We start from the raw sequence: 72089 nt of genomic DNA, 5'->3' as shown, positions 1-72089 counted from the left end.
TGAATACATGTATAAAAATGTTCAAATGTTCACAGTGGAATTATTAATTTTAGCCAAAACACAGAAAAGAGTCTATTGATGGGCCTCCCCTGGTGGTGCAGCAGTTGAGAGCTGGGCTGCAAAGCTGCCCGCAGCCTCTGCAGCACCAGTTCAATCCCAGGCTGCCGGCGAGGGTCCCACATGGTACACAGACCTTTCCTGCCATGCCCGCTTCTCCCCTCAGCAGTGTATTTTGTCAGTCTGCCTGTTCTGTTCCCCACTCTGGCTCTGGAGAATTCTCTCACCCTCCTGCGCTTCTGACTGTACCCAGTGCTTGCATAAATAAATAAACAAACAAACAAATAAATAAATAAATAAATCTTTTTAAAAAAGTATTGATGAATGAATAATGGTATATCCATATGATGGAATATTATTCAGCAATGAAAAACAATGAAGCACTGTTACATGCTACAGGATCGATAAACCTTGAAAATATGATGCTAAGTGAAAGAAATCAGTCACAAAATGTCATATATATCATGATTCCATTTACATGAAATAGGCAAAGCCATAAAGAAAGTAGATTAAGTGATACATAGGCAGGAAGAAGAGAAATAGAGATTATAACAGGTACAAAGTTTATTTGGGAGTGATGAATTTAGACAATGAAATTCTAATTTGGATGTTGTGGATTAGATAGCAGTGATAGTCATACAATCTTATGAATGTACTAAAAATCACTAAACTATATACTTAAAAATTATTTAACTGAGATAATATTGGGGTGTTCACATCAGGTATTACCACCATAATGCACCCACCACCAACACACCCATATAAATTATATACTTTTAAATGCTCAATCTTATGGTATATGAATTAGCTCGGGAATAGAGTTGAACTTTAAATAAACCTATATCAAAGTTTATTCTCAATGATTAAACTTACAAAAAGGTCTAATGCAATGTTACTTCAATTTAAAAATACCCCAAAAATATAAATGGGAAGAAGAATGTGTCTTATAGATATGGGTCATTTTGCAAGTTTCCCTTTGTCCTCTATTTTAAATGGTAAACCTAAGATGCAAAGTCAAGTTATTCTAGTACAAAGACTATGCTTTTCTCCACTCACCACTCTGCCTCTTATGTGTGTGAAGCAAGTCTGTCTGATGGTTCTACCATTTTAACTAAAAAGCTGTTTGGTCAATGGTATGATCTGTTGATGGTAACTAAAGAAAAAAGTTGTGCATATCTCTTGTTCAACTAACTGGATCTGTTGAGAAAATAGTAATGAATCCAGTCAAAGACAAAAAAAATTATATAAAAAAACACAAAAGATTATATACAGATAACTTAGGGAGATATAAAAGAATGTGGAAAAGCATAAGGAATATTAACACTGCATTTGCCTACATTGCAAACAGTGTTTATGCCAAAGAGATTATGAAGAGTTCATAAAATCAAATGAAACTTGAGGGGAAAGTGGTTTGACAAATAATTTCTTCAACTGGAGACCATGTACTAAGGCAAAGATTAAAGAGAAAAAGCAGTTATTTCTGGAGTGTCAACCATGATGTAATAAATGAGGTACGCTTGGTGTCATGGCCATTCTCTACTGTGTTCTTACCAAATTACCTTGGACAACTGACTTAACTTCTCTGATCACCTTTGTTCCTTTTTTGTAAAATACGGACAATAAAATAATTCCTCATCAGGGCCTTCCTGGTGGTGCAGGGGTTAAAGACACAGTGCTATTATGCTATTGCCAGCCACTGCAGCACAAGTTCAATCCCCATCTAGGGAGGTGACCCACACGGCACAGCAGACCTCTCCTGCCTCGCCCGCTGCTCCCCTCAGCAGTGTGTTTTGGTCAGTCTGCCTGTTCTGCTGGGTGGGTCCTCTCACCCCCCACATCTCTGGCCTGTACCCCAGATCTTGTTTGCATAAATAAATAGATCTTTAAAAATATATATACAATAATTCCTCATTAGATTATTATCAATATGTAGAAAACAGCAGTATATACCTAAATGATAGCTCTGATTATCAATTAGTGTACAAACTAGGAGTGATAGCACCCAACATTTTGGTGGGGATCAATAACTGCACCCACTTTGGGTAGAAGAGCACAAATTCCCTAAGTACCTGAATCTCAATAGAGATTCCCCTAAATCCTGTAATGATCAGGGATTTTTTATTCATAATTTTAAACATTTACAAAGAAGTACCACTGTTTACTCTTCTTAGAAAAAAATACATAATATACCAAAAGATAAAATTTCCTTTCAAAATGGCAAACAAATGGTTTCACTTATAGCAGGAAAAAATATAGAGGAACTGAATAAGACATCAGTGTAAAAAAAATAATAACAGTACAAAGCACAACAAAGCAAAAATGGACAATTATAAATGAGAGACATCCTGCAGGGGAGGAGGAGGGAGAGGGGTCAGAGGGAGGGAGGGAGAAGCACAGGGGACTGAGGTGAAGGTGCACGGGTGCATTGGTGAAGGCAACTCTATGGGGATGACACCTGAGGGGGTGGGGGGAAGCAAACATTGTTTAAAAATGAACAATGATGCAAAAAATAAAAAAAAGAATAAAAAAGAAAAAAATACAAATTGAAAAAAAAAAAAGGCAGACTAAGCGGATGTAACAAATCCCCATCCCACCTCAAATAATTAGCACTATTTTAAAATTTTCTCGCTCATGCAAATTCCAGGCCCAGACAATTTTAGAAAGGAATTTAACAAATGCTCAAGGAGCATTTAGACTATAATTTATGTAAAGTGTTTCACAGGCTAAAAAGAGAATACAACCACCCAAAATAGAGGAGGACAGTTTTATACTCCAGGTAGAAAGGGACAGTATCAGAAAAGAGAAGTATTGACTACCCTAACTTATAGATGGGGAAATAACATGCCTAAATCCCATTAATTGAATAAGAATTATCTTCAATCTAATCAATCACGTCGAGGTAGGCTTTATCACAGAACTGCAAGATTGTTTCACTATCAGAGCATCTAAAAGAATCACTGCAGATCCATGGGGGAAACATAAGTTCATCTCAAATCAGCAGAAGAGGCCCCAGATAACATTTCACACATTCTCCTACTGAAAAATTTGCCAAAGAACAGCAAGAAAGAATCTCATTCTGATAGACAGAAGGTCCCTCTTGAATGAAAACCTACAGCAAAAGTAATGCTTGATGAGCCTTGAGAAGCATTTCCACTAAATTTAGCAACGAGACAAAGATTCTCATTATAATGTCTATGATGATTTTACTGACAATCTTTGTCAATAGAATATGATGGACAATAACTTGTATAAGTATTATAAATTTTTATCATTTTCTAATAATTTGTCCACATAGAATTGACAGAACAAAATCAAACCACCAGGATTCATAAGATAATCATAAGTTATCTTGTCAGGGTTATCGGATATAATCTATATTTAGATTTACACACCTGTGATCAGCAGGGTTACTGGGTATAAAATCAACTAAAAACCAATAACTATGTATCACCAATAATTAGTAAATAAAAAGGAAAATAGGTACCATTCACCATAAAATTAAAAAGCAAGAAATTAACACAATAAAAAATGTTCAGTAACTTACAGAGAAAATTTCAAATGTCATGAGGGTCACAAAAATGAACTGAAAAATTTGAGAAACAATCAGGTTTTCAGGTGAGAAGACTAAATATCTTAGGTGTGAAAATTTGCTCCAAATTAACTTAAAAAAATGAAGACCATTATATTCAAAACCAAAAAGAATTCCTACAAAAGAATAGCAATGAGGAGTATGTTATAAGTGTGTGGATAGACAAGTAACTCAATGAAAAGTATAGAACAAAGAAAAAGAATTAAAGGCATTTGTAACTTAGAACATAATATAAATAACCAAAAACACACACAGGCCAAATACAGCAGGAATAAATCTTGAACTCAGTGAAAGAATTTAATGGTTACCAGAGGAAACAGTGGGGAGGGAGGAGGAGGCTGGGCAGGGGGTGGAGGGAACATTGGCATGGTGGTTTGGAGGAGGGTGTGTAGAACATGTGCACATATGGAAGAGCAAAAATGTAACCCTAAAATTAATTTTAAAAAAGAGAAATACAATCATCACAAGTCTAAAGAAAAAATCAAGATTAATTAACAAATGGCATTTCCATTTGGGAATAAATAAAATTAAAAGATTACTGCATGATACACACAAAAATTCCTGATAATTTAGAGACCTAAAAGTTAAGAAAAAGTGTTAGATTTCTGTGTAGAGATATAAAATGAAATCTTACATGGATTCTACTTTCCACGAAAGGACAAAGAAAAATTTTAGCACTTTGACATTCTATAAGGAAGAGGGATAATCACTCTTGGTTCTAAATTAAGAAAGCAAAATCTGGGCCTCCCTGGTGACACAGGGGTTAAAGAGGGCTATCAAGCTATTGGGAGCCACTGCAGCATGAGTTCAATTGCTAGCTGGCCAGGAAGCAACCCACATGGCACAGCAGACCTCTCCTTTCTGGCCTGCTGCTCCCCTCAGCAGTGTTCAGCAGTGTATTTCAGTAGATCTGCCTGTTCTGCTTCCCCCTCTGTCGCTGGTGAATCCTCTCACCCCGGGCACCTCTGGCCTACACCCCGGTTCTTGTATGCATAAGTAAATAAATCTTTAAAAAAAAAAAGTAAAATCTGGTCCCTAATAACTCCCCGATATTGGTCATCATCATCTTCATTAAAACAGCTACAATAACAATAATAGTATAACAACATAACTACCCCAGAAAACACAAAAACAACATACAAGCTTTGTTTCATTTTGTCCAATGGGTTAACTATCTCATCCCAATTGTCCAGATGAACACACAGGGCATGGTATGGCTGCCCGGATCCTGTGACCGCTGTGTGTCAGGGTAGGGATTTGAGTCCAGATTTAGAGTTGCCAAAGTTTGGCACCCTAGTCTTCCTGTAACACTACACATTACACAGAAATGATGTTCTCTTAACTCACTGGTTATAAGAACCTTCATAATTCACTCATTTAACAGAAAAGGAAAATATCATTGGACTAGATTTTAAATCTGCTTGTCACTAGCTAGGTGGCCCCTGGCAAATGGAACAACCTCTCTGAATTAGTTTTTATTTCTATAAAAATAAAAATATGGGCTTTCTATCCTGTTGCTCTCACAGCATTTTGATGAATGCCAAAAGGGATAAATCCTTTTTCAAACTACAAATGGCAATATAAACATGCACAGAAGAAATTCTTAATTTCCCTATGTGAGAAGCAATATGAAAAACACACAATGGGATAAGGTAGAACGAGGTCCCATAACCTTCATGGATTACAAGAGATCCCTACATGTTTTAGCAAAAAGCACCAACATTTTTTAATATGTTTGCCCCAAACACCTTCATCTCAGAAAAGACCACATGATGTCTTTCTTTGTGGGGGAAATATTCCTAAATAATCCAACACAGATATGGTGGCAACTCCAGGGAAGCATCCCATTGTATTCAAAAGAACACTTTTGAAGTCAGAGAGGCTCATTCCCTTCAGCTGTAGTAAACTGGAATATTAATGCCAACCTTTGCCAGATGTTGAAAGAATTCCAGATGTCTGCTTGTAATAAGGGCAAACCTGGTCATTTAAATACCCTCAGATGTCCAGATAACTAACTACCTGGATACAATATAAACCTCTTCGGCAGAACTTCTCTAAAGGGCTAAGGGTACCATGAGGAATCACCTCCCAAGAGCCAAGATCCAAGCAAAGGGAGAAAACCAGAGACAAGCCCGAAGAAATAGCTGGAAGCATGAAGGGTATTTGACAGCCTGCTGGAGTGAGGGGAACAGAAACAAGATATGAGGCATAAGAGGATGGAGGGTCTAATAAAGCCTCCTTCTTAGGATTAATGTCACAGAGAAGGGACAGCCCAGGAGCTGGGGGCAGCCAGAAATAAACCCATTCTCCTGTGCATTACAGCCTGTCAACGAGATGTCTTGGTGGCCCAGAAAATCTACCCCAGACACAGTTTAAGGAGAACTCAGATTCTTATGTTCTGAAGTATCTGGCAGAAGCAAACGAAAATCCTCTCTGGAGAAAGGTAACATCCTCCTAAGTGCCTCTTATTTCTACCACTGCTGTTTAAATGCAAGGTGCACCCAAAGCAGACCAGTCAAACAGAAAGGTCAGCATGAATGGGACCAGCTCAGAAATCAGATTGACAAGTGCTCTACAGTGAACCTCCAGACCCTGACTACAAAGCAACCACAGTTACAATGCTCGCCGAAAGTAAAATAAGAACTTAAAGTGTTTTACCAAAGAACTGGGAAGTACAAAAAATGACACCATCAATTTCCAGAAATAGAAAGGCATTCATAGGCATTAAGACACCAGAGGTTAGGTTTAATACCAAATCAGGAGAATGGCAGGAGTGGCATTAGGGGAGAAGTCTGTACTGAGTGGTCCAAGCACTATGTAGAATGACCACTGAGCAAGACAGGAGTGAGACAGGAGATGGCGAGAGGCCAGAAGAAAGCAGCCAGGATGTGGCACTTGGTATATTGAGATGCAGAAGAAGCAGAGACAAGATGAAACAGAACAATTATTTGAACAGATGGAGGCTGAGGATTTTCCCAAATGGAAGAAAGGTATCAGTGCACAGATTTAAGAAACTCAACAACTTGTGGTCAAAGTGGCAACTTCGTGACCTTTTTTGAGCCCATCAGAAAGTTGAAATCGGGGCCTCCCTGGTGGCGCAAGGGACTAAGGTGCAACCTATGAAGCTGTCCGCAGCCACTGCAGCACAAGTTCGAGCCCCAGCCAAAGAGCTACCCACATGGCACAGCAAACCTCTCCTGTCTTGCCCGCTGCTCCCCTCAGTAGTGTATTTCCATCGATCTGCCTATTCTGTTCCCCACTCTGTTTCTGGTGAATCCTCTCACCCCCCGCACCTCTGGCCTATACCCCAGTTCTAGTATGCATAAATAAATAAATCTTGAAAAAAGAAGTTGAAATCTGAAAACTAAGATAAGCCAGGACTTGCTTAACCTGGAACAGAGGAAGGCACCAGTGAGGAGACTTCATTTGGGAAACATCACAAGTTTTTAAATAGATGCCCAGTGCAGGCAGACAGGAAGCATACAGGTCTTGGGGCTGGAGATACAGAGGGGGTTAGAGGGAGTATGCATGACCTGGTTGTCATTTCTTGCCCACTACCCTCAGGGGCACATGCACAAAAAGTTGGAGCAAGTCATGAGAGGGTGTCCCTCCTGGTGCAAACTGAGGAAGGGAGTCAACAGCCTCCGTTGCTGGGCCATGAAGCCCACCTAGATCCTCCTTCCTTCCTCCCCTTCAAAACTGGGGCAAGGGTCAATCAATGATATCACCCCAGTACTCAAGTAAAACCTCATTAAACTTTGGGGAGAGAAGGAAACAGAAAAATTCCTCCATTCCTGGGGAATAGGCAGAAATACACGGGAACCCAGAGCTACAGCTAGAAGAAGGGGCAGGAGCTCCAGGAAGGCCACACCCAAAATCCCCTAGACATGTACCTGCTAAAGAAAGGCTTCATCTAAACAGAGGGTGCCCCACAACCCTCACCAAAGAGCATCCAGCAACTAGCAGTTAGAGAAACTTCTGGGAAGGCAAGGAAAGCATCAAAGGGGACAAGCATGGACCGAGACCCTCCCAGGGGCAAAATGCAAAGTGACCCTAAATTTGCTGGTGGAGATGACCTTGAAGACTATCTAGCAAACTACCCCCATTCTAAACACAGGTACAGATGGAGCAATATAAATTCCATTGGGCTCAAAATCCTACAGTAAAGCAAAGAATTCACAAGAAAGATATATCTAATAATAAGGCTTCAAATTTTACCAGGTAAGAATTAGTTTCATTGTGAGGAGAAATAGAACCACCAGCAATCAGAGGAGATTTGAATGTACTTCTCTGAATGATTATCAGAACAAACCAATAAAACAGATACAGAATATTTGAACCCCAAAAGTAGTAGTTGCAGCCCAGAGAACATATGTTAATGAATATACATTCTTTCTTAGCACACACAAAACATTCATGAAAACTGACTGTTCTAACCCTAACGATGGTGCAAAAGTGAATGGATTGAAAACACATTAAATGTTTCTGGCCCCAAGGTATTTAAATAAGAAACAAAGATAAGGAAACTTGGTGTTTGTAAAATAAGGCATATACTTTAAACAACTCATGAATTAAAGAAGGCACTAAAATAGAAATTAGATACTATCTTAACTGAATAATAAGTAAAATGCTGCCTTTAAAAAAGTGAGGTTCAGCCAAGTCTATATTTAGGGAAAATTATAGCTTACATACATATATTACAATAAAGAGACCATAAATTATGAGTCAAGCACCTCAAGAGGTCAAAGCAAAATAAACCCAAAGGAATAAAATGAATATATTTTTTTAAAAATAATAGCAGAATCAATGAAATAAATGATTAGTAAAGCAGATCAAAAAAGTCAATAGTATTCTTCTGGAAAAAAAGCATTAAAATTGATAAGACTTTGGTGAGATGATTAAAAGGCAAAGGGAGAAAGAACAAATTATATGAAGAATGAAAAGAAGTATATAGCCATAGATATGATACCGATTAAGAAGACACCAAGAGATATAAAGCTTTTCAGGTAAAACATTTGAAATTTGTGGTACAAAGGGTAGACTCCTAGAAAAATGCAAATTAAGAACACTAGATCTAGAAGAAATAGCAAATCTGATAGCTCTATAACTATGAAATAAATTGAATTCATAATTTAAAAACCTGCCCACAAAGATTTCTAACAAACATCTGAGTTGGTTGAACTTACCAAACAACTAAGAAATATAAAATTAATCTCTTACCAATTTCTCCAAAGAACAGAAAAAGAAGGAATTTCCCTAATGAGTTTGATGGTACTTTGATACAAAAATCTGGTTTGGACAGTAGGAGAAAGGAAAATTGAAGTAAATCTTACTCATAAGTATGAAAAATTTTTTTGGAAAACTTGACACATTCAGCAATATATAAAAAAAGTAAAAGTTATAACCAAGCTGAGCCTTATTCAAGTAATACAAATTTGTTTTAATTTAAAAAAATTCTCCATTTTAATTTTCATAAGTTTGCCATGGATTCATAAAATGTTAACATTCCAGCAAGCTGGTGAGGCATATGGGAACTCCTTGTACTGTCTTTCCAACTCTTCTGTAAATTTAAAATTATTCTGAAATACGAAGTACAAAATCAGCATAATTCATCACAGTAACAGGATGAAGGAGAAAAAGCTCCAAATATTTTAATAGTTGTAGAAAAGCTATTCAATAAAATTCAAACTCCATTCATGATTTTTTATTCATGATCTCTTAGCAATCTAAGAATAGAAATATAACTTCCTTTATCTCCTAAAAAGTAACTTAATGAAGTCACTTAAAAGTAAAATGTTGGAACTCTTCCTTCTACAGAGGGAGCAAGGTAAGGATGTACCACCATCCTCTGCCCCACCTTGTACAGGCATTCCGAGCCAGTGCAGTAAGCCAGAGAGTGAAATCATGCAGAGAATGGAAAAAAAGGAAAGAGGACTATTATTATTCCATAATGCACAATTGCATATGTAGAAAATCTGAAATTACCTACAGATAAATTATTATAACATTCCTTGAGTTTCACAATATTACTGTACATAAAAAAAAATCATTTCTATATACCAGGAACAAAGTTTGAAAATTAAAAATAAACAATACCTGGACTACATCTAATAAAATATGTGCAAGACTTCTTTGCAAAAAAAAGTTCAAGAATGTTGTTTATGTTATTTAGAGTGACTAAAGAAGAATAAACTATGTTCATGGAAAACTCTGTGTTGTCAAGATACCTTCTGGTTAACCTGATCTACAGATTCTAGGTAATTTCTATCACAACTCAAAAGGTTAGTTTGTGGGATTTCATAGGCTGACTGTAAAATGGAGAAACAGTCCTCCCCTTGTCCCCAGGCCGACCTGATTTCATGAGGGCGATTTTTCAAAGCACAGAGCAGCAGTGCTGTAAACAGTCCAATGGCACATCCTTGTGTTGACTCTCTGCTTTCAGGCTTCCCTGCACCGCCTCGTGCTTCTGCTACCCGAGTTTCCCAAATAAAGAAACTCCATGCAATCTCTGCTTCAGAACCCTGCTTTCAGGAAACTCAGACAGACAGCGGGACTGTTGAATAATAGGGTATGGATGGCTTTGCAGTCGAAGCTTCTGACATAACTGCACGTCCATACAGAAATTTTTTTTTTTATTAATGAAGTAACATTGTCTTACATCCTTGTTAATATTTTGACAGTATAAGATTTCTCCCCTCAGGTATGGTCACAGTAGCTCTCCACCAAAGTCCATTGTAATAATAAAATTTGACCCCCACTCAGACCTCACTTCTAAAAATCAATTTTAGGAGGATCTAAAGGTGAGAGGCAGGCCTCCCTGGTGGTGCAGGGGTTAAGACGCAACCTATGAAGCAATCTGCAGCCACTGCAGCACGAGTTTGATTCCTGGCCGGCCAGGGAGAAACCCACATGGTGGGACAGACCTCTCCTGCTCTCCTGCTGCTCCCCTCAGCAGCATACTTTGGTTCTTCTGCCTGTTCTGTCCCAGCTCTGTCTCTGGAGAATCCTCTCAACCCCCCTCCCCACATCTCTGGACTGTACCCTAGTTCTTGTATAAAAATATATAAATCTTTAAAAAAAAATAAAGGTGAGAGGCAAACAATAAAGTTTTGAGGCGATAATGTGGAAGAATATCTTCATCACTTAAAAGCATAAGACTTTTAAAGAGAATACACCGCTACCATGAAAAAAAAGCTTGATAAATTTGACTACCTCAAATTTAAGGACATCTCTCCTCCAGCTGCATCAAGAGAACACAAACGCAAGGCACAGCGCGAGAAGATATTTGCAACACCTATAACCGTATAATCCAGAATATAAAAATAAGTCCTATAAATCAATGAGAAAAAGACAGAAAGCCTAGTAGGAAAGTGAGGAAAAAAGCAGACTCATCATGCACCAAAGAGGACTCCCAAACAGCTACCCCATATAAAAAAGCGAGCCCATTAACCTTCAGGGAATGCAAAGTAAAATCACAGAAAGATATCACTATCCGCACACCCACCAGAACAGCTCAACATTTTTTACTGACAATTCCAACTGTGGGGAGGATGTGCAACAAGGGGACTTCTCAAATTCTGCTAAGGGAATGTGGACACCACCCTTGGAAAAACCGGCCAGTATCTACTTAACCAGATATAGGGAAGACCTATGACTTGTAATTCCACTCCCAGAAACATGGGCATTCGTCAGAAATGCCCATTCACACCCCCTACAGGAAGTGGACAGGAATGTTCACAGCAACATTATTTTAGCAGGCCTCCAAGTCCATCAACAATCAATCAGACTTTGGTGGAGGATTATGGGTGTTCCGTGGTAGGAGAGCTACGTGATCACACCCGAGGGAAGAAATCCTATGCTCCCCAAATATTAACAAGGATGTAAAAAAATGCTACTTGACTTAAAAAAAAAAAAGACAGTAAATGAAAGATTAAAAGAAATTTAAAATTAAATAAATAATAAAATTTAAAAAGTCAATCAGACAAAATCAATCACTGCTCATTCACGCCACAGACAACAGTGATGCAGGGAAGGTGTTGCCACACCAGCTGTAAAAGATGACAGACCCAGGAATCTTCAGAGACCTGATAACTGAAAATCCCACAACAAATGTTATAGAACTGCACACTGAAAGGGAAGGTTCCCCTTGGTAGAACTTATACCTCGATGAATCTGACTTCAAAAAATATAAATCAACCTCATTCAACAATTAAAAAAAATGCTTATCCAAAACAGCCACAACCATAGTGTTTATAGATATTTTTGTTTAAAGGAAAAAGAAAAGCAAGAAAGTGATTATCATAAGGCAGAATAATGGCTACCCTGAAGGGAAGGAAGGGAATTGTGGAGGCATAGGTCATTTTGGGGGCGCAGGGGTGTTGGCAAAGCTGTTTCTTGGTCAGGATTACAGTTATATAGATTTCCTGTTATAATAATTCATTAAACCGGTATGTTTTTGCTTCAGAAATGGGTAATATTTCTCAGAGAAAAATTTCAAAAGAAAGAGGAGACGGCCGTCATAGTGGACTATGGGTTTTCACTAAATTTTAATGCCATGATTATGAAGAAGTTCATAAGCAGCCAAAGAAATGAGGTTTGGGAAAGTCTGAGTCAAAAAGTGCCTCCCTCCACCACGTGTGTGTCAGGATGTCCCCATTCCTTTATTCACGGAAAGACATTTTCGAGGTGGGGAATAGACTCTACACTCAGAAGAACATGAGTTTTCCTGAGGGCAGAAAGCTACTAAATGCCTTTAACAGGACTTGAACTTGAGCTTGGGCTGTGGGCTTGGAGGCCAGGACTCCTACTCCTAACTCCAGAAGTGTGAGGAGCAAGGAGAAATACAGGGGTGGAGGTTAAGAAAGGGCGAGAGGGCATGACGGCGCTGGCAAGAAGAGGCTTAGGATTTGACCCTATTTGCATTGTGTGTGTGTGTGTGTGTATGCACACGTGCATTCTTTGGTTTCACTGACTTTTACAGAGGACATTCTTGTGTTTACCTCATTGCATGACATCTCTGGTTTCAATAATAATTATCCCCATGTGCTTTGGGTGCTAGAACTCTTTCTCACTCTGAGAGACTCTTAGGAAAGGGCTATATCTCACCTGTGAATAAATTACCCATCATCAGGCACTTCAGTTCCAGAATAATGTGATTTCCCTGACCCCATTAGATGCTATCAATGTAACTACACAGATGCTAATTGTAATACTTTGCTATTTGCACACAGAATCAAGGGCCAATGTCCTGCCTGAAGAGCTTAATGACTCTAAAGCAGAGAGAAGCAGACTTCTTATCCCTCTCTGGATTTTCAGCAGCTGTGGTCTCCATAGGAAAATGCAAATGCAGAAGCAGGGTAGCTGAATTTCAGATACCTTTGCATTACACCAGCTAATTAAACAAAAGGAAAAAGCTCATCTTCCGGCTGAAAAGCCTACCAAAGCCTGATACATTGTACCTCTGTTGAGAGCTGCAATGCCCAACGGAAAAACAAAGCCAGCCCAAACTGAGAGCCACATATGCAATTTAAAACTTCCTAGGGGCCTCCCTGGTGGAGCAAGGGGTTAAAATGCAACCTATGATGTTATTTGCAGCCACTGCAGCACGAGTTTGATCCCTGGCCAGGGAGAAACCTACATGGCACAGCAGACCTCTCCTGTCTTGTCCACTGCTCCCGTCAGCAGTGTATTTCAGTCAATCCCTCTGTTCTTGTCCCCACTCTATCTCTGGTGAATCCTCTCACCCCATACACCTCTGGCCTGTACCCCAGTTCTTGTATGCATAAATAACAAATAAACCCTTAAAAAAAACTTCCTAGTACTTTAAAACAATAATCTATTGAAATAAATTTTAATGTTTCACCCAACACATCAAGATTCTTATCCTCCCAAAGTGTAACCAATATAAATATGTTGAGATACTTTACATACTTTTTTTCATATTAAGTGTTCCAAATCTGATGTGTGGTTCAGGCATATAGCTATAGGAAAGGAAATAAACTTCTCCTCTCCCTCTTAGGTTGAATACCTGAGGTCTGCAAATTAAACTGACAACCAACAGATTAACAGGATAAAGGCATACAAATCTAAATCAAAGTATTTTAATTTTTATGTGTGTCAGGCCATCATAGTAAAAAAAGGGGGACCCAATTGGGCAGTTAAAGTGGGGATGTCGACACTATTTTAATAAAGGGTGTTAAACTGTGAAAGAAGTTTGAAAGAAGTTTGGACTTGTAGGGACAATGAATTGTGGGAACGTGGATATCTGGAGGTTGGATGGTGCAGACTCATTCCAGGTCTCCTTCTGCCTCTGATGAGAACAGTTATTCTTCTCAGTACAAGAGTAAGGAAGAGAATCATCGTCACAAAAGGAAGCTATGGCCCACTCTGAATGACAGGGCTGGTCAGAAAACTTTCTACATCTATTGTTTCTCAACCATAGAACCATCAACTCAGAATAATTCCTCATGCCAAAGCACCCCATTTTGGAATGGCATATTCTGAGCCCCTTTACCCCACATCTCAGTTTGAACTCAATACATCTCAATTGTTCAATAACCACAAGTGACTCATTTCCAGAACTCGTGTTCTGAACAGAGCAGCTGCCATTCCTCATGGCAGCACCACCAAGTATAAATGAAACCTAGGTTTAAATTCAACTCTGAGCAAAGGACTTAGTGGAATTACTAAAACATAATAAACTCCACTCAGTGACTGCAAATATTATTAATAGTATCATTACTGATCTTGACTATTTTGGAATTGTTTTATAGGGAAGTCCACATGTTAATTTTCATACCCTCCTATGGCCCATATAATGTAGAGCATTTGTAAATGTCATGCAGATTTTCATATTTAATGGCCTCTTTAATGACAGGAGTGTCTCATGCATTGGTCACTTTTATACCATACCTCTGATTTTACCATATCTGCATGTCACCTGTTCTGTTATTTCAGACTTGACTTCTAATCACCTAATTACTTTAAATGGACTATTTGAGATTTTACCCTTAAATCAGAAGTTTGATATAGTAAATATATGTACATATTTTCCTAAAGTGAAAATAAATGACTGTAAAAAACAAAACAAAACAAAAACTTATGCCTCTTCTAAAGATAACATATATGCAACCATGCTGCACCCAATTTATTTTGAGAAAAAATACATGTGATCATTACTACAGAGTCTCTTCCTGGCTCTGCTATCTTCAAGCTTGTCATCTCAGCAAGTTAATTATCCCCTCTGAGCACTAGTTGTCTTGTCTGTAAAATGAGGGTAGCAGCAATCACTACTGCTTAGAGACTCTGAGTAGTCAAGGAGATAGTGGACAAATAGCAATGAACACATTGCCTGATTGTTTTCAGTGACTCGGTCAAGAAATATTTGCCATATATTTATTATAAGTCATCTATAGTATACAAAGTATGTCCCAAGTACTATTTTCGTAAGACTCCTCTAAAGAAAATGAGGAGCATTATTTCCACTTTATAGATAAGGAATCAGAGAGCTACTAGTTGTCTAGGGTAATGGGTCAGTATGCAGCAATCATGCACTTGAATTCAAGCCTTTGATTGCTAAATGGTTAAATGGATCTCAGCTCCTAAAGCACATAAAAATATATATATATATTATCTCAACTCTCTTCTCTCAGGATTAGTTTTACACACTACAGAGCCTGACCTTATCTGACACAGCCTAAGCAAGTAACAGCAAATAGCTTGAGCCTAGCACCAAGATTGGCTGGAAACTGAGAACTCAGAGGTAGAGGGGGCAAAAGAAATTCAAAACTCCAATTATCAGAAGTAAATTCTCTTCACACTTTTGTATGAAATGTCCTGTGACTGGCCAATGAATTCAGCCAACACCACATTTCTTTGCCCCTATTTCACTTTTTAGTCAATAAGATTTAACTCCTTGGGCCTCCCTGGTGGTGCAAGGGGTTAAGACGCAACCTATAATGCTATCTGCAGCCACTGCAGCATGAGTTCGATCCCTGGCCAGGGAGAAACCCACATGGCGCAGCAGACCTCTCCTGATTCACCCACTGTTCAGCAGTGTATTTCAGTCAATCTGCCTGTTCTGCTCCCCACTCTGTCTCTGGTGAATCTTCTTACCCCCTACACCTCTGGCCTATACCCCGGCTCTTGTATGCATAATATTAAAAAAAAAAAAAAGATTTAACTCCTTTTCTCAAACCTGGTCCCCCAAACCTATATAACCTCATTTCCTTTCATCAGGGAAATAGATTTGAGTTTATCTTCTATGCCTTGACCATCAATTCACAAATGAAGTTGGTTTCTCTTTTCCGATATCTGATGTCATTAGCTGGTCTATGCACATCGGGCAGAGAAGCTATTGTCAGATAACATGCTAATTGCTGCTTCCACTGAAATACATTTGCTATGGCAGGAAATGTGTCTCTTCTCCCTGCTTTCATCGCTGCCAACTACTGCCAAAGGGATCTTCCCACTGGCAAGTAAATGGCCAAATTTTGGAGGGCCTTGTCTTTTACAACCAGCCATAACATTTACAGAACACCTAGAGGGTGCAAGTCCTTTCTACCAAGAATGTAGGATTTCCTTTGCTCCCTTACTGCCCACAGAACACTATGAAAAAACACCAAATGTACATTATAATGATACCATCTTTTCAACGTGAGCTACCTATCACCAGGCAAATTACAGAACCCAAACAAATTTTCAGGCAATGTGGTTCTGGTACCTAAAATAACTTGGTATGTCAGGTTGGAGAAAGGGGGTAGAATTTTCTTCTGGAATTTAATTATCAAGTCAAAGTCTCAATTCTTTATTATGCTCTGTGAAACTGTCAGGGCACAGCCTTGGTGTCTTTTGTAGAATGAGGGCAGATTCTGACTTTCAACAAGCCCACGAAAACTTTCAAGGCAAATTTAAGTCAGAAAAGATGCCAGAAAGCATTCCTCCAGATATAAGGCAGCTATATATATAAAAACAAACAAACAAACAAAAAAAAAAACCCTTGGGTCCTGTTCACAAGGACTAAAGAACTACCATGATCAATGCCACATTTCTTCTCCAAGAGTTCTATGTCTAAATGAAAGTAGAATATGGGCTACTACCAATCACAGCTCATATTTCCTAAATAAAAATTTCAACTTAAAATCTGAAAATATGGAATCTGTACATATAATTTAGATTTTAATATTTTTTAAATTGTCGTGCATTTATTAGTCCGTTCCTCAACAAAATATTAATTTTGTTGGTGCACATATTTTAAGAACGTCTATAGCAGTATGAAAAAAACAGTTGAGTCCAAAATGTCTTCTGCTGTGTGATCCTATTTCCAAAAAACATCTACATCTTAAATGTATAGTTTATCTATTTATCTCTTTCTATTTATGTATCTGGAAGAGAATATACCAACATGTTAAAAATGTTCCTCTGGGAGTGGTGAGATTTTTTTCTCATTTAGCTTTGAATTTTAACTACAATGAAACATGTGGTATTTGTCATATGCTTGTTAAGCTATTTAAAAATCACAACTCAGAAAAATTTCAACTGTTTATCAGCTCCCAAAGGGAAAGAAAAGAGAATGCTAGATACTCAATCAATTTCCAGGAACCAGCACGTCTCTGGGAGAAAAGTATATGCAGACCCCCATCTTAAGGAGGCCTCAGGAAAAATAGATGACTCCTTGGAGACCCCTAACAAGCTATACAGTAGCCAGGAATTCTTGGCTTGACTGACATTCATCCCATGACCATGGAATCAAATGTGGTTTTCCAGTCCATCCTAGCCCATGTCACATCCTCATCACGAATAATGAGGACCACATGTGTCTGTTCACAGGCTATGTGAGGACCAGATGAGGCTACTGTGTGGAACATGCCCAGACCAAAAAATAGAGCAGAGATGGATGCTCCATCAGCAGAAGCAGTCTGCAGCCAGGGCCAGGCAGAGTCCTTCTCCATGCCCAGGCCAGAGGGGAGGAGGGAACAGACACCAAATCCCCACTCCCTTTTAAGCTGGGTTTTATTTTATTTATTTTTTCAGATTTATTTATCTATACAAGCACTGGGTACAGTCAGAAGCGCTGGAGGGTGAGAAAATTCACCAGAGCCAGAGCTGGGAGCAGAACAGGCAGACTGATGAAGTACACTGCTGAGGGGAGCAGCGGGAGGCAGGAGAGGTCTGAGCGCCATGTGGGACCCTCACCTGTGGCCGGAGATTGAACCGGCGCTGCAGAGGCTGCGGGAAGCTTCGCAGCCCAGCGCTCAACCACTGCGCCACCGCAGTGGGGAGGCCCAGTGGCCTCCTTAGGGGAGGCCCTAAGCTGGGTTTTAAATGACATGGAAAACTGGCTTTCAATATTCCTCTGATACCAACAAATCTAAGGGCAGTGACCAGAATCATAGAGACTCAAGGATGACAATGCTATTCTGGAAGATTTAACCCAGAACTCTGCCATCTTGAATTTCTCATAGAAACCTCTGAGCCTGGAATTCCTGTTAGGACCTCAGAGACTGTAGACTGTAGACTTACTTTATTTTCCTCTTTTATCTTATTTTCCTTGTTTTCTATCTAACTTATTCTTAGCCATAAAGAATAAGAGTTATAAAGCTGAATTTCCACAGACATAAAATTAAAACTTACTAATAAAGTTCAGAAATGAGCACTAAGTATGGGAAATGCAAAAGCATTCAGGAGCAAGTAATTGTCTGAGAAAGAAGAAAAGTCTACACAATAATGACAGCTAGGCTGAGAGACGTTACCTTAACCAAACTCACATAGGTAGGAAATGGTGATATTGGGATTTGAAGTGAGTTTGATTTGATCAATAGTCCTTTTATTTTTAGTTATAAAATCTTTGTGTTTGAAATGAAGGTGAGAGGTCATCTCTAAGATGGTGCCAATAATAGCAGGAATTGTGACTCTTATCTGTAAATTTATCCATTAAAATATTATTAAGTTGTCAGATTTAGGAAGCAAAAATATCAAAGTCTCACACATTTAAAGTTTAGATAAATGATAAATAACATTTTTAGTATTAGTGCATGAACATACTCATAGTTAAAAAAAAATTCCCGTTTCTCTGAAATTTAAATTTAAGGGGTGTCCTATATTTTATCTGACAACCCTAAATATCATGTCAGTCCAACATTCAACAAACCATTTAACCAAAAGAACAGACTTTCCTGGAATGCTGGAAGTTGTAATTCAAGGCAAGGGGATAGCGTGTAGTTTTTAAACCATAAAGCATCTGTGAAGCCCTTCACACTTGACTAATAACTTCCTTTGATTTCAGACCTCCCCAAATGACACTCAAAGAAATTATACCACTTGCTCAATGTCACACAGCTAGTAAGTTTAAAATCTGCCATTTAAATCTAGTTAATATAATGTGGCTGTTACTTTTACTACCACTGCTAATAATAATGAGCACAACTACCGTTCATTAAGTGCCTGCCTACTGGCTGTCAGGCGCAGTGGTTAACTGTGCACACTCTCTCTCCCTTTGCATGAGGACAAACGCCTGCACAAAGAAAGGCTCTCAGTGAGAGCTGTTAGAACCTTCAATCTATTACAGGGCGGTGTAAGTGGCACCTCAGAACCCCCAAACCTGCCTGCTCTAAATAGGTTCTGCCATCTGTCACATCAAGAAAAAAAATACACTAGTGTTGAAAGGGAACCCCTAAGCAAATGAAATCTTTCCTGTTTCCTGCTAAAAGAGTCATAGGTCTGGTGCAGTAAATAATGCAAAGTAAATGTAAATAACAAGTTTTGCTTCTCTAAAGCCAATCTAGATGAGATTACCTAACCAAGGTTGGCCGTCTGGTCAGACAGCCAGGGCTAGGCTGATTGGTCATCCAGGGCATCCTTGAATACCTGTCTTTTGTCACAAACTTTTGTGCTTACTGACCGATGTTATCAATGTAAGATGGTTATGTATAAAAGAAACGCTTTCTCCCTAGACTGGTGCTCAGATCTTACAGACTACCCAGGTCTAGGACCTCATGCATGAGTAATAAAGCTTCTCCTGACCTCACCATTCCAGAAGTACTGCTTGTTCTTCCCCTGCCTGGGTAAAAGGCTAGAATTTATATGTGCAACCGTGTGTGAGAACTTTAATGAAAAAGAACTTTAATACAATTAGTGTGCAACAAAGGAAAGGGAAAAAAAAAAGTTTCCAAATTAAGCCCCCAAAGTTACCCATTCTTTTGTGGGTACATGCCCAGCCAAACAGGGCCACTGAGGCCCGAAATTTTGTCATAAGTCTAAGGCATCTTCTGGTGGGGACCTATCGGAAAGGGGAGAAGGAGCCCAGCACACCTGGGACAGAAGGAACAAAATCAACATAAAATCTGCTGTTGTTAACCTCCCCATGGGTCTCTCACGCACATCTGTTTCACTCAGTCAAAGACCAAGGAGCAAATGCTGCTGCTCCATGCGCCTCCTTCAGGTCTCCTTCTGGCTCCCCATCCTCCTTCCTTCCCTCCTCCAGTCTCCTCTCCAGCCTCTTCTCCCTGCTCAGCTCCACCTTCCTAGGGTGGGGCAGGGAACCTGGAACTTCCCCTTTTCCTGGGGACCACCCTCTTACACTTTCCCCCAAATCACCCTGACTCCAAAATTATAACGAGTAACTGCATGGAGTGGTAGCATGTTCTAAATAATATAAAATACACATATTCCTGGAATTTATTGGGGAGGCTGTTACTTAGCAATATTTACATGTGTCTCTTCCCTGAAGCTTTTCGTGAGCACCAGAGACAAATGGGCCAATGCTGCCTTATCCTTCCTTCAGCCTGCTGCTGACACCTTTCACACAGAAGGGATTTTTTTTTTTTAATGTCCCTTAAATGAATAAACAAATGAATGGGCAGAAGTCTGGAGAAAATCAACTTAAGCTTCTGGAGGAAATGAGAAAGAGAAAGTAACATGCTTTACAGTAACTAAAACTGTCACGGAGAGATTTTTAAGGGAAGAAATAGATAAATCAGTAAGTGGTGTTCATGGACCTTGCTCCTTTAAGGTATGGCTTGAAGAAATAGTGTGAGAGAAGGGAAATGGAGAGAGTGAAAGGTCTTGTGTAACTCAGCAGTATTAGGGTTCTTCAGTAGGCAACTCACTTCACTGCAGCAGATGAAATACACATGGAGTGATTCAGAAGGACCTCTCTGCAGCCACAACTGTGGCAAGTTTGGTTGTTAAGAGACTTGGAATGTTTGATAGGTGGTAAGAACTATCAGCAAAACTTACCAATAACCTACTTAAAGGTCACTTTCTCCTGGGGGCATGACAAAGCAGATGGGAGAAGGGAAGATAGGGAGGAAGCATGAAGGATTGAGGAGTGGGGTGAATGAACTCCACAAGGGTCAGGAGGGTGGATGCTTTCTCACCCAGATCCTGGGACTGCCCCTAGTGGAGGATTCCATGAGGTCCTTTCCTGTAAAATAAAGGTGTTTCTTTCTTTCTCTGTAAAATAAAGGTGCCAGACTAGACCACCCAAAAAATACATTGCCTGGTTCCATAGGATACCGTGAGATAGTAGGCTAAGAACAAATATGTATTTCTACAGTCAATCAAATTTGGAAATTGTTGGATTCATTAAAACAAAATGGATTTCTTTATTTCAGAACTTTAAGTGTCTCTGAAGTTCAAATATACTTTCTTTTCTCATCTTTTAAGGGAGCTAATAGTGCCTCCCTTCTCTCCCCCCACCATAAAGTTCTTGTGAGAATTAAATGAATCAGTTACAAGAGCTAAATAGATGTTAACTTCATTATGACGGTCATCACCATCATCATCAATCTGGAATGTGGAGGGATATAGAATACAGCACCCCCCAAACAGGAGATTATAGACATGTCTTATATTTATTCATTGTAGGTGGATTGATCTCATTGGGCGTCGACATTCCTCATTATATTATCTTAGAAATCCTCACCTAGAATGATCCTAAGGCCCTTCTAGCCTTGATAGCCTATGACTTCATGGTGAAATAGATTCTAGACACAGGTTCCTATTCCCTTAGTGGGGCAGCTGAAACCCTCAAGAATTACTAACTGAAAGGTGTTGAACAAGCAAAGGAATGCATTTAAAAAAAATTTTATTTATTTATTCATACAAGCACTGGGTACAGTCAGAAGCACGGGAGGGTGAGAGAATTCACCAGAGCCAGAGAGGAGAGCAGAACAGGCAGACTGACGAAATACACTGCTAAGGGGAGCAGCAGGTGGCAGGAGAGGTCTGTGCGCCATGTGGGACTCTCACCCCGTGGCCGGGGATCGAACCGGCGCTGCTGAGGCTGCGCGCAGCTTCACAGCCCAGCGCTCAACCGCTGTGCCACCAGGGGAGGCCCAGGAGTGCATTTTTATTTAAGTCAAGAACCCACAATCTCCGTCCAGTTCAGAAGCCCAGACTGCAGCCCTACCTCCCAGCTGGGAGAAGTTTTCAGAGCTGATGGTTTAGATATTCAAAAGGGAAATGCAAATGTCAGTGTGTCTGCAAGGGCACAGGGCCAGCCCCTCCCAGGCTGTTTCACCAAGGATCACCCAAGCCAAGAGCAGTTTCATTCCTTCACTCTTTCTTCCATCCAGCAAATGCCTGGACTCTTTCCCCCAAGCACTGCTCCAGAAATGAGGAGATTACAATGATGAATCATGCACAGAGCAGGCCTTCACAGTAATAGCAGTCTCCTTAAGGAGAAAAAAAAATCATGCAGTCTTGGTAATTGGAGGTGAGTAGTGGCGAGAGGCAGCAGCTTAAAGGAGCAACAGATTATAGTCAGCCCCAAGAAGAAAGAAAGTCTCCAGGGACAAAGTACGTGGCATGTAAAGTGGACACTGAAGGATGTGGGCACATACACATCTACCCAGAGGGAACGCACGGGAAAAGAATGGATTCTACATGGCAGCAACCAAGCGTGTGGCCAGTCACATGGCAGAGTCAGAACCACATGCCCCGGGGCTGCCACATGCTGGTCTGTCAGGCTAAGCAGAGAGCTACCCTGTTCTCCTGATTATTTTAAAATGCAGATATGAATGTGAGGTGTGTATGTGAGAGTAATAATTTAGAATTTACTTAACCCATACAAAATGCCCAACACTGCTTTAGATGTTTTACACACTTTGCCTCATTTAATCCTCACAACATATATACTTCTCAGGTAAAATAATTTGACCATATCAAAGAGGAATGAGGAATGAAGCCCAATTTTCCCCAATTCCTTCTGCCTGCAGAACCTGGCCCTGTCCTAATCTTTGTATTAGTATCACCATTTCACTAGTGAAGACACTGACGCCCAGCAAAGTCAAGGAACTCACTGGTTTGAGGTCACACAGTAAGAAACGTCAGGACCTGGGTGGAAGCTGAAAACTCCCCCAAGACATTCAGAACAGGCCTCCCCAACACCTGCCACTTTGGGCTGTGGATTATTTCTAATCAAGGTCAACTGAGGCCTGCAAGCTCCTGAGAAACTTTTGACACTCCCTTAACTGCCCAGAAACTACACCCCAGCTCTTGTATGCATAAATAAATAAAATAAATCTTTAAAAATAAAAATGAGGGGCACTATTCTAAATTGTGGCTATAATTACCAGAAGTAAGTTTTCTCTCAGAGAAATGCATCTGTCTACCAGGACAAACATGCAATTACAGAAAGTCTGGTCATCACTTCATGTGAGACTCCCCTCCCTTTTAGAGTTCCCATACCCCATCCCATTCCTTAACTTAGGATATATACCTCCATTTTGCTTCATTTATATGTAGATTCTCCACAGACTTATGATTAAATTTGTTTTTTTTTCTCCCACTAATCTGTCAATATTAATTTAAATACTCAACCAGACCAAGAAGAACCCATCGGAGTGGGAGATGCCCTCTTCCCCCATTTCCCTAGCCCGTGACATATTTTAAGCCTGTCCAGTTCACTAGCCTGGGTTCTCAAGGCCCATGGGTGTCATATAACAACAGCAAATGTGCATAAAGCATGTGATGGGGGCCAGGGAGGAGGGGAAGGGCACCAGACCTAGCTTAGGAGTCTGCACACACACACCCCTAGCAGAGGCTGCGTGCACACGCGTGATTGATGATTTGTTTGCTTTAAACTATAACTCTTGCTTTGAACTGAGAGTCCTGCCCTGATGATGGCTTGAATGAGTGCTGGACATTGGTACCATCAGAAATATACCAACCAGGCCAAGATGTACCAAAGTCAAGACAACCGAGAAGCGGATAACAAACTCTCTAGGGGCTGAACATGACAAATACCAAGAATGCCAACTATGATGGACTGTTCTAATGGGCTGTTTGCTTACAACTGTTTTTATTTAATTCATTATAAAAAGACCAACTCGAGAGATGGCAGCACGGTCCCTCTGTTCTCTCAGGTCAGAGGTCAGCAGTCTGAAAAATAAAGTGCTTACAGGGTCTCCCTGGTGGCTCAGGTGGTTGAGCGCTGTGAAGCTGTCTGCAGCCTCTGCAGTGCCGGTTTGATCCCCGCTGGTCTCGGAGCAACCCACATGGCGCAGTAGACCTCTCCTTTCACATACGCTGCTCCCCTCAGCAGTGTGTTTCATCAGTCTGCCTGTTCTGTTCCCCACTCTGTCTCTGGTGAATCCTCTTACCCTCTCGTGCATCTGGCCTATACCCCAGCTCTTGTATAAAAAAAAATTAATAAATCTTAAAATAAATAAATAAAGCATTTATAGAGTCAATTCCCATCTTTGCTTGTTGGGTGTTTGGTAGTGACAGGCAGCACAAACCAGGACTATTGCCATTAAAATAAGTTACCAGGAGCCTGGCCCTGCTGTAGCATTTACACACATTGATGCACCTGGGCGTTATGATGACCCTGGGAAGTAGGTGCAGATGAGGCCAGTGGAGCACAGCTGTCCTTGGTCACAGGCTAGAAATCCGTTCCCGAGGCTCCCAGGTCTAAGCTCTTAACCATGACATTTTACTCCTTCTGTTTAAAAAGGGGACATTTTGGAAGTTCATAACTGAAATTTCACGGGTCACATGTGTGACCCATAAAGAGTGCTCTGGCATGCTTTCTGCCCTGACTGGAGGGTTTGGATTTCCGTGGCATGAGCTGACCAGGGGATGGTGACTTTCTGCTCAAGTTGACTTTGTCTACATGCAGCAACTAGAAGATAATTTAAAACTTAAAACCACAGCATGTGACCAGTACACAGTTGTGCTGGTGTGCATCCACATTGTGTGGATAAAGGAGTTGAAAGAAACACCTTAAATTAGAAAAGATTAGAGGCCCCAAGGCTGAAATGCAAGTTCTACAGAGTTGTTTTATTTCTACCATTTCACATTCTCTACCCTCCTTGTTGGCGGTCATGATGGGCTCAAATGTGGTGGGTATTTTCTTAAGCCCTAAATAATCATTAGCTCTTAGAATTAAAAGATGCCAGTAATGGTCTGATAATCTGTCTCAGTTAAGCTATTTCATGCTGCTCTCTTTGGCTTGTTTTTATTCAGATTCTGAAAAATGCTTAGCAGGTGGACTTTGTTGAAAGCTGAATGAAGACATGCTTTGGCTAATCACTGTGCAAGAGTTGGTTTGGAAATAAGAGCTGGTGTTGAGCGGCAAGATAAGTGTGCAATTAGTGACAACAGAGTAGGAATTAAAAAGCAGGAAAACATGTCAATGAGTCTAAGCTACTAGCATGAAAATAAAAACTCTCCACTCTCGAGGCCATCTCCTCTGCTTCCTTGTTTTATATCTTGAGTTTGTTTCTATTAGTTGCAGGTCATACAAAAGCACAAAACAAATCTATTATCCATCTTTTCCTTCCACTTTAAACTACATAAGGTTGTTGTAGGTAGAAATAAAAGAGGACATTAAAAAATTTTGTTACTATATAATGCCTAAACAATATTAATAATGTTATTTACTACAATGTGATAATATTTACTCACAGTTCCTAAGAATTACTAAGTGCCTAAGTGCCAGGTACTGTGCTAGCCTCACAGGCATTAGTATATATGCAGGTCTCACACTTAATAAGGATGAGTGTTAACTGACCGATGAAGAAATCTTGGTTCACACAAGTTAAATAATTGATCAACAGTCATTACAATGATTGTGGAACACAGATTTCCAGTCCATGACCATCTGACCAAATACCTGTCCCTTAATGGGCCCTCCTCATCCCAGATTTACCTGTTGTCATGTCCTCAACCTCAAGCAGTTCCCTTGTAAGGACAGAGAAGCCAGATGATGAAGACATCTTCATCTGAAAGTTGTGTGAAAAGGTGACTCTCAAGCTGGGACTTGGGGGACAAAGGAAAGAGCTCCAAGTTGTCAAGTCACAGAAAGTCACAGAGCTTTAAATGATATCATTTCCTGGAATGTTAAAGCTAATCCATTGGTCATGTAAGGTACAATGTCATTTGTACCTTAAAACACACATTATAGAGCAGAATTCACATGAATTTTAAGGTAAAACATGTTGAAGTCAATGAAACATTGATTACAGTACTGCCTTCCTGAGGGCTGAGCCCATGCCTGGAATCTTGATTCAACCCCTCCCTGCCTCATCCCCTCACCTCAGGTCCCCTCTTTCTGGTGGTGGCATTGTGTTCTCCAGGAGATCCACGTACACTCACTCTCAATGGCTCAGCAAGGGACCCCATGCTCTAACGGAAACTTGGGACCCAGTTCTCACCAATAGGATGCATTTGGAGTAACTGGCAAAGAGAAATTTTTTCTTCTGGACTTGAGGTTATTCAGATGAGGGTTGCTCATTCCAGGAGTTGTAAAGATGAGGTTGTGGGAATGAGGTGGTAAGAATGAGGGTTGTGGGGGCCTCCCCTGGTGGTGCAGCGGTTGAGCGCTGGGCTGCGAAGCTGCCCGCAGCCTCTGTAGCGCCGGTTTGATCCCCGGGCACTGGGTGAGGGTCCCACATGGTGCACAGACCTTTCCTGCTGCGTACACTGCTCCCCTCAGCAGTGTACTTGGGTCGTTTGCCTGTTCTGCTCCCCGCTCTGGTCTGGTGAATTCTCTCACCCTCCCGCGCTTCTGACTGTACCCAGTGCTTGTATAAATAAATAAATAAATCTTTAAAAGAAAAAAAAAAAAAGAATGAGGGTTGTAAGGATGAGGGTTGGTCACTCCAGGAGTTAAGCATACCTGAGAAGGAGGCTAACATGGAGGAAATCAAGGCCAAGAGACGCAGTGAGACCCAGGCCCCTGGAAATGGACCAGTCCCAGCCATGCTCGAGGTGAACTCCTGAGTCATGGATCATGCAAGCCCACAAGTTCTTTTTTGTGTAAATGTGTTTGTGGTCGGTCACTCAGAGCCAAAATCATCCTAATGCAATCAGTCCATTTGATCGTTACAGAAATGCAGCTGCCACGCTACTGGAAACAAGATGGAGGCAGCAATCCACAGCTGGTGGTGTTCTCTCCACAATCTAGTTCATCTCACATCTCACGGGAAAAACAGAATCAGAACCTCATAAATAGGAGCAGTTCATGGAAATGAACAGCCAGGACCCTCTACTTACACAAACACATGATTCAAGCAAGCAAACAAAAATGACACATCAGGAAAACCGGCAGGATTCCCAGAATAAATAATTCTTTCTGTTCCCATCATAATGTGGTGGTCGAGATGCCTCAGCAGGAATGCCTAAGTGATGAGCAGGGATTGAATGTGACTTATCCTATACTCTAAAACAAATCATCTGCCACTTTACCATGAGTGGGAATTTAGAAGCCATGCACATAAACACCTGCTCTATACTTCAAGGATTTGAACTTTAAATTAGTCAAATACTTTTGTTTGTTGGGTCTCCTAACTTAGAAACGCATTAGTTACCTTTTAGTTCTTTCAAAGAGCCTGGGATCAAAGACCAGTGTCAAAGAAAGTTGAAAGTACTGAAGTCTACTGTGAGCTCTGGACATCACCTCTGGGTGGTCTTGGGAATGTCCACAGGCCACTTTGACCATGCAGGTATCCCCAAGTTTGGTCCCAAATGTCATGAACTAGTCTCATTCCCAATATTCAGTAGGCTTTTATCACCTTTGCCACACCAGTGTTCCCTTTCCCCTGGGTTCACAGTACCAGATACCTGTTCCCTGACTGTGCCACCTGCTGGGACAACCTCTCTGCACCTGCCCCTATTTTGCCTCCCTTTCAGCACCAATTTCAAGTCCTACTTAATTTTCAAAGTCCTCCCTCCTCTCACAGACCATACTGCTCACCTCCTGCACTGTCAGGGCATCCACTATCAAGGGGGTATTTCAAATGTCTTCTAGTCCACTCTCACTCTCTTCCCACCAAACTGTGGTCTAGGTATCTAGCCACTGCAAACTCAAATATCTGCAGATGGCCTAAAATTCATATAAATGCTACAGGGTGTAAGACAATAGTAGGCTAAGATGTAGAACTGAAAGGAACACTTGCCTAGTTACAGAGACACACATAACAGCCCAATCAAATGCAAAGGTCACTGAGTGGGGTCAAAGGACCCCCCCCCCAGGAGAACATTCCTTCCATCAGCAAAACCATCACATGTGCCACAAACACCAAATGAAAATGACAGTTATGTGAAGCATGCTCCTGTCTCCTATTAGTTCAACTCTATTAGAAACCCTTCCTTAGGCATCAACAAATTATACTTTACAAAGCTCTCAGCTCACTCTCACGTCTTGTGTTGTTCCACAATTATCTCAAGTGCATTCTCAGTCTCAGTCTCTGAATATGAGCTCCTGGAGTCCAGGACACAGTTGTTGTGGGACATGAGGTCAGCGGCAGCTTGATCTGGGGCACCCGGATTTTTGTGGCATGAAGTGACCATGAGAACATTTGTTGGAAGCAAATTTCTTTGGAGGCATATTCTAGAAAATGACAAACGAAGTGGCGAGCAATTAAATCAGAAATTCTCCCCCACAGGATGTGGGAGAGGAGCTCTCACTTCACCCAGAAATGTTGATTGTGGTATGATTTTTTGTTTTGTTTTGGTGTGTCTGCAAAAGAAAAATTCCTCAAGCATTCATCACCCAGCAATTAGACATAAATGTTGCAATTAAGTTTTCTTTTTTCCCAAGCTGCTAAGTGTCAGGAGGAAAACAAGAAACCACATTAAATCCACTTAGGCAAGGCAGGTTTTAAAAAAAAATACTTTAAGGAACCGAAATTATGTCAGCTATTCTCAGTTTCTGTTTCAAAGTAAAAAAATGATTATTTGCTGGTTTTCCTGCCATTTCACCTATTTTTGCAATCTTTTCATTTACGCTATCCGCCAGCAAGGGTCCTGCTGTCTCTTGAGAAAGGCTCATTTAGGTCAGTGCAACCAACCAGTGCCCAGGATGCAGGGGTCAAGGTCTCCAGCAGCGCTGGCAAGCAGCCAATGGGAGAGCTTGCTCCTTCCCAGATGGTGCAATAGAATGGAGGAGCACCGAGGACTTCAGAAAGTGCCCCCATGAAAAGCACCTCTAGGCCTGCCCAGAAAAGAGCTGACATGTGAAGAATATTCAGGACATGAGCATGAGCACAGCATTTCCTAGCTTGGCTGGGTGTTCTATTTGGCAGTTCTGCAGAAGGAAGAAAAACTGAGGTATGGGATGTGGCAACGGATCTTCACATGACACTTATCTCACGATGACATGTTCATGAAATGCACCATTGTTTTGTTCAATTTTTATATGCATGGGTTTGTTTCCATGACTTTACTCAATAAAAAAATAGAAAATGTCCCAAGAGCATAGCATCTTATCTCTCTCATGCCGAAGATGATTCAAACGTGAACATTCTGGGGGAAATGTGGACATTTTTAGTTTCTTAATGTTCATAAAAATAAAAAGATTTATGAAATGCTTATCACAGTCAAAGAATTTTATGTGTATTTTCTCAATTCATTCTCCTGCAGTCATTTTGAAATAATGACTGTATCCTCCATTTTCCAGGTGAAGAAACTGGCCCAGACAGATCAAGAGCTTACCCAAGAGGATATAATTATTAAGTAGTGGAGTTAGGATAGGAACTCAGGCAAACTACATTCAGAGGTGGCAAATGTAAACAGTCTAATTTTTTATTTTTTCAATTCCATCTTTATTACACCAAATGTTGCCCCAGGGACTGGTTTTCACAGGACACATATATTCCTGCAACTGCAACCTTAAACTCACAAATCAGAATCCAGTCTCTCTCCTGGACATGACTGCTATGTCAGGTATCACTATTAGCAGAGCAATTTGGTCAGTTATGATCTGAAACGTGGACATAAGCCGGATGAAGCAGGTCATAGTGCTGTAAGGTCCCTCGGAGCTTTTAATAGGCCAGTGTGCGCTGCATTTGAAGAAAATGCAAATGTATTGCTCACCAGGCCCATCAGGATTTCCCAAAACTCTGTGCACTGCACTCACCTTCAATCTCTACCCTCCTCTTAACCCTGACACCCCCCTCCAATCCCTAAACTCACCTCAGATTCCCATATTACCCTTAATTTCCATGCTTACCTCCATTCCCCAAGCTTACCTCTAATTTCCACTCCCCTACAATCCCCACACTCACCTCCATTCCCTGTGTTCACCACCATTCTCCACACTTACCTCCACTCCCAAGCTGCCCTCCAACTCCCACTCACCTCTAATCCCTGTGCTGACCATGCTTGTCCACCTTCAGCTCTTCCCAGCTGCCAGTCTCACATGGCCAAGTGTTTCTCAGCCCCAGTGCTCCCTTTATCTGTCCAGCTTGTTGTATGACTGACTCCCCTCTCCTCCCATTCAAGTCTCAGCTGAAACATCAGTTCCTTCAGAAGCCTCTCCCACACCCCCATCTAAAGCACACAGAGTAGGGCCTCCCCGGTGGCGCAGCGGTTGAGCGCTGGGTTGCGAAGCTGCCCCGCAGCCTCTGCAGCGCCGGTTCGATCCCCGGCTGCTCCCCGGCCACTGGAGGAGGGTCCCACATGGCACGCAGACCTCTCCTGCCGCCCGCTGCTCCCCTCAGCAGTGTGCTTCGGTCCTTCTGCCTGCTCTGCTCCCCGCTCTGGCTCTGGTGAATTCTCTCACCCTCCCGCGCTTCTGACTGTACCCAGTGCTTGTATAAATAAATAAATGTTTAAAAAAAAAAAAAGTAATAGTACATCAATTCTAGGAATACCCTTAAAAAAAAAAAATAAAGCACACAGAGTATACACTGGTCCTCACCCATGACCCTTTCCTTAAAACAATAGCCCATGAGGACACAGGTAACAGGACAAGGACACTATCTTGCCAGGTATTCGATCCTCAACACTTGGCGCTGCCCCCAACACATCCAGATGCCCAGATGAATGTTTTATCTCCAAGAAACATACTCAATTAATTTTATTTCCTAAACAAATCTGAACATGCCTCCCCTTTTAAAACATCTATTCTATCTCATAGAAAACTTGTATATACCACAGAGCAGTTTGTAAAGCAAAACTAAAATATCACTACTATTCAAAATAAAGATTGAAATTATCCTATCTCTGGGCTAACTTAAAATAGCTGTCCTTTAAAATTGATCTCGTAGGGTATTTCTGATGCAATTTTTAAATGCATCTAATTAGTATAATTAGGTTCCATTAGATTAATTTAAATATGTCTAGCACTTGTTATGGTTTAAAGAATACAGAATTTTCCATCCTCAAAATTCACGTAGGCCAAATGGCAACTCTGGAAGCGATGCACGTCTTAAATATAAATAGACTTATTGAAATTCCTGAATTCCCTTGCGTGTTAGCCCAGGTCCTCCAACACAGACATCTTAAAATGGTTGTTGCAGGTTGAACTTTGTTCCCTCAAAAGAGCAGACAGTCCTAACCCCCTGTTGTGGGAAAGTGATGTTCTTTGGAAGTAGGAACTTCGCAGATCAAGATGAGATGTTTAGGGAAATGCGGACAAAAGCCAGACATACACAGAGGGAAGCCTATGAGAAGACACGGGAGGAGACCACCCACACTGCATGCACTCTGAGCTACTCCTGAGCTACCAGAAGCTCAAGAGACTCCTGCAGCAGAGCGACCCTCACACTCTCAGAAGGAAGCAATCTGCTGATCCTAGCCCTCAGAAAAGTGATACGATGTGTCTCTGTTGTCTAAGGCAGCCAGTTCTGGGTATTTTGTCAGGCAACTCTAGGGATTAAGTAGGAACAACATCTGTGGAGGAAAATGAGGATAAGGTAAAAGAAGCCTGGAAGAGGGGCCTCCCTGGTGGTGCGAGGTTAAGTCCTAGCCCCATCAAGCTATAGCATCAGCCACTGTGGCAGGAGTTTGATCCCTGGCCAGGGAGCTAACCCAGATAGCTCAGCAGACCTGTCCTGACCTCCCCGCTGCTCCCCTCAGCAGTGTATTTCAGTAGATCCTCCTATTCTGCTCCCCAACTCTGTCTCTGTAAATCCTATCAACTCCCACCCCCACCCCTGAATTTCTGGCCTACACCCCAGTTCTTGTATGCATAAATAAAATAAATCTTAAAAAAAAGAAGCAGCAGCAGCCTGGAAGAGACAGGAGACTGCCTTGTAGGTCTATCCTTTAGAGATCAGAGATGGAGGCAGGGGTAGGGTGGGGAGGGGTGAGAAGGAAGGAGGCGGGATGGGAAAGAGAAGGTTGATTGAATGAAGAGTCTTGGACTATATTTCAATCCTAAGAATGTCAGTCGGACAGTGCAGAAGGGCAGTTCTTGAAGGGGCGTTGCCCGTCAACCCCACACTCCCAAGAAAAACCTACCTTGGCATCTCTATCATGCTCAGTCACTGCCTACAAACACCCCACGGTGAGTGTGATATTAAAGAAGTGCTAAGTTTCAGGGCACAGCAAGCAGCCAACCAGAAACCTAAGTGACATGTTTCCTCTGCCTCCACACTCTGGCCTTGTGTCACAAAGAGCTTGCCGAAATTTAAGCCAGAAGATATTTTGGAATCAAGGAAGTTATCATGTACACAGCAGCTAAGAGCTTGCCTCCAAGTTAGACCAGAGCTGAGTATTATTTCTGAAAATGCTACTGACCAACTGCATGATCTCAGATGATTAGTTACCCTCTATGGATCTCAGTTTCCTACTGTGTAAAATGGGAATAATAACAGCTAATTCTAAAGGTCATTGTGTGCTTTAAATTAGATCACATAAGAAACATTCTCACAATCTGGCACATCATTAAGTGCTAATAAAATATAATGACTACTGTGGGCCATGGTTACCATTGTCATAAAAGGATGCAGAAAACATTTTGGAGGTTTAGTCTGTTTTTATGCCGGCCCCTCACTACTCAATCATTTGCTTTTTAAAACAATAGAAGTGGTTGCTGCTATGGATAGAGATGTTGTACTATCCCTCACAACCTTCCCATTCCTGGGATAATTGCAAATCCTAGCCTGTTGGAGGACCCCATTTGCTGATTGTAGACTCTTTTCTTACAAGGGAATGTGCAGTGGGAAGTAACATCCTACGATTCTCTACTTGAGCTGGTTCTACTTGTTCCACTTCCTCAGGCTGGATCATTATCTCCTGTCCACCACCCGCCAGCCACACAGATCTTCTTTCAGCATCTCAGGTGCCCAAAGTCCTATCATAATGGTGGCCTTTGCCCAGAATGCCTGGTCCTCTGCCACTGACCACTCCTGCCCTGGTCAGTTCTTCTTTCAGATCTCAGTTTCAGTGTCCCTCCTTTAAGAGAGAAAGTTTCCCTCCCTGAGGTCTCCAACGCTTCACTAAGTCAACACGTCCAAATCCAAGATCACCTCCATAAGCCAGGTCCTCCAGCTCCATGAACAGTCCCATCATCCACAGAGTGACACAAGCTGGCATCCTCCAATCTTGACCTGCCAATGCCCACCATGATGGATACACCAACCAATATCTTGCTTTTCATTCTGAGTTAGTTTCAGTAGGATTTCTATTACAAAGAATTGAAACTAATAAATTTACATCATTATTGACATCACCACCACCATCACCACCACCACTGATGATTTTTGTTGTGAGGGAGTCGAGAACTAGCTGGCTAGGGAGCTGGCCTGCAAGAGCTGGCTGCAAGCTGGCTGGCAAGGGCTGGTTGTAAGATAGAAAACTGAGGCTGTGTGCTTGAGGGAGGAGAAAGCTGACAGGCGTAGGCTGCTGGCCTCTGAGCTAGCAGGCAGAGGCTGGTAACCACAAGAGACATACAGAGGTACACAACAGCTTATGGTGTCTTCACACCTCTGGGTGGCAAAGTGGGGCAATGAGTCAAAGAGGAGTAGTGGAAAAGCACCAGAATGGGAAAAGTCCCCTTTCCTTGGTATTGCTATCTACATGAAACAGGTGCAAACTTACATGTTTCAACACTTTGTTTCAACTGGTGTGAGCACACTGATAGACAATGGGGTAGGCAATTGACCAGTCAGGTAGGCAATTGACCAGTCACACTGATAAATGAGTTTCAGAGCTGGAACATCAGAGGTGGGCTTTCTCATGCAGGTTTCACTGCCCTACCTTTCAGCCATGCTCATTCTTTATTCACCAAAACCACATCTCTAACTCTCATCCCTCCACCTGAGTGTCCCTGTGAATGACTTAGAAGGATTACAAATCTCCATGCCTTCCTATTGTCCTTAGAATTTGACAAATACTAGCTATGGTGCCTAGTGCAGCATGAACTTGGAATACCAGAACCTGAAATCCAAATTCTGTTGTGAAATGAGAGTGACATGAGGGAGGCTGGAGGGACTCATGTCTTGGGCCAAGCCCATTGACACATTCAATGATCTTGGCCACAAAGACTGGCTCTAGATGGTAATGGACCTAGGTCTGACCAGTGAGCTGGAGAGTCATAGGATTTTGCTGGGAATACTGAGGCAAGGACTCTCTTTCCAACTGGGGGTACTGGAACAAGTGTGAAGCCCCAGTTTATCCTGAGATTCTAGGCGGGTCAGCCTTAGGATGAAGTTGAAGTTGAGGAAGGAAGAACACAAATGGATAAGAAATATCTGGACCTCTGCCACGTTGTTGAGCTACTAGATCAAGCCTCACCTGCAGACTTTTCAGTTACTTTATATAATTTAAGTTTGTATCACTTGCAAGGCTATTGTAATTTGCAACTAAAGCATTCTAAGATATTTATATACATTTTTTTCCTGCAAGAGCCAAATTTTCCACTAGATTCTCAAGATCTCTATGAACCCAGGATATATTTTTAAATGCTAGAGAAAAGAATTTCTAAGGTTTCTTGTAACATTAGCATTCTGTAATCTTCAGTGGATTTTGTTTTAAATTCCAAGCTTAGCCAACAATGCATAAAGCTACACAATGCCAAAAAAACACTTTCAAATGAAATCGGACTTTTCTATTATAAAGAGAAACATGCTTATTTGAAAAAAAAAAAAGGTCAGAAATACAGAAAGGCATGAGACAACAGAGAGATAATATAAATATTCAGAAATTATTTTTCTATACATTTACACTATGCATTCCATACATTGTACATCATACATTCGCTACATTTTAAGCTCATACTATCTGTATACCTAATTTTTCATCTGACTTTTTTCTACTCGACATTATAACATGAGCATTTGTCCAGATTATTAGGAAACTTTGGCAACCTCCTTTTTAAGGGTTGCATAAATTTCTACTGTACACTATAATATCCTTAATATTAGACAAAATTAGCTTGTTTTTCATGTGACCATATCTCCTTAAAAAAAAAAAAAAAAAGAATTCTTACCTGAGTATAAAGGAAGAAGTTATCCCTATGGCAGGTCAAACATGGGGGTCAGGGGCAGGAGGCGGGCACACAGAGGATATTCCAGTTGGCCCTACTCTTCTCTGAGTATCACTTCCACCTTTCTCTTGCTGCAGAATAACTTCCTGTGGTCCTGAGACCATGTTGAGGCTATAGCTGTGGGTGATCTTCAAATTCTATGTTCAGCCACTGGGGGAGATTTCTTTTTAATTAAGTTTATTGAGGTGGCATTGCTCTACAACACTGTATAGATTTAGGGGTATCAGTTCACCCCACACCCATCACCAAAGTACCCCTCAACCTTTCATCCCATCCTCCTTCTCCAGTAGCCTCAGTTCTACAGTCAGATTTCAAGGATTTTTTTTTGTTTAGTTTTGTGTGTTCCTTTGTTTTATTTCTTTATCTTCCACATATGAGTGAAATCATCCAGTGTATGTCTTTCTCCTCTGACTTATTGCATTTAGCATAACCCCCTACAGTTCCATCCATGTTGTCGAAAGTTTATCTCTTTTATAGCGGAGTAGCATTCCATTATATATATATATAGATGACAACTTCTTTATTCATTCATCTGTTGTTAGGATCTTACATTGTTCCCATAAGTTGGCTACTGTAAATAGTGTAATGAATAGAGGAGTGCATATATCCCTTCAAATTAGTGTTTTTGTATTCTGTGGATTTGTAACAGGGTGGTCCCCAGGAAAGGGGGAGGTTCCCTGCCCCACCCAAGGGAGGGTGGAGCTGAGCAGGAAGAGGAGAAGCTGGAGAGGAGACTGAGGAAGGAAGCAGGATGGAGCCAGGAGACCTGGAGGAGGCGCGTGGAGCCTAGAGACACGTGAAGAAACTGTGCTTGTCTTTTGGTCGTGGACTGGGTGACACAGATGTGGGCGAGGCCCGTGGGGAGGTGACAATGGCAGCTTTTATCTTGATGTTGATTTTGCTCTTTTCCTTCCCTGCTTGTCTGGTTGTTTCTGACCCTTTTCTGTGGTCTCCACTGGAAGATGCTTTAGACTTGCAGCAGGCTTTGGGGCCTTGTTCTGGGCCAATCCCATATGGATGGACTTTTACCCACGAGGGGATGGGTAACTTTGGGTGCTTCATTTAGAAACTAGATTATTTGCCTTACCTGTATTGTTTCCTAGTTTTATTAAAGTTCCTTCCCATTAAAGTCTCCTATGTTTTGTGTTGATGCGGCGGATGGCAGAACCCATTTAGAATAGGCAGGTTTGCGGGGCTTGGGCTGCCCCTCTCCCTGTCCTATAACAGATAGACACTAAGTAGTGAAATTGCTGGTTATTACGGCAAATCTATTTTCAATATTTTGAGAAATTTCCACAGTTTTCCCTACGGGTTGGGCCAGTCTACATTTCCACCAACAGTATAGGAGGGTTCCTTAATCTCCACACCCTTGCCAACATTTGGCTTTCCAGTTCAGATATGGGCCATTCTCAGTGGGGGTGATTGATAAACTCTGACTTCAATTTAACTTGAATCAGGTGCTCCTCCTTAGTCCATTTAACTTGTCAAAGGTACAGGTGAAGGTCCCAGTATCACATGATACAAAGGCCTGCTGGGAACCCACCTGGATGGATTTGGGCCTCTTCTATCTTGCTCAGAAACTGAGCAGTACCAAGGGAAAAAGAAGACAGGCCTCATTTTCTTCTGCTCACCCTCAAATTTTTCTCCATAACAACAGCAGGATATATATATATATATTATATATATACAACCCCAGGTGCCTACACTCCCCATCCTCAGTTTTCTACTATCCTTTACACTAAATACCAGCCTCCAGTAGAAGCCTTCCCCAACAACTGTGAAGTTTCCTGCTGAGCCCCATGCAGTACTTGGATTAGACATTACATGTTTCATTTTCATGGCTTTTCTTATTCATTAGCTGACTGGTTTCTTCAAGACCAGAATTCTCTAAGGCCAGGGAGCTCATTTGCAAGGCTTCCTGGGCTCCCTCCTTTGTAACACAAAGCACTTCCCTCCTAGATGGGCCCTGACAAAAGGCTAAACAGCCCCTTTGCATACTGGATTCCTTAGGCTTTTGATGTCTCCTACCTGCCCTTGTCTACCCCATTTGTGGGGGAAGCTGTGAGGTAGCCCCCAGTAGTGGGGAGATAGGTGAGAAGAAGGAACAGAGGATCTAAGTTACTCCTCTGGGCTCCACTGCGTACCTTGTAAACACTCATGGAGAAATTTCTGAAGTCGACACGCTTTTGAAGGGCACAGTTAATAAGTGTGTATCTCTAAGGAGACATAAAAGGGCCTTATAGCCTGTTGCTTGTGGATCTAATCTGCAGCTACCTACATCTCACTTTTATTAACTGTTTGCTGTGCAAATGGATTAGAGCTTTCCTCTCTCAACAGTTCTCTTCCCACAAAAATTTAATCAGAAACTGTAGTAGGTTTAATGTGACATATACACAAATAACACAGAGCCCAAATCTAAATAAATTTTCAAACCAATGGTGAGCACAAACAAGGCTAAAACAATTGATTTACAAAGTATAAGCGAATGTGGGCAAACAAGGTGCTAATTCTCATCAGAAAAGTGCATGGAGAAAACAAAATTCACTCTGAATCTTTACAGGTGGGTCTGAACTAGATGAAGGGAAAGGGCGGTGGGTGGGGGAGGGAGGTAAGACATTCAAGCAAAGCAATAACAGGCTTAACAACAGAGCTTTTCAGAGACTACTGCATTTTCTAGGAAGATTTTAGCAGAAGGTACAAATGGTACATTTAGAAGGAAAACTGGGGAAATAGATGAAGGTCAGACATCAGGAGTCTCTGAGTGTTGGGCTAAGGCATCTGGGTTTTATCTCGTGGGTGGTGATGGAGTTACAGAAGATTTTCCTTTTAGGGAAGAGGCAGGGTGTTGTTTTGACCAAAATGAGATAACTCTGGAGGTAGTTGATAGAAAGGAGTTAAGGAAGGAGGAGAGGTTGGAGACTAAAAGAGTAGCTGAGAGGTCATTTATGTTTAAGTGAGAACCCCCTAGGACCAGAATTTGGCAAGTGAAAGGTCCATGTGGGAGGCCGGAATGCAAAAACCCATCAGGTGGCCCACCTGGGAACAGGAATGCGGAGGCCTGCCTGGAGGATTCAGACAAAGAAACTCCCTCCCACCTCCAACAAACTTTTTCCCGCCATACAACCCAGTCTCCCACCTGATCTCTCCTCACCCTATAAAACCCTGCTTCCCTCTGACAACGTGCGCGGCTTCACTGACCCCCATCTTGGGTCCGCGAGGTCCACCGGGGCACAATAAATTTTCCCTGCCTTTGAGAAATTTAGCCTGGCTCTACTTTTCTTTACCGCGCCGTACCTTTCAGGAAGTAACAAAAGACACAATAGAAGAAAATGATCATCCAAGTTTTGCACCTACAACACTCACTTGAGATACGTTTTTTTGTTCAAGTCCAAAGGAAGGAGGGTGTTGTGCAGGCTGAATTTGTCAGAGAAAGAAGTGATAAATCTTGAGGAAAAAATAAAGGTACAATTTATTAAAATTGTATGTTGAGGCAGCACTAGGATTTCAATATATCTCTAATTCAATTTAACAAGAAGGATGCAAAAAATCTGAATGATGTGAAGGTAAGAAAAGAAGAAAAGATGCTAGCAACATCAACAGCACTGGCCCTGAGGCCTGATAAATGCTGGGAAAGGTTGGCAGGTCAGGCTGATAATCTGTTGTGAGAATTAAATTAAGATGGATATGGTGGAATGAAACATGAGTTCTCTGAACATTACTGAGAGAAAACTGGGTGTGGGTGATTGCAGTGATGACCCCTTAGAGTTTGTTAAGTAAGGAAGGGTGTGGGTGAAGAGGTGCTATGAGTCATGTGGTATTGGATTGGGGTGGCCTGTGATTTATGGCATAAAAGATGATGTCGTTTCTTCTACAGTTATTTCCTTTTTCCACCAACCAAGTTATACCTTATTGTATTGTAGGTTGGAAGGAAGAACATTTGCCATCAAATCGATTGAAAAAGTCAACTTTGTAAGAAAGGACCTGAAAATTTCTACTCTTTCTCCACTTGCAACTCTGCAACTAGGAAGACAGCAATGGATGGAGGGGAAAGAACCAGGCTGTTTCTATGGAGATGCTGGTCATCTTTGCTTCGGTATTTCTCCATGCATAAAGTGAGCATTGATCATCCTCCCTGTTTTTGTAAGCGTTCTGCAGAGACCCTCATGATGGAAGGCACATATAAACGCCTTGAGGGCAAAATGGGCAAAGCTGCACATGGTCAATTTTAAGTTTGAAATTTCAACTGAAGTATATGGATAGCAATGGCAAAGAAAAGACAAGTCAAAAACCAAACCTTCCTCTTGCACATGTACATGTGCCAGACACTTTTCCAGAGGATTCATATGAACAATCTCATTAAATCTTCCCATGAATGCCATGAGATTTTATTCTTTGTTCAGATGAGAACATTAAGACACAGAGAAATACAGGACCAAGCCCAAGATCACACAGCTAGTGATAGAATGAAATCGGAACACAAATGGGCTGGTACCAAACTTCTATGCCATACTACCTCTGAGGAACCCCAAACCCATAGGATGCTTCAGAGCTAAACCCAGTCTTGGATTGTGAAAAAGCACAGTCTCCCTGGAAAAGTAGATATATCTGTCTTGTATGGTCATAGCTAGAGTCCAGGAAGACATGTGTCCAGTCTAGTGACAGCTAGCAGGAGACAATGAGGAGGGAAGATGGTAAAAGATCATCAAACTCCATAAAAATAAGTTTCTGGATGAGTACACTACAAGTGCAGAGATATGCACATAACAGAAGAGTAGAACTAACTATATGCGGTGTAAATGAATAGATGAACAGGTGAGGAGCTATGTTCATATATTGTTATGAATGCTACCCAATTTGTGCCTCCCTGGTGGTGCAAGGGGTTAAGTCTCAGCACTATGAAGCTATCCACAGTCACTGCAGCATGAGTTCAATCCCTGGCCAGGGAAATAACCCACATGACGCAGCAGACCTCTCCTGTCTTGCCCACTGCTCCCCTCGACATTGTATTTCAGTAGATCTGCCTGTTTTGTTCCCCACTCTGTCTCTGGTGAATCCTCCCACCCCAGCTCCCCCCAACCCCCCTACCTCTGGCCTGTATCCCAATAAATAAAACCAAAAAAAATGAATACTACTCATTTGCAGGCAACTCATCTTTGACTACTTGTGTTTTTTTAATTCTCCTTTTCCTTATGGTATTACTTATTCAAAGTTGGAAAATGACGTTAGAGGAACAGATTCCTATAATTACCAGAATAAAGAATTTCAGTTTCAGAAAAAGAGAGAACCTGGAAGTCAGCCCCTGGGTGTCTGTTTCTAGGCATGGCTGACCCTAAGCTCCCAGGAACTAGTGCAGTAAATGTTCTGTACCTAAAGGCTGCTATGGAAAAGATGAGTCATGCAGCCTTCCACAATAGAGCATCCAGGGAACATGTTAATAGGCAGTATTTACATGGCTCTGTCACAAGGCAACACATATGCCATTAATGAAGCATTTATGCTGCTGTTATGTATGCACTAACTGTGTGAAACTTCCCTACCCAAAATATCCTTTACTCATGGGAGGAGAGGAAAGGATATAGTTTTGCTTCTATCACTGCACAACTGCCTGATACAGGGAAGACAGACCTACCAGATGATTCTGGTATTGCACCATCTCACAAGCTATGGTATTCCGCCCTACAAAATGAAAACAATAATGGTGCTTATCTCTAGGGTTATTCTGAAGACAAAGTGAAATGATGCATATTTAGGCGCTCAGCTGGGTGCCAGTAATATGACCGCATTCTATAACCATTAACTGCTTTATAATTATTGCTGTTATCATGTGTGATCCATTTACAATAGAAAACCTTCCTGGCCCCTCTTACAGGAGCAGACAGCAAGAAGCAACTTGCCCTGTTTTATGCTCACTCAGACGTTTCTCTTTTAAAAGAAAAAGCAGAGAGAACTATTTTTCTTCCATCACTTCTTTCTCTGAAATGAAATTGTATCAAACATCTTAGACCTCATGAACAACTATAAAGGGGAAGCGGGTGACTGAGTTACAGGACAAGTAGTCACAGTCCAGCAATTACAGTCCTTCCAAGGCAACAGGCGCAATGACTGCCACCCTCGTTGGTGGAGACACAGGCGGCCCAGAAGCAGAGAGTTAAAGGATCTCTGGCAGCTGCCTGTGCCACCTCTGCCTGTCTAGTGACACTGGCTCCTGTCATAAAACACATCACCTCTATTGTGCAGTCACACGCCCCACGGTTCACACAATACCCGTGTCCTTGGCTTTCATAGTTTCTGACACATCTTCCTTTGGCTCAAAGCTATAACCCTTGGTTAAAAGAGGAAGGTCTCGTTTCACAGCCACTTTTTCTTTATTTTTATTTCAGTTTTTTTTGTTTTATTTTTCTATTTTATTATTATTTACTATTGAAGTAACACTGGTTGGCAACATGTACATGGGTAGAGGACAGGATCATGGCCACTTCCTCGTGGATCTCAGGGTATCTTAGAATGTAAGCCCATCTGATGATCGGCCGCAGGGCCTGCTCCAGGCTGGTGTAAGGTCCAGAGTGAGAGGGCTGAGGAGTGACACAGTTGTGGTCCGGACAACGACCTATGTCTACATGCAGTCCAGGAGGTGAGGGGGCAGGAGTAGTGGTCATTAGCCACTGTGAGTTGGGAATTTTGTGACTCCATGTTGGCAAACTTGTGGCCTTCAGCTCAGAATAAGCCTCAGAAGTTTTGCTTAGCATGTATATATGCACACATTAGTCTTTTTAAAGAATTATTTGAAGAAGATGCTACCATGTAAAACTCAGAAAATGACAGATAAAAATTTAGATTTCTGGTTTCTTATAAAGAAGCTGAAGATTTCGATAACTCCGGGTCCCAGGCAACGATCTGAGGGTCAGTTCCCCCTTTCACATCTCTCTACGATCTCCTTCACCCCAGTGCTATGCCTAGGACCCTCATTTTATGGGTGTGGACTCTTGCCAGTTAATCACAATCTTTCTCTCTCTGTCTCTCTGTCTCTCTCCTCCTTGTCCCTCCTGCCTCCCTCACCATGTAAGAGTATAGTCAGAGGCAACTCTCTATAAGCCAGGATGCAGCCCTCCCCAGGCCCCAGATCTGCTGGCACCTTGATCTTAGACATCCAGCCTCCAGAACTGTGAGAAATAAATGCCTGTTGTTTACCCCTCCCCTACTGTCCATGGGATTTCTATCACAGCACCTAAACTAAGCCATCGGGGAAGGTAGGAGAGAAATAAGAGCCACATCATAGGATCGCCACCATTAGAGAGGCCACTTCTCAGTTTTGAAGGAGATTCTGAGAAGCCAAAGGAAGTTGTCTTCGAAGTGAGCACCTGGAAGGAATCAAGAGGTCAATGGCCCACCATCAGCTCCTGTGCCCTTTGCCAAGGGCTATCCCAGAGAGTGGAGAAACTAAGGCACAGCGCAGACACACAGACCTCACAGTGTCCTTGACCTTTTCAGCACCAGGATAATAAAGACAAAATCAACCACACAGTGAAGCAGTGCATGCCGTGGGTGGTTTGTGCTGGAAAGATAGACAGTGAAAAGGTCCACCTTTGAGGGGCGTGGTTAAGCTAAACTTCTTAGTTAAGTTGAGCAAAACTTCTTAGGCTTATTCTGAGCTGAAAGCCACCAGTTTGCCAACATGGAGTCACAAAATTCCCGACTCACAGTGGCTAAAGAAAATCATTACTGCCCCCTCACCCCTTGGACTGCATTTAAAAGCTTTTTTTTAAAAAAAAGATTTATTTATTTATGCAAGCACTGGGTACAGTCATAAGCGCAGGAGGGTGAGATAATTCACCAGAGCCAGAGCGGGGAGCAGAATAGGCAGAGAGATGGAGGACACTGCTGAGGGCAGCAGTGGGCACGGCAGGAGAGCTCTGCGCGCCATGTGGGACCCTTGCTGGTGGCCAGGGATTGAACTGGCGCTGCAGAGGCTGAGGCAGCTTCACAGCACAGCGCTCAACCGCTGCACCACTGGGGGAGGCCCCTGGACTGCATTTAGACATAGGTTGTTGTGCAGACCACAACTCTGTCACCCCTCAGCCCTCTCACTCTGGACTTACACCAGCCTGGAGCAGGCCACTCCCTGGGTCACTGTGCTCCCAGTTGTGTGCTTATGAATGCGAGGCCCAGAGGGGCCCGTTCAAGGCAAGCTGGAGCCTGCTCAGGTCAGGCCCCACCGGGAGGGCTGGCAGTGTGGCTTGTGAACTGCCCAACATATCTTCCTTCACAATCCAGATCAAGCCCCAAACTCACACCACACCCCGTGAGGGTTGACCTTTCCACTGTCTATCTTTCTGGCAAAGCCAGCCCCTGCATGCACTGCTTCATTGTGTGGTTGAGCTCATCTTTATTATCCTGGTGCTGGAAGGGTCAAGGATGCTGTGAGGTCTGTGTGTCTGCTGTGGCTCAGTTTCTCCACCTGGGCCATGATGGGCTACAAGCTCAGATGCCAAGAGGGACCATGTAGGTGAATAACAATAAAGCAGGCCAGCTTACCTCAAAAGGCGTCAGTTTAAATGATTCTCTTCCCACAAAGACATGCTTCATGTAGATGTTATAAATATATAAAAGTTGCCCACACATCCGAAAATAAATTTGCTCGCTCTCATCTTTCTCTGATTAGGAAAAAATGCATACATTTTTCAGTTCAACTCTGGGAGGTGAACCCCTGATTTGACATCCCAGAAAATCAACCATCCCATTTCAGCATGAATTTTGAGTACAGCTCACATCTTAGAAAGTTCTAGGTTGTTTCTGCAGGCCCAAGTGCCAGGTTAAAATGTTCATGAATGGGGAGAAAAGAGACTTTCTCTTCGTGTGCCTGCTTACACACTCTGTGCATCTAACTCACAGCTCATCTGCTCCAGAGAGAATTCCATGTGGCCAGCAGTTTTCACCAGTCCCTGAGTCCTGAACTCACCAGTATTGTCAAGGATTTTCTTAGTGTTGTTTTTTCTACATTCATTTTAGTGAGCTCAAAAATGACCTCCTAAAAAAGCTCTTGGATTTTGTAGCTTGAACTAATTCCTGAGTCTAGAAGACTGGGAACCATTTCTTTCCCCAAATGAGCAGGGAGGGCATAACCCCACAGGAAGTCAGCCCACACCAGAAGAAGCCACCACTGCCCCACACACCTGTCACCGCTTCCTTTCTGGGCCTTTACCCACTCCTGACCAGCACCAGGACTGCTGAATCTGAGTATCAGTTATTTTATCTCACAGACATGGCCTCTGGCTACTGGCCCCTAAACCCTCCTCAGAAGTGTGTGCCTGGCAGGGCATGCCGGCCTGGCCCTCTCCTTGACTCCTGCCAGGAAGATCTGGAGGCTAACACTGCCATTTCTGGGTCCTCTCAGTGTGAGTGCCATCTGATTAAGCATCAGTATGTATCAAAGCCTGACTGATACCCAGCTCTACCCTGCTGGCTGGACTTCATTGGCCAAATGTGGCCTTTCAGCTCATATCTGTCCTCCAGGCTGGCCACTCACTGGGTTCAAGTGTGCTGGCAGACAGCAAGGGTGCCCCCAAAAGCCACCTCCTCGTGGTCCTGCACACCCTCACTCCTTAATTAGCTGACTCATCTTAAGCTCAATACTCTGACTCTTGCCCCTAAACCCAACCATGTAATTTTTCCCATGGAAATTTTGCACGTCTTCCATTAGACTAATTCCTCAGTGTTTGACCTTTTACTTGTCCCTGTAATGGTCTCTTTCATTTTCAGTTTGTTTTCATATTATGGCCCTACAACTGGTGCCGCTAGTTGAATTCTGTGATGGCACGCTATGAACGAGGCATATTTGGATGTAAAGAGTTACAATTTGAGTCCTCTGTTTAGCCTCCACTCCAGTGTCTTCTGGGAGCCAGGTGGGGAGGGGGGAGGGTAGGGGTGGGTGGGTGGGAAGGAGGGGCATAGCTGGAACATGATGCCTTTGGTGGTATGGCCGTGCAGGACTTCCCTGGGTCAGGCTACCATAACTGGGTACAGCAGCATTTTCCTCGCTTTTATTTTATATTTTGGGTGGCCTGAGATATTTTAATTTCCATTTACAGAAAGTCTAATTTTCTCATGTGCCTGGGTCTCTGACTATATGGAACATTGTACTGGAAAAATTATTATGTTGGGCCATGCACCTGGGAAGTCCAGGAAAACGTTTAAGATTGGAGACACTCTGGAAGACTCAGAAGTTTGCAGCTCTGACCATAACTCTTCAAAAGGCCTTCTCTTCAGCTCTCTTCACAACTCCATGGTGACTGCAGCTGTGCAGGGACAGAGGTTGGATTAGACTCTTGCCTTACAAGTGCCTGGACCAAAGGTCCACCTATTCCACAGAGCAACCAAAAACCTCCATGAGGGAGCTCAGTAAATAAATAAGAGAGGTGAGGCTTGAACCAAGGCTTCTGTATCACCCTTATGCCAAACCTGATCTCTACAATCCACACGCTGGGCCGGGATGGTGACGGTATTGCTCTTTCTTTCTCTTCTCCCACAACACAGCCTCCAGGGAAACATTTTACTTAGCAGTGCTGAGTCAAGTAAGAACCAAGACACTCTGGCAAAAGACCAGCCCACAAATGCTGGAGGCAGAAGCAGCCCCTTTTACTACCTGCGCTGTCGGTGATTAGCCGCAGAGCCTTCCACCCAAACAACCTGGGCTGTCTGGCTAGGGGGAGAACAATGCTGCCCCTTCTGAGTCAGTGCTGCCACTGTTGTAGAAATTTAACAGCCCTGTCTATGAAATAACAGGGTATTTTTTCATGGCGTATGTCAGCAGGGCATCTGATTGATACACTGCATTGTTTTCAATCACAGTTTTATGAGGCCCACATTAAATATTGAAAACTGAGCTATATATTTAGAACAGTAATTAGTCTGAAGCAGCCTCTGCACCTTGTCCCCTGTTAAAGTTTTAAAGTAAACCAAGGATGATGAATATTTAATGTACTGTACCTCATTGTCATCTGATAATAAGATTTGGTATAGGGTTATAAAATGTTATGTTAGGTCCTTACAGCACATCATTAATATTGTAAAATGTAGCTGGGCTCCCAGGCAGAGCTGCCTGACAAAACACAAGAGAAAGATAAGTGATATCCACCATCCCTTCAAGGGCTTAGAAGACAATCAGCCAAGAGACGCAAAGATGTATTTGAGTGTTAGATGCATTCACAGGGCGACACGGGGGAAGGAAGGAAGCGGACAGGGAAGGGAAAGTGGAGGAAAGGATGGTGGGCAAAGAGACAAAAAAGGGAAAAGACAGGGCAGAGAGGGGACTCGTCACAGGGAGCATTGAAGGCCCTGAAGGAAGTCTGGATAGAATGAATATCACGGTATTGCCCATATTTAGATTCCAGAATTCCACACTTGCTCAAAAAGGCATCAGAATATGTAACTTCCAAAGTAGGCCAGTTTAGCATAAGGTTTATTTTGAGCTGAAGGTGAAGGAGAGCAAGCACATGGGGGAGCTCTCTGACCCCAGCATCTGCCTCAGGCAGGACACAGCTTCCCTGTGGGGTGTCCTCCTCACAGAGCAGGTAGAGAGCAAGCCTCATCCGCAGGGGCCGAGACCAAGCCCAGAGAAGTCTACACAGACCAACCTGGCTAACTCACTCTTAGCCATCACAAGTAGTACCCAAGTTCCCCCACACATTCCCTAGTCACCTCCCACCTGCTACCATCCAAAAAGCTCTCAACCCCCTTCATTGTTCTTGGCACTTATTCATCATCTGTCACCCTTTGTTAAATGGTACATAAGTCCGTGAATCTCCTCACTTTGACTTTTTACTTCTTTTCTGTGAAACCCCATGCACAGACCACTGAAGGTATTAACATCACACAAATGCGCCCGGCTTTTGTCTACTCGCTTCCTTTTGTCAGTTGAATTGGCAGAATGCAGTTGCCAACCTTACAGAGTAGCAGAAAAGCTTTTGCTCCCCTCTCCCTCCAGTCAAAACAAACTCTCCAGCCATCAGGATCTCGCCAGGCCCTCTGTTCCATGCTGTGGGCTTTCTGAAAGAACTCCATGGTTCTCCAGAAAGGTGGCGGCTGCCCATAAAGTCCAGACTGAGAATTGGGCCAGCCACACCAAACCAGGAGAAGAGGAAAGCAGGATTGGAGTGCAGACGCTATTGTTGGCTTATGGTCTGCTCCTGTCAACCACAAAAAAAGGTTGACAAGATGCCAAATCAGATGGAAGGGCACAGCTTTCTGAACTGGTAGCATCTGTAGGGACCTTGGCCATCACACCAGCACACAGGAGTGAGGAGCAGACGCCCTCAAACAGGTACACTGTGGGCGATTTCTACTGCACTGACCAGAGAGCACAGACTTTCAGGGTATCAATCTCCTCGTCTGCATAGTCTATGGTGAGGAATAATTAAGATGATATGAGCAATGCACTTAGCACAATACCAGTGTATTTTAAGTGCCGGTAAGCACAAACAATGATGCTGACATGACAAAGGAGCAAGAAGAGGAAAAACTATTCCATTCACTCCTTCACAGAAAGACATTGGAGGCCAACAATGCTGCCCACTAAAGCTCTAAAACAGAAGGCACTGCCCCAAATCTCTTTTTCATTATAAGTAATATAATACAGCACTCCCTGTGCAACCATTCCAGTACTGGGGTCCCTTGGGATCATTTTTAAATTTTTTTTAAAGATTTATTTATTTATTTATTTATACAAGCACTGGGTACAGTCAGAAGCACGGGAGGGTGAGAGAATTCACCAGAGCCAGAGCGGGGAGCAGAGCAGGCAGAAGGACCGAAGTACACTGCTGAGGGGAGCAGCGGGCGGCAGGAGAGGTCTGCGCGCCATGTGGGACCCTCCTCTGGTGGCCGGGGAGCAGCCGGGGATTGAACCGGCGCTGCATAGGCTGAGGGCAGCTTCGCAACCCAGCGCTCAACCGCTGCGCCACCGGGGAGGTCCTAGGGATCTTTTTAAAAAGAAATATAAAACATGATTTTTAACATTAAGGAATAAAAGGTAGCCATTAAAAGCTGAGATATTAATATAAAATTGATACCCTGGATTATATATATTTGATGAGAAGTATTAGAGACTCAGTATGGCTCCAAAACTTTTATGAGACAGAGGAAAATCTTTATGCCATAGTGTAATAGGAAATAAAATTATGCATATCTATATATGGAAATATAGAAATAAGATCAGAACAAAATTTACTAAAATAATGACAGAGCTTCTTTCTCCCATAAATTAATTTGAAAGCAGCTTTCTTCTTCATCCTTTTTCTATATTTTCCAAATTTTCTACAAAGTCACATATTATTTTTAGAACTATGAGAAAGGTAACTTTCTCTTGCTAATGATACACCCCATGTAATGGGGAAAGCCCCTACCCACAGCTCTATTTGTGTAGTGAAACTCCAACACATAAAAAATGCACAGGGACAAAATTTTAAGATTCAAGATCTATAAGAAAAAAATTAATTAAACCCTAGAATAAGCTTATAGTGCTTTAATCCCAATAGGACCTATCCAAAGCTCTGCTAAATTTTATCCAGAAGAATAAAAAACTAGTTAGAAAAAGTACTTTAAGATTCAACAAGAGAGATAACTCTTCAGACATTTGGTAGACCAGGCTGATATCGACTGACAATGCCTGGTGTGATTAATGCTACCTTTCTGATAGATAGTTTGGCAAAATGCATGAAAATTTCAGAGGGGTACTCTCTATGGCCTTGGCATTCAGTAATTTTAGGAGATAATCAGACAAGGACACAAAAACAGTTCAGAGAAGCATTATTTTGTCTTTACAAAGTGAATTAACCTAGAAACAACCTAAAACATCTACCAGTATTGGATAATTAAAGTGTATTGGGTAATTAAATTATAGTTCATCCATACAAAGGAATTGCACAGAGCCACTAAAAATGCTACAGATCTAAATGCATGGCATCTCAGTAAGTGAAAGGGGAAAGGCCAAAACAACCCGTGTCAAATGATCACACAAAACGATAAGCACAGAGAGAAATATTTAGAGATGAAGCCATTTGGGGATATTGAGATTCAGAGCGTTTGTCGTTTTTCTTTTTTTAGTTTCTTATGTTTTTCCCAATTCACTTTTGTCCCCAATAAGCTTGTATCATTTTCATAAACAGACTAAAACTGAAACCGTGAAACTCATTTCGTGTTGGATATAAAAAGTAATATTTTAAATGGAGAGAAAGGAAGACAATTAGATTTGGTCGACGTAATCAGGAGGAAAAGATGAATCTAAAATCCTCTTTTTAGTGAACTGTTTCAATGTCCTCTCATCTCAAAGCTGACATAGGAGTCTAAATGATTACAGCCGATTAGTTGCAAATGTTCTTTTCTTCTCCCTTGAACATCTAGCCACAAAATCAGCAGAAAAAATGACCAAACAGGAGCAAAAATAAGTTATTCAACTCTGGGTAAGATGCAGGCAACTTCAGCAGGACCCCGAGGGTAGGAAAAAGAATAGCATATGCACATAAGGAGAGATTTGAGTTTGGTGTGAGAAAGGATGCTTGAACAGAGGTAGCAAGCACTGAATCTGAGCTCTTCAGCAGATGTGAAGCTCTTCTTGTCAAAGATGCTTAAGAGGAAATGGACCCTTTAGAGGGAGTGGGCCAGACAAGCTCTCAGGGCCTCCCATCCAAAATGACTCTACTTCCCTGTGCTCTAAAGTGATTGTTATCTATGACACCAACCTGGAAAGTTGCCCAAAGGGGACTCTAAAATAAGAGAGGCTTGAATGCATTTCCTTTACTCTTCATCCCAATTCACTTTTTTCTATCAACAGTTAGGGCCTCTGGTGGCTGACAACTAGGTTATGGCATTCCCCGGGAGGACAAGTGAGCAACTGTCTTTTCCACAAACTTAGAAGACATGTTGGGGCCATGATCAGAAAGCCCGGGACAGGGATCCCCCCAAAATATTTGGATCTCCAGGGGACAGATCCACAGAGACCCCAGTGCATGGCACATCTCCCGAGCCCCCAAAGGTCTGGGAGTAGTTTTAATAGGTGGGTGAAGGACTCCCATCCTTCAGACTGAATAAGGAACAAGACAGGGAAGCCAGGAGAGTTCTTTCAAGTTGACAACCCCTCAAAGGGCAGAGCACCTCAAGAGAGAAAGATCATTCAAAACAAGGAACACAGAACCAGAAGAGCCAGATGATAATCTCAAAAGAAAAATAGATAATGTACTTATATACATACATATGTATGTGTGTATGTATGTATGTGTACGTATGTATGCATGCAAGACAACAAAATGAAGCTGCAAACACTTCCTTACCCTTCCCACCCCAGATAATTTCCAGACATAAAACATGGTTTCTAATGTAACTAAATTATTAGGTAGATGACTTTAGTGAAAGGATGTTTAAGGTCACTGTTGAGACCTCAGTTATTAATCTGAAAAGAAATCTGAGTCTGGAGAAAATACATAAAGATAAAAATCACCAGAGATAAAGATGATAATGAACTTGGAAATGAATGTGAGAGATTTAACATACATATAAAAGAAACTTCATTTTTTTAAAAAAAGAGAAAAGCAACAGTAAAACCAAAGACAGATCTGTAAATGTAATGCATTCCCAAGCAAAATTCCAATAGACCTGTTGTAGAAATTCATTAGAAATTGATTCTAAAATGTATATAGAAATGCAAACACTTTAGAATAATCAATGCAAAGTTTATGAAGAATATAGTTGGAAGACTTATACTATGCAGTATCAAGACCAAATGGAAATAAGTAAAGATCACCCAAACAACAACAAAGCCTATTTATTCAGAACTTGTCATGCCAAGGGGGTTGGCCACTGACACTTGTGTTTGGCAGAGAATCAAAGGCAGGCAGAGGAGCTGACCAAAAATCCCAAGACCATTCAATGGGGAAATAATAGACTTTTCAACAATTGATTCTGGAACAACTGTGTATCAGCTGAGAAAACGAAAAATCAACCATTACCTGACAACACAGAAAATTACTGACTTGAAATAGATGGTAGAACTAAAGGTAAAAGATAAACCATAAGACTTCTAAAAATAAACACTGCAGAAAATCCGTTCCTTTTGGTTAGTAACATTTCCTAGAAAAAAAAAACATAAAACACATAATCCATAGAAAGAAAATTGATATACTGGGCATATTTAGAAAACTTTTGTTCTTTGAAATTCACCATTAAGGCAAAAAAAGTTAACCCACAGAGGGGAGACCATATTCTCACACAAACAGCAAGAAAAGAGCTTGAAACAAGAATATAGAAAGATATTTTGATAATGTAACAACCCAACAATAAATGGGAAGATATGAAAAATATTTCCAAAATATATGTCAATGTCCAAAAGGCACATGAATATGTCTTATATCCTAGACTGTGAAGAGAAAGTAAATTAAAATCACCATGATATAGTTCTATGTAACCATTACAATAGCTTAAATTAAAAAGCCTGACAATAATTAACAGCTGTTGGTGAAGAAGTGGGGCTCTCTGCAGGAATGTGACAAGTTACAACCACAACAGTTGAGCAGTCTCTTAAGAAATAAGGCATAAGCCTACTACACCACCTAAACCTTCTACTCTTAGCTAGTTGCCCAAGAGAAGTGAGAATATATTCACAAAAGCACTGTCCATAAATGTTCATAGTCAATTTAATTACAGTTGCTAAAAACTGGACACAACAAAAATCTCTTTCAACAGATGAGAAGAAAAAGTATACTATTTCCATGCAAAAGAACATTCTTCAACAGTAAAAAGTACAAGTTGACCCAAGAAGCAATATGAATGAATCTCATATTTATTATTCTGCTTGAAAGAATCCAGACTTTGTATAAAAATTTTTTGTAGACAATTCTAGTGACAGAAAGCAAATCAGTGGTTGTAGAGGAGAGAAAGATTTCAGAGGAAGAGAACTTTCAAGAATTAGGGAAATGCTCATTCTCTTGAATATGGCGGCAGGTGTGCTGGCGGAGGTGGAGGTGATGATGGCGTGTTTGTGGAAACTCATCAATTTGTACATTTTATTTTTTTTAAAGATTTATTTATTTATACAAGAACCGGGGTACAGGCCAGATGTGTAGGAGGATGAGATGATTCACCAGAGACAGAGTGGGGAACAGAATAGGTAGACTGACAAAATATACTGCTGAGGGGAGCAGCTGGCGAGACAGGAGATGTCTGCTGCATCATGTGGGTTTCTCCCTGGCAGGCTGGTATCGAACTGGTGCTGCAGAGGCTGCGGACAGCTTCACAGCGCGGCGCTCAACCGGCTGCGCCACCAGGGAGGCCCAATTTGTACATTTTAAATATTCACATATCTAAATATGAATAACAATGGTTTATAAGATCTACTGAGAAGTATACATGTCTTAAATGGGGGTGAGTTCACACTTTTAAATGTATAATGTTTTCTAAAACACAAATTTGTGTTTTACCAAGAAAAAAGTTTAATTTAAATACACCTATTTAAGTAAATAAAACCTGTACATTTCATGGGTTATAGCTTTTGATAAATAATATTACAAAAAATTCTTCATTAACCCTTAAACCAAAAGGAAATGACAAACTAAAAAAAGGAAAAGAAAAAAACTATACACTAAAACCTAGAAGGGAAGTTAAAAGCTCTACTAACAGAAAAAATACATCTCTAACGCCCTTATCATTAAAAATGGTGAAATATGAAGGAACATATAATCCATCTTTGAAGAACAGATACATGTCAACAAATAAAGCAAGTGAGGAGGCACAATTCATATAGATGAAAGCACCCAATGAAAATTAAAGCAAAAATTTATAGAGAAAAAAATAAGTTAATTTCAAGGAAAAAATAAACTTTCACACATACATTATAATTAGGAATTTAGAAGGAAGTCCACCCAGACGTACAGGAGAGATCAAAAGGAATTACAATAGAAAACATATTTCAGGTATATACATGGCAATAAAGTAAAAAATGTAAAGGGAATGGATAATTTCCTGGTTAATATAAGTTATCATGGTAAAGTGTGAGTAATTTGTATCTCCGAGGGAAAGGGCTGATTTTTTATGGCATTGGTACAACTGGCCATCCATTGGTATAAAATATAATTGAGGACCTCCCCAGTCGCGCAGTGGTTGAGCACTGAGCTGCGAAGCTGCCCGCAGCCTCTGCAGTGCCAGTTCAATCCCCGGCCACCGGCGAGGGTCCGACATGGCGCAACAGACCTCTCCTGCTGCCCGCTGCTCCCCTCAGCAGTGTACTTTATCAGTCTGCCGGCTCTGCTCTCCTCTCTGGCTCTGGTGAGTTCTCTCACCCTCCCGCGCTTCTGACTATACCCAGTGCTTGTATAAATAAATAAATAAATAAATAAATAAATAAATAAATAAATAAATGAATAAATAAATAAATAAATCTTTAAAAAAATAAAATATAATTGAACCCCTAATTCATATAATACATATAAAAAGATAGAATGGATGGGAAGGAAGAAAATTAGAAACACAAGAAAAATTAGGTGACTTCAAATACAATTTCATAATAAGGCAATCTCTTAACCAAGATTAGGAAATGAAGTGTTGTAAAAACCATGTCACCATTAAAAATTCAAATATTTACAGAAAAAATAGAACAAACTCCAAAGCTGAGGAGGGAGGAAATGTATTTATTTTTCTTATTTTCTTATTCTATATATATTTTACATCGTTCTTCCTTTTTGTACTATGTATACTTTCTCCTGTCAGGTGTAGTACCCATAAAATTCCCACCACCAATTCACCTGTGCACCATCACCATAGTCCCTGGTGCTAGAAAGTATTAATTCTCTTTGCAAAGGATAAGAAGAAAACCCTTCAAGAGAAAAGATAGGTGAAGTCACTCACAGGAACTTGTGAGCTCATCCAACAATGATTTCTGGTTTTATGAAGATCAGCCCAGGAGGAGGAGGGGCACAGGAGGAGGCACACAGCAGGGGCATGGGAAGGACAGGTCACCAGACACATCCACTGCCTCAATGTGAACTGCTACCAGCTTGGCTGGAATATTCTAGCAACATTTATTACAATTAAAAACGTGTATATCCAACAATTTCAAATGGAGAATTTACAGTCTAAACCCAAAAGTCTCCTTATGTAGTTTTCAGACAGTTGGTGGCCACATTGTTTGAAGCAGCAAAAATCAAAACCACAGCCTAAAAGCCACTGGATGTAAATTGAACATTCACCAACTAGAGAATCGCTGAATAATTGGTGATCATTTACACTGTGAAATCATGGGCTGCTGTGATAGTCAATTCAAACTTCACAAGGTCTCTGTGAGTCACAAAAGCAAAAGGCAGAAAATTGAGTTTCAGTTAAGACTGAGTATAAAGAAAACCTGAAGTCAGTGGCTAAACAAATAGTAGTTTGTACTAGACATGCAGATGTCTGCAGGGGCTGGGACTGATCCTGTCCCAGCAGAGAGAGGTGCAGCCCAAACCCTGCAAACCTGCCTATTCTAAATGGGTTCTGCCATCCGCCGCCTCAACACGAAACATGAGACTTTAATGGGAAGGAACTTTAATACAATTAGGAAACAATACAGGAAAGGCAAAGAATCTAGTTTCTAAATCAAGAACCCAAAGTTACCCGTCCCCTCGTGGGTAAAACTCCATCCAAATGGGATTGGCCCAGAGCAAGGCCCCAAAGCCTGCCCCAAGTCTAAAGCATCTTCCAGTGGAGACCACAGAAAAGGGTCAGAAACAACCAGACAAGCAGGGAAGGAAAAGAGCAAAATCAACATCAAGATAAAAGCTGCCATGGTCACCTCCCCACGGGTCTCACCCACATCTGTGTCACCCAGTCCACGACCAAAAGACAAGCGCGGTTTCTTCACGTGTCTCTAGGCTCCATGTGCCTCCTCCAGGTCTCCTGGCTCCATCCTGCTCCTTCCTTCCTCAGTCTCCTTTGCAGCTTCTTCTCTCCTTGCTCAGCTCCACCCTCTCTTGGGTGGGGCAGGGAACTGGAACCTCCCCCTTTCTTGGGGACCACCCTGTTACAATCCCACCACTGGAAACCTTTGTCTTCCTAACACACTTATGTATCAGCCTCCACTAAGAGTTTGACTTATGTCCTCACACATGTCCTATCATGAACCAAAGATGCCATTGTCACATCAGACATCATTCCCACCTCCCAAGAGATGGAGAAGAATTAGGAATTAAAATCCCCTAGTAATCCTGACACAGGTTTTCTTGGGTAGAGTCAAGGCACTGGGGTGCATGCCTACCCCTCCCAGTAGCAAGAACTCTGCTGTGGATTCAAATTTTTGCTTTCCAGCCTCTGTGAAGGAAGAAAGGTGTAGGAAAAGGTGTTTTATAATTTGCAGATCTTATAAAAACCTATTTCTATAATACAATCTTATTTTTATCAATCAGTGACAAAAACTCTATACAAATAATACATGTGTGTTTTCTTGATAATGATTTGAGCACAAAGAGAAATCTATATACACACAGCTTTTAGGTGAGTTTCCTCAAGATAATGGGAAGCTGGCAAGGGATAAAGAGAGGAGAAGCTAAAAACCTCATTCATGGTAATGCGATATTTATGCATCTAAATAAAATAATCCATAGACAATAATGTTCCCGGCATATCATGAGGTTAAAAATTAGTCGTTTCTATCACAGTATACATAAGGAGACCATGGTTCTGTGTTTTAAAATTGTATGCCTGCTTGTGCCTAAAAATCAACATAACCCAATATTCATCCACTGAGCTCTTATTTTATGCATATAAATGCTGTACACCTTTTATCCTCTCAACAGTGCTGTACAATAAGTAATAGGGTTACTTTGTCTCACAAGAGGAGGGTGGGGGGTGGGAAGGAATCCCTGGAGGGGTTCAGTAGCCTTCCCAAGACCCCCAACTGTGAGCAAAGACCACACATCACAGTATGTGGGGGGCTGGGGTCCTGTCAGGAGAGGCCAAGAGCTGCTCCCACATTCCCCTTAGTCACCTCAGAACAGTTGCACTATTTTATGATGATATTTTGGTTCGTGTTCTAAAAATAAGGTGAGCTGTTTCAAATGAACCTACATTTTTCCACAAAAGTGAAGCCATGTTTCCCCACCTATTTCTCTACCTCATTTTTCTTCACTTTTATTCCTGCCTTTTCTTTTAACAACATAGTTCAATCTCCTCAAATTTTCTCTAACTCTCCTCTTCAAAGTGAGATAAGTCTATGTCCTGCCCCTTTACACTCACACAAACCCTTGGGAGGCGAGGGGGAGCCGGGCTCTCCAGTCAAAGCTTACAGAGGATTAGCCTGTCAGAGACATGCGTTCGGATGGGAAACAGACCTGAATGCAAACTTCGAGAACCAGCCCACTGTGCAGTATTTGGGGAGGGCGCTCAGGCTATGTGCCAGGGGTACCAGCAGACAGAACTGATTGTCACACAAGCTAAGAAGATAAAGAACCCACGTGGAGAAGGTGGGCACCTTCAAAGTCCCGGCATGAAACAGGGATGCAGGTGCTGCATTCCTGTGTCAGATGCCACAGTGGAAAGGGAAGGTTTTCACTCAGAGGGAAAATCTCTTCAGCCTCTTAAGTCGCCAGCTGCCTGCCTCCGCTTCGCTGGGGCTTTGAATGAGTTCCAGCTCGAGTCGGAGCTGCTGATAGGAGTGGATTAAGCTCCGTTGGGCTTTCGCTCTTACACCTGCGCATTAAGAGCTCCGTAGAACCAGGTATCCTCACTAGACTACGGTACTTCAAGGCCAACTGCGGGCGGATCCCTGGTATCCTGCATCTGTAGGAAACACGCACGCGTCTTGGGGGTAAATGGAGTCACATCTATAAGAGAACCCAGGGAAACAGCTGAGCCAAGTTTGGCTGGCCTAGACACAGTATATCACACATGTCGCGGGCTTGAAAGAGTAAATTTTCTCCACATGAGCTTATCAGACATGCAACAATGAGACATTTAAGGGAAGAGATGGATTGCCTTTAAATGCACTTACTTTTTTAAAAAGACTACCAAAAAATAACCCTCAAAAAACAATGTTAAAACCCCCCATTGTAGAATTAAAAAAAAAAAAATCTATGATGACTTTTTTAAAAGTCTGATCACTGACCTTCCATTTGTTAGTATTGTACTAAACATATGGATGTATCTGTGTCCACAGTGGGCTCAGTTTCAAAAATCTTGTTTCAAGATGCTGAGCAAGGTTCGACCCCCAACAGATCCTGTCTTATATTTTCCTTTATAGATTTTCTCTGAAAATTTACCTGAATTTTCAAAAAACCAGTGCAAGTGAGATTTAGTAATCTTTGGATTACTAAAATAATCTAAACTTACATTTCTCTGGTGTGAATGGGCCTTTGATGGGAAGAGGAGGATAGCAAGTGCCAACAAGGCACAGTGGGAAGGGTCACCCCAAAGAAAGCTGGCAGGAGTGTGCCCCAAACATGGGACATGGGAAATGGAGGCTAAGTAGAGGGGGAAATAGATCCCAGCATCCAGGGCTTTGGTGTCCTGCGGGGACCTTCCATTGTTTGTGGGCTTGAAGTGAATTCTCTTATTCTTACTCATTTCTCCTCTCTTCCTCTCTCTCTCTTCTCTCTCTCTCTCTCTCTGTGTGTGTGTATGTGTGTGTGTGTCTCTGTCTGTGTCTATGTCTCTCTCTCCTCCTCTCCCTCCCTCTCCCTTTCTCCACAGAGATGGAGACAGAAGGGAAAAATAGACTTAGAAAGAGGCATAACTTTTAAAAATATTCAGGTATTCAAGTGACCATTCTGACTTAAAATAATGAGCTGTGTTGTGGGCAATTTTAAAGCTTTCTGAAATGTTATACTAATACTGGAAATGTTTGTTTAGGCGACTTTGTCTGTCCTTTCAATTTGGGTGAATGGAGTGGCGGATAACACCACAGATGTTATCTGGTAGATAGCACCGTGATAGGCAAATCTGGGCAAAGAGATGGAGGTGCTGGGAGAAAGAGAGAGGAGCAGGGGTAGGGAGTATAATAAGGCACATTCAGGTCTCTGCAAACACTGGGCTGCTGGGGAGCTGTCAATTGTGGCCACCACTTGGGAAAGCCATTTATTGTATCCTCATCAACCCAACAGCAGTGATTAATGAAACAAACTAGAAGAGCAGGGTAGTAGACCACTCACACAGCAAGGCGTCTATGCAGACTGAGAGAAGGAACTGAGATTACTAGATTAACTGCCTGGTACCTAATGACCTTCCAAGCCCACTTCATGTCCCTCCTGAAGGACTGCCAGATAGTGAGGCCTTGGCTTCAAAGACATACCCCTCATTCCAAAAATAAATCCCTCTCAAATTGAGCCCAATGGATTGGTTTCTGACTGATCACTATCAAAGCAGTTCCATTATAAGACAAATATAACATACCCTAGGTTAACCTGGGGGTGAAATTTCTCTACCTGGCTTATAGACCTGGTAGAAAATGCCTTCTCAGTGAAGACAGACCCCAATACAGAGCAGTGGACTCAGGAAGGAGCCACCTGGGAAAGAACCCTTATACAGAACCTCAGAACTATGGGATGGGGTACCAGCCAGGAGAGGCCATCCAGACTGGCATGCCCACTGCAGAACCTCGTAGTTACCAGCAGAGATCTGAACTTGGCTGTGCTGTTGCTCTCCCACAGCCAGTCCCACAGCCTCATTTCCCACCAGCCTCCCTGCGATGACAGCACCCTGAGTCATGAGAGTCCCAAAATTTTCACATCTTATGAGTGGTGAGCAATGACTGTGATGAACAGGGACACTGAGCCCATTCCTATGATGAACTTGCAGCTACTGACAGTGAGGAATTATAGTGATTAGCTATCCAGAGTGATTAAAAGTTCACTGGGTAGAACACAGCCGTGACTGATGGGGAAAGGAGTGGGGTCTGCCTGCCACTGGGGAGTGGATACTGACACAGAGGTGCCAACAGGAATAGGAGGGGATAGGCATTAATTGTTATTAACTTGATTGAATCCACAATGACCCTTAATAAAATGAGCTTTCCTGGCAGAGAGAAAGGAGAAAAGGCAATAATTAACCAAGAATGTGGTCCTGTTTGGAAGGGAGTAGGAATTGAAGTCTTTATCCTGAAGAAGTAGGATTAACTTTAAAACATATGCATTAACCCTATTTTGTCCAGATTCCTAGATAGATGAGCCTAAGAAATACAGATGTATAAAACCAGATTCATACAGACAGTCCATCATGGCTAGAAGCTTGGACTCTAGGGCGCGATATGTTAAGGTTAACAGTGTTCTTTCACAAGCCAGCTGTGACCTTGTGAGGTTCACTCTAAGTTTGAAAAATGGGGTTAATACCAGTCAATATCCCCACTGAATTGTTGAAGCCTTCAATGATAAAGTGTTTAGAAATGTGCCTAGCTCTCCAGAACTACATTATTAACAAGAGCAAAACCATCTTAAAATCATTTTGTCATCACAATGCCAAGGGACTCACCTACTTTTACCAGCCCCAGTGAAGTCCCAGCCACCTGGGCATAGTTATGAAATTTACAATTGGCATGATACTGGGGAAACACATCATGAAATGACTAGCAGAATTGAGAATCCCAGTGCTCTCCGCTTGCTGAGAGGACATGATGAAACTGAATTCTGTAAGGTATTCTGTCAGGTGTCATATGGATGCCTGGGCATATGAAGATGATTAAGATGTGGTCTTCACACTTAATACCCAAAAAGCTTAGAATCTAGTAGGAAGGAAAGGAGGGACAGAGAGAAGGTAGTATGAAGAGAGGGAAAAAAAGAGGGACGGAAGGAGGATATACCAACAAAGGAGACCCGCTCAAAGAAGAAGTCCTCCCTTCATCTCGTGGATAGATTCTTAGAGACCATGACTTGAAGTGAAATGACGTGTAATGGAAGCAGGTCTTCAAACAACATTGTTACCATGGGCTTGCTGTTGTTTTCTCATCACCATTACAATGACACAGCAAACAAGATGACATTATCCGAGAATCTCCTGGGAAAGTGTAGATCCAGGACTATATACAGATAAGGGGGTGCAATCCTCAATAGGCTGGGATGGAGGAGGAAATTGAGGGTGCCTCCTTTCAGCTGAATTTCAGGCAGTGGGGATACAATGTGCAAAGAATGGAACATTAAAAGGTGTATTTGAGAAACTACAGTAAAAAGGAACAAGGTGGAAGAGAAAGTGGGGAAGACCAGTGAGCTGTTGCGAGACCTCAAGCACCATGACAGAGTTTGGAGTCTGTCTTGAAGGAGCAATGTGAGTTCCATGAGTATATTTATTTGGCACCTAAAAAGCACCAGACATTTTTCTAGGCTCTGTGTTGGCAGACAAGAGTTCTTGCCCTCCTGGGCATATAGTTTAGTAGGAAAAGAAAAGAGACAACAAACTTGTAAATAAAACAGTTTTCCATCCAGGTGGGAGGTGCCATCCAACATGCTACTAAGAAGGTGTAACAGAGGAAGAACTAGTCGTGTGTCCCTCAACAATGGAGCATGTGCTGACAAGTGGGTCCTTAGCAATGTTCTCGTTGTGTGACCCCCACTTTCTCAGTCACATTATGGCTTATTTACAAGCACCTGGACAATCTTTGAGCCTGCGCACATGTTAATGATGTTAAGAAAGTGCCCTGATGAGCTCTGATTACTCCCTTTCCTTTCCCATTGGAATCCAAAATTACACCATGAAGGGACATTGGAAAGAGAAGCCCTTTACATGTTACAAAAGCCTAAAAGAAAAAAAAAGGGGGGCCTCCCTGGTGGTGCAGCAGGTTGAGCACAGCGCTGTGAAGCTGTCCAGCTGGCTGCAGCCTCTGCAGCTCGGGTTCAATTCCCGGCTGGCCAGGGAAATTCCCATATGGTACGGCAGACCTTTCCTGTTGTGCCCACTGCTCCCCTCAGCAGTGCTTTCAGTCTGTCTGCCTGTTCTACTCCCCACTCTGTCTCTGGTGAATCCTCTAACCCTCCTGTGCCTCTGGCCTGTACCCAAGCTATTGTATAAATAAAAAATAAATCTTTAAATAAAAGGTAGCAGCACACAACAAATTCCAGCTGAATAGTCCACACAGGCGGTGTCATAGTATCTGCCATGTTTTGTGGGCTACAACTTACATAGGTGGAGCCTTGCCTCTGAGTCACTTTATCTTAGGCAGCACTATTTGTTCTGGCACCAACCATTCCCATCTAGTAGTAGAAACAGCCTTCATTGTGCAGCCATCTTTTCTTCTGCAAGCAAGGATGCTTCAGGAAATGAAGTATCTTACGTCACTGTAAGCATGTGAGCATGTGATTTTCTGTCTGAAGCAGAAAATCCACATCATTACTAAATAACACATGGGGTGCTTTATAATTCTGAAATGCTACTGTTTTCATGATTCTTTCAGTCTGGAAATGAAATGGAGCAAACATAGGGGAACCAGGCTGACCTGGTTGGTGGGTCCTCACCTGTATGTTTAAGAATTCAGAATACCACCCAAAAGCAGACACATGGTGAAAAGCAACAATAACAGGATGTATTTATACAGGGAGTAAGAAAAGGGAGTAGAGAGAAAGAGAGAGAGAAAGAGAGAGGAAGAGAATTCACAGCCTGGACATGGCAGATGCCAGCTTTCCTATCCCAGTTAGTGTCCACTGAGTAGACAAAAGCCGAACCTACATGTAGCAAGCTGGTGGTCTCCACTCACACCTCCTCACCAAAAGCCCAGCAACTCAACTGGCAAAATCCCAGCTCCATCCCTATTCCCCATCAGCCCCTGCTCAGGGGGTGGAGTCTGGAAAAGCCCACCTACTACCATCAAGTTGGTTATGAGCTCCACCCACTGGCTCAGAGGTTGCTCCTCACTGTTTCTCTTACAAAATCAAGGGGTTGACATTGCCTCACCTCTCTTACTTGGCTCTTGAGGGATAGCTCCCTGAAACTGACTGTTCCAGCTCCCTATTGCTGCATAACAGACCACCCCTAATGGAGACACATAAAGCAACAAGTATTTTGTTTGTGAATTCTGTAGCCTAGGAATTTAAACAGGGAACAATAAGGATGGCTTGTTTCTTTCTTTTTTTTAAGAAGAGGAATTGCCATTTATTTATTTACTTACTTGTATTGGATAAATTTTTTAAATTTATTTTTATATTAATTTTTTACTTTTTACATAATTGTTCATTTTTAAACAATATTTGCTTTCCCCCACCCCCTCAGGTGTAGTCCCCATAGAGTTGCCCTCACCAATGCACCCGTGCACCATCACCTCAGTCCCCTGTGCTCCTCCCTCCCTCCCTCTGATCCCTCTCCCTCCTCCTCCCCTGCAGGATGTCTCTGATTTATAATTGTCCGTTTTTGCTTTGTTGTGTTTTGTACTGTTATTATTTTTTACACTGATGTCTTATTCCTGCTATAAGTGAAACCATCCTATTTTTTTCTTTTTCCTTCTGGCTTCTTTCACTGAGCATAATTCCTTCTAGTTCCATCCACTTTGCTTCAAATGGCATGATTTTATCTTTTTTGATGGCTGAATAATTTTCCATTGTGTATATATACCACATCTTCTTGATCCAGTCGTTTATTTTTGGGCATTTGGGTTGTTTCCAGGTTTTACCTATTGTAAATAGGGCTGCAATAAACATAGGTATACAGGTGTTCTTTTGAATCAATATTTTTGTGTCCTTTGGGTAGATCTCTAGGAGTGGAATTGCCTGGTTGTATGGTAGCTTTATTTTTAGTAGACTGAGGAACCTCCACACAGCTTTCCACAGTGGTTGGACCAGTTTGCACTCCCACCAGCACTGTATGAGAGTCCCTTTTTCTCCACATCCTCACCAACATTTGCTGTTACTTGTTTTTTTGATAGGTGCCATTCTTACTGGTGTAAGGTGGTATCTCAGTGGGGTTTTACTTTGCATTTCCCTGATTATAAGGGATGTTGAACATTTTTTCTGATCACAAAGATATGCAAAGAACTCACATGACTCAACAAAAACAAAATAAACAGTTCAGTCAAGAAATGGGCAGAAGAACTTAAAAGACATTTCTTCAAAGAGGAAATGCAAATGGCCAAAAGAATGGCTTGTTTCTGCCCCTCAATGTCTGAGCCTCTGTTGGGCAGACATTCATGCTGTGGGGTGACTCAAAAATCTAGAGAAAACTCAAATGAATAGGGGCTGATGGAATCATCTGGATACTTCCCACTCACCCATTTGGCACCTCTGCTGGGATGACTCAGAAGCCAGTCTCAGCTGAAACTATGACTTGGGCCTTCTGAGGCTTCTCCAGGGGTCAGACTTCGCAGGGATGGTGGCTTAGGGGCAGTAAAACTCCTTACATGGTGGTTCAGGGCTCCAAGTGCACAGGCAGGAACTGCATGGTCTTTTACAACCTAGCCTCAGAGTCATGTAGCATCACTATTTACAGGTTCAATCTGTCATTGACCTGCCTGAATTCAAGAACAGGTGGTATAGACTTTCACCTCTCCAAAGGCAAAGAAAAATAGGCATATGTTAAAGTAGCCACATTATAGGTAATGTTTGCTTTTACATTAGACAATGACAACCAAGTTTCCTTTATTTTCCTTCAAACTTTCCTGACTGTGGTTGAAGCAAGAGTATATACCTGAGCATATAAACATGCGCAGGGACTTGAAGCACACAGAGAAGGAAAGACTAGACCAAGGCTCCCACTGGACATAACAGAATTTTTTCCTGGAGCTAAGAGCACACATGCCTTTGGAGTAGAACAAAGAGAGACATTCTAGACACCTGCTGCTTCCCTTATAAGCCCCAGGAACTCCAAGATTAAACTCTGTGGCACTCCAAACCCGGGGAGAAAAAAAGCCTTGCTCAGACTCAATAAATTGGACAATGACCTTTAATGCACTGAAATCTGTATGTGTCCTACAAGCCTCTCAAAGATCCTTTTGGCTACTTGGTTATGTAGATAGGTCCTCTCCCTCACCTGAGGACTGTAAACAAGCTAAAGCCAAGAGAGGAGACACAGAGGATGCTTCCCACAGAGACCCGTCACATTCACCTTGTGAGCCACAAAGGAGGGAAGGAAGGAAAGCTATCTCAGCAACAGAACTAAAATGCTAGGGGAAGCAACCCCTCCAGTCTGAGTGGAGTGTGGTTCAGAGCTCCTAGCTAATTATTGCTCACTCCACACCCACAAAGGCTGATCTGATTAAAAGAATCAATCAGCCCTGTTTCTGTGGGAACTGCATGTGTTCATTAGGATTTGCAACATCATCAAAGTGGAAGCTTTGGTCACAGACCTTCTCTGTGTTTTAACTCAAGATGGCAGCATTCTGGGTCCAGAGATACTGACCTTTCAGTTTGAAGCCCAAATCATTGAAAGGAAGGCAGACGACAAGCCACTATCCTGGCCTTACACAGCTGGAGGAGAAAGTGTGGATGTTATATGGTCACTGATGAGTCTTCAAGTGGTGGTTAATGACAGTTAACTAAGAAAGCCCTACCATGTGAACACAATCTCAATTCATCCTTATAACAGTCCTATTGCACCTGGACAGATGTTGAGATGAAGAGACGTGAAATCACCTATCCAGAATCCATTATTTGGGACTGATGGGGCCAGATTTAGAGCCACGACATTCTATGTCTAGAACTGGGGACTTAACAGCTAGGCAATGTTGCCTCTATTCATGAGACTATGTGAGACACCTTCTAGGCAACCCCGAATCTGGCTGGAAGAGCCAGGGAAGGTGACGGCCCAAGTCTCCAGGAGAAGGAGAAACCAAGGCTGAGTAAGGGGAGGGATGAAGCAGGGAAGAGATGTAGGTTCAAACAGTGAAGTTGGTGGATAATGACTTAAAAAATTTTAAAGGAAACATTGTTAAACATTAAGCCTCTTTACGCATTAAAGAGGTTATTCACTGCTGAAGTGAGGGACTAGGTCTGAAAGGCCATCATCAGATTTTTCTGAGAGACTGACCCCTGCCTCAGAGATCTGGTCTTCACTTTACACAGCTAAATTACATACAGAGAGGGAAACATGAGTGTTCTTTAACAAAGGAAAGAAGACACCTGGCTAATTTCTAACATTTTCCATTAACTAAAGGAGGTTGATTTCCGGAATTCTTAAATAACTGATAAAGATGGAACACAGTTCATAACTTCAAAGACATCCCTTGATCTTACAAAGTCAGTTCAGTCAGGACAGTGTTCATGAAGATGGAAAGACCAAAGGGTATCTGACTCTCTCATCCTGAAAGTACCCCTAAAGACATGTCAAGCCATTACCTCATGCTCCTCCTTCCTGAAATTCACAAACATGACAGGGACGGACTCAGAAGGCAGACTGTCCACACATTTTCTCTTATTTCTCGCCACAGGTCCTCTTTATAACGATGATGTCATTTTCTTGCTGACTTCAGACTCTGAGGCAGCTCTGTCATGAGAGGAGACATTTCCAGCAGAGGAAAATGTACAGTTCTCTGTTTTAGTGCACACCAAGAGCCAGGCTGCAAGTTCCTTAAAGGCATGGATCCTGTTTTCTTGCTTATCAGAGAAGTCCTTGCATCCTGCACATAACAGCATCATCAAGAGCCAAGAGAGTAGAGCAATCACAGCATAGCCATCTCTAAATCCTTCAGGTAAAGCATTTTTAGCTAAAAAAAAAAAAAAATGCCAACCTACTGTAAACCAGACACACACTATGGGGGGAGGGGTAGGAGGGATTACGGTCAAAATAAGGGTGAGGGGGGTAGGAATTGTATAGGGAATAGAACCAAGATGAAAATGCATACATTGTGCAAAAATGAAAAATGATGTAAAAATATATATAAAATAAAATTTAAAAATGCCAACCTGATCTTTTCATAACACTTCAGTCAGACTGCCAGTGTTGAGCTATGTGAGTTCTTATGACTGATCTTACCTCTGTGAGTGAGCTGTGGTTTCCTCATCAGCGAGAAATGGGAGATGATAAATGAGTTTGCCTCCCAGTGTTCTTGTAAGGGAGGAGCAAGTGAGACCAGACCATGTGGTAACATGAATGCAGAACCCAACACCAGCCATAGAGTCCAAGCACAAGACCATAACCATGGTCATTTGTTAATCCCCTAATAAAGAGACTAAATGAATAATGTTGACTAGGTTTATTAGGGGCAGCAAGGATTTAGGATGACTATAGAGGTGTGGCCAGTGGTGCAAGATACAGATGATAATGGCTAGACCTCAAGTTTTGATCAAATTGGACAGTCATCTCTCCCTTCCAGCTTCACCTAAAGTCCCATGACCCTAATGTGATACTAAGGAGGAAGGGAAGAAAGGTACCAGCTTGCATTTACAATACAATTTGCACTGTGCAACACACTTGCACATTCAGTTAGTCCATTCAGTAATCCAAACAAAAAATAACTATATAATATGTGTGTCTTGCCCCCTTTTGCACAAATCTGCAGAAGCTAGAGAGTATACTTCCCTGTAAAAAAGTCAAAAGACAGAAAAGTAACAGAAACAAATGAAGTCAATATTATTCTTACTCCTGGCCACAGAAGTATCTAGATGGATAACAAACTAGTGTGGAGGCGCTCAACACCAAAGCATCAACTGGCAAGGTTGCTAGCTATTCACAGAAATTTCTCTTTCTCCTGAAAAATGACTACCACATTTCCTTTACTGCATTCACTACATTTAAAAAGTATCTTAACATGCTTGCTTTTGTCAGAACAGATGGAAAATTTGCTCTATTTTGGTTTATTATTATAACAATAATGTTCTTCCCTTTAAAAATCCACTCAAAACATCTAAGTCCTGGAGATAAAGAATTTTAACTAAAAAATACCAGCTTGGTCTATTTCAAAAAAAGAACTATTAAAATTTCTTTAGCTTGCTAAATAGAAATCTTTTTCTCTTCTCATTCTGCTCTTGTGAGCCTAAACATTCTTCATTTATATATTCACTAAATCCATATATCTCGTTATTAAGCAGTGGGATTCTTGCTCAATGTATGTAAGCCAATTATTATGACACCAGGTTTTGAGAAAAGATAGAAGTTTATTGAGAAGCATGAGCAAGATAGCAGGAGAAAAAAATTCAAATATGTCTCTCTATCTAGGTACAGAAAGGAGTTTATATTGGTTTTTGGAACTGGGATTGAGAACAAAAGAGTTAAATTTTATTGACTAAGTAGCAGGTTATGGGTAAAAAAAAATATGGACATGGCAGGAATTTACTGGTTAGTTACAGGGCAGGTCATAGGTAGAGAAATATGGAGAATCTCTTCTCAGATAAGAGGAGTTTTGAATTTCTATTGATGAGTCCCTCACCTCTGGGTCACCCCCTCCTCTGCACCAGCTGGCTTGGAGCTCAGCTCAAGGTTAGTCATATCTGAACATTCTCAGACTGTATCATCTGACAATGCAACCCCCTAACCTCGGTTTCAGTCTCCCTTGCAATTTATGACAGGTGACTGAGCTCCCCTTGAAGCTGGTATGACCAGATGACTGAGCTCTGGTCAGTAGCTGATGAGTTCAAGTGGCTTGTGGCACCTTTTCTCTTTCCCCTTCAGCAGCAGCATTAGAAGCTGAAGATGATACATCTACAAGATGGAGGGAACCTGGATCCCTAAATCACAGCTTTGGAAGAAATTGCCAGCTCTGGAACGTGTACTTTGGATATTATATGAGGAAGAATACATTTCTTTGAAGCTAAGCCATTGCAATTTACCCATTTCAGCAACTATCATTGACATAACAAATAAAAGCTTGGAAAATGTTATAAATATTATAAATCCAGATATTCACTGAGATCATTTGGAATTCCCAGGTCCTATACTTCAATGAACCTCTGATTCCTTGTAAGAACAACATTATGTCCCAATCCTGAAAGTAATAAAAATTGCAAGACTAAACTCACTTTGGGCTGGAGTCCTGTGTACCTTCATTTCCTCAGCACCTCCAAGGAGGCCAGGGACAGGACAGAAGCTCAATAAGGGGAGACACATAGCTGGTAAATGTCTTCCTAATAACCATCATCTAAAGAGATGACAACTGAATGGAACTTGAGCAATTAGGTTTTCCAAATGGAAAAGGTAACTTCCCACAGGCAGTATCTTCCAGAACAGAAGATCTGCCACGACTTGGTGACAATTAAGTTGGTAAGAGATGTCGTTCATGCCTTCATTCATTTCTCTAAAGCTCTTTATTGACTGTTATATGTCTGGCACTATTCCAGAGGATCAGTGTACTGCAAAAAAAGTAAAACTGATAGGGTGTGTGTTTCATGGTCCTTAGCTTTGCAGGATTACAGAATGTGCCTCTTTGGCATAAAGACTATTTTGAGAAGAGCTTTGGCTATTTGGGGTTTTTGGTGATTCCATATGAATTTCATCAATAATTGTTCTATTTATTTGAAGAATGTCATTGAAATTTTTATTGGAATAGCATTGAATCTGTACATTGCTTTTGGTAGGATGGCCATTTTGATAATGTTAATTCTTCCAATCCATGAGCAGGGGATGTCTTTCCATTTCTTTGTGTCTTCTTCTATTTCTTTTAACAGTGTTTTATAGTTTTCTTTGTATAGGTCTTTTACCTCTTTTGTTAGATTTATTCCCAAGTATTTGATTTTTTTTTTGTTTCTATAATAAAAGTGATTTTTTTAATTTTTTCTTCTTTAGATTTATTGTTTGTGTATAGGAAGGCTACTGATTTTTGTGTGTTGATTTTGTATCCTGCCACTTTACTAAACTGATTGATTAGTTGAATTAGTTTTTCTGTGGAGTTTTTGGGGTTCTCTATGTATATTATCATATCATCTGCAAATAGTGATAGTTTAACTTCTTCTTTTCCTATTTGGATTCCTTGTATGTCTTTCTCAAGCTCTTCTGAAAAAAAAAAAAAAAAAGAAAGGAATGGAGGCATCAAACTCCCAGACTTCAAACTATACTACAAAGCCATAATCATCAAAACTGCATAGTACTGGAACAAGAACAGACACACAGACCAATGGAATCGAATAGAAAATCAGAAATAAACCCACAGATTTATGGTCAACTAATCTTTGACAAAGGAGCAAAGAATATGCACTAGAGCAAAGAAAGTTTGTTCAATAAATGGTGCTGGGAAAACTGGGTCGCTACATGCAAAAGAATGAAGCTTGACCACTACCTCACACCATGCACAAAAACCAACTCAAAATGGATTAAAGAACTAGACAGAAGACCTTAAACCATAAAATACATAGAAGAAAATATAGGTAAAACATTACATGACATGCACCTCAAAGACATCTTTACAGACACATCACCCAAAGCAGTGATAGTGAAAGCAAAGATAAACAGCTGGGACTACATCAAATTAAAGAGCTTCTGCAAAGCAAAAGAGATGATAACCAAAACAAAGAGAAACCCCACCGACTGGGAGAACATTTTTACACACACCGACTGGGAGAACATTTTTACACACAACACTAACAAGGAATCTACAAAGAGCTGATGAGACTCATCAACAACAAAGAAAATAATCCAGTCGAAAAATGGGCAGAAGAGCTAAAAAGAAACTTCTCTGAAGAAGAAACGCAAATGGCCAACAGGCATATGAAAAAATTTTCAAAATCACTTGTAACCAGGGAAATGCAAATCAAAACTACAATGAGATACCATCTCACACCAGTGAGAATGGCACATATTAAAAAAACTAGCAACAACAAATTTTGGCGAGGATGTGGAGAAAAAGGAACTCTCCTGCACTGCTGGTAGGAGTGCAAACTGGTCCAGCCACTATGGAAAGCTGTGTGGAGATTTCTGGACCTACTAAACATAGAGCTTCCATATGATCCAGCAATTCCACTCCTAGGTATTTACCTAAAGGACACAGAAACAGTAATTCCAAAGGGCACCTGCACCTCTATGTTTATAGCAGCACTATTTACAATAGCTAAGCTTTGGAAACAACACAAATGCCCAAAAATAGATGACTGGATCAAGAAGATGTGGTACACATACACAATGGAATATTACTCAGCATTCAAAAAAGATAAACACATGCAGTTTGCAGCAACATGGATGGAGCTAGAAGGGATCATGCTCAGCGAAATAGGAAAAAGAAAAATACCGGATGGTCTAACTCATAGCAGGAATTTAGAAAACCTAAATAAGAGACCAGGAAAAAGACTAATCAATACAAAGTAAAAATCAAAATCAACAAGCAACTATAAACCAGAGACATACTACAGGACGGGGAGGCAGGGGAGGGAAGGGCAGGGAAAGGAAGGACTAGAGTCAAAATAAGGGTGGAGGTGCAATTGCATGGGAAATATAACCAAAATGAAAATGCATACATTGAGCAAAGATGAAAAAAGATGTAAGAATTATATAAAATAAAATATTTAAATAAAAAATTTAAATTAATTAATTTATTAAATTGAAAACAGCAAGGAAAAAAGATTATTTTTAGCTTATTTTTGTTGGGAAATAGGAGGCATAGGAAAAGCTTTCAAAACAGGATAGACGTTACCTTCTATAAGGAAAATTTATTTTTATAAAGGGAATTCCTATCTGTAAGTGTTGACCTCTGTGTACCAGCATGAGAAGGATGACTGAACCACAGTGGACAGGGAACAGACTAGAATCCATGTAACAAACCTAACCCTTTACTGTGCCTTTCCTGGTAACCTCCCATAATTGACCCTCCCAATCTCTCAACCACTTTCTTTTATCATTTGCTAAAAATGGTATTTAAAGTGGTATCTTGGGGCCTCCCTGGTGGCTCAAGGGGTTAAGCACCACACTATAAAGCAATCCATAGCCTCTGTAGCACGAGTTCGATCCCCGGCTGGCCAGGGAGAAACCCACATAGTGAGGCAGACCTCTCCTGTCTTGCCTGCTGCTCCCCTCAGCAGTGTATTTCAGTCAATCTGCCTGTTCTGCTCCCTACTCTGTCTCTAGTAGATCCTCTCACCCCCCGCATCTCTGGCCTGTACCCCAGCTCTTGTGTGCATAAATAAATAAATCTTTGAAAAAAATACAGGGGTATCTTGGGTCATCTCTGGTAGTAACTCAGGTTTTATGGTATTGCCCATGAATGTGCAAGGTATACATGTTAATAACATCAGTTTGTTTTCTGTAGTTAATCTCTTTTATTATGGGGTTTTCAACCAAGAAATCAAGGAGTAGAGGGAAAATTACTTTTTCTTCCCTACACATTCTAGTAAATTTCTACGTGTGTGTTGAAACACTTGCAACACACCTGGGTCCTCACATCAGCCAGGTACTCAGTCATCTGGGCCCATATTATGACAGTAAATCGTATGCCAGGTTAGCAAAGTTATGATGAGAGATACTTTATGGTAATAATAGCACATTCTCACCAAGCATAAGAACACCTGCTGACAAGCTGTAAAGCAAGAAAATCATCAACCAAAAGCAAGGGAACAAACTAACCAGAACCCCACTCATGAAGAAACCACAAAGGGGAAAAAAAATACCACAGCAACAGAAGTGAACAGCAAGAATAATATCCAGTGGCTGTCATAGAGCTGATGAACTTATCAATCCATTCTGCTTCTGAGCTCCTGTTTTATAAGAGTTAATCATATCATTTGGCTCCAGCAACACCAGCAATGGCAGATGTGCTGTCCAACTGACCAGGTTAAGAAAAATAAAGGCAGATGGTTTTCGATTAAAGTCTGGATGGCAACGCCACCATTAGAGAATTGACGTTCTGTCACCATGCCAAGGTTCTTCTATTTACTTGACTCACTAAATTATCTGCCACCT

This window comes from Talpa occidentalis, unplaced genomic scaffold, assembly GCF_014898055.3.
Source record: "Talpa occidentalis isolate TD23 unplaced genomic scaffold, MPIMG_talOcc4v2.1 talOcc4.9, whole genome shotgun sequence".
In the NCBI taxonomy this organism is placed as follows: Eukaryota; Metazoa; Chordata; class Mammalia; order Eulipotyphla; family Talpidae; genus Talpa; species Talpa occidentalis.
This window is presented reverse-complemented; position numbering follows the sequence as displayed.